At 42.3% G+C, this 72,089-nt stretch overlaps 2 protein-coding genes across 11 annotated transcripts in view; both read left to right on the top strand.

The window, feature by feature from the left end:
• Window positions 1-8,382, top strand: part of LOC121536485 (diacylglycerol kinase eta) — a 103,459-nt gene extending 95,077 nt beyond the window's left edge. For 5 of the 8 annotated variants that reach the window (XM_041843800.2, XM_041843796.2, XM_041843794.2 and 2 more), the window contains 2 exons: window positions 541-671; window positions 3,023-8,382. In XM_041843800.2, the coding sequence (XP_041699734.1) occupies window positions 541-671; window positions 3,023-3,109 (218 nt within the window). In that variant the 3' untranslated portion in view covers window positions 3,110-8,382. The remainder of the gene's footprint in view (window positions 1-540; window positions 672-3,022) is intronic. The other 3 variants (XM_041843801.2, XM_041843798.2, XM_041843797.2) reach the window with 1 other exon arrangement.
• An 18,361-nt stretch (window positions 8,383-26,743) lies between these two features.
• LOC121536483 (protein mono-ADP-ribosyltransferase PARP15) lies at window positions 26,744-47,462 on the top strand. 3 transcript variants are annotated; one of them, XM_041843788.2, is made up of 9 exons: window positions 26,744-26,948; window positions 28,009-28,279; window positions 30,990-31,118; window positions 31,246-31,410; window positions 35,330-35,382; window positions 45,885-46,176; window positions 46,317-46,462; window positions 46,596-46,770; window positions 46,918-47,462. In XM_041843788.2, exons 2-9 carry the CDS (start codon window positions 28,012-28,014, stop codon window positions 47,205-47,207), a joined length of 1,518 nt encoding a protein of 505 aa, XP_041699722.2. In that variant the 5' UTR covers window positions 26,744-26,948; window positions 28,009-28,011; the 3' UTR covers window positions 47,208-47,462. The 3 variants fall into 3 exon arrangements, with proteins under 3 accessions (XP_041699722.2, XP_045062687.1, XP_041699723.2); XM_045206752.1 differs by having other exon boundaries at window positions 28,001-28,279; XM_041843789.2 differs by lacking the exon at window positions 30,990-31,118 and having other exon boundaries at window positions 26,746-26,948.
• The last annotated feature ends 24,627 nt before the right edge of the window (window positions 47,463-72,089 follow it).

The following is a 72,089-nucleotide window of genomic DNA, read 5'->3' as shown; positions in this document are numbered from 1 at the left end:
AAGGACTTTGTTTTGGTGTGGAATAAGAGAGAATAGAATGGAGACAAGTAGAATTGCAGGAGTTGGCCGTTCCTCTGCTTCAGGACCCCGTCTGATTGGTCGGGAGTGTTAGTCCCGCCCACAGTGAGGCAGGGCAGGGTGTTGATTGGGTGAGACGTTCCTTCAGGTTGCACAGGCTTCCACCTCCTTCTCCCTCCTACTTCCTGTACGTCTGTGTTCTGATTGGTGGATAACCTGCATGCCCTCAGCCTCTCTGGAAGGCCATTGGCCACAGCTGTTTCCGACCAACCAACCTCCAACATCTATGTTAACCCCTCCTCTTTTTCCGCCAGCCGCTACCGCCTCTCCTCCCTCCTTTCCTTTCTCCCTCTACCTCTCCCTGTCTTCCCATCCCTCTATTGGGATTTCCTCTCTCTGATTGTGTGTGTGTATATATATATGAGTGTATGTGCGTTTGGATGTGGGTGTATGTGTGTGAGAGAGAGGGTCTCAGACACTGAGCGAGCACCTTCTTGCTCTGTGTACTGTCTATGTATGTAGTGGAGAGATGGGGTACAGAGGAGGTAGGAGTCTGGCTGGAGCAGCTCAGTCTGGGAGAGTACAGAGACACCTTCACACGCCATGACATCAGAGGCTCTGAACTGCTGCACCTGGAGAGAAGGGACCTGAAGGTATACACACAGGCACACACACAAACACACAAACATAACACACACACTCAAACATAACACACACACACACATACAAATATAACACACACACACACGCGCTAAGGCATACACACACACACACACACACACACACACACACACACACACACACACACACACACACACACACCCTGTTACTTCATCTATCCCCAGATCAACTCTCTTTCTCTCTTCCTCTCTGGTTCTCTCCATCTCTTTCTCTCTGGTTCTCTCCATCTCTTTCTCTCTGGTTCTGTTGGCCGTTAGCTGTCTCCCTGTTTGCTGCTCTGTGCTGCACTGCTCTGCTTGGCTTCTTCTGTGTGTGAGAGTGTTGCTTACCTACCGCAGGAGACTGGCTGTAACTCACTAACCCCTCAGTCTCCACTGGTACTGTGTGTGAACTTGGAACGGGAACGGGACAGGGCTGGGGAAATGGGGTAAGGGGAGGGAGGGCTGGGGGGGGTGGTGTAGGGGAGGAGGGGCTATGGGAGTGGGACTGCTCAGGAAGGTTGGGTGAGGGAGGGTTGGAGCTGGGGTTAGGGTGGTACCATAGACCGAGACAAGAAGCTGTTTTAGGTAGGACCGACAAAGAGACGCTGTTCATGGACAGATGCACAACAACTCCCAGTAGTGCTGACCCCAGGGGTGTGAGTGGACATGCCCTTTGGAGTGCTGCTGAACATAGGTGGCATTTACTTGGAGTTAAAGGAGAAAGATGTTCAATGTTGACTCCATACTGAGAAAATACCTCAGGGAGAAACAAGAGGTGAATTAATTCGTCAGATTCCATTTGCAAAACGTTTTGTCTGTGGCAAAACAGTTTGCAACTGAAACCGTTTAACGTGTAAGCTAAATCATAGCAAATCAAATTCTATTGGTCGCATACACATATTTAGCAGATGTTATTGCGGGTGTAGCGAAATGCTTGTGTTCCTAGCTCCAACAGTGCAGTAATATCTAACAAAACACAACAGTAATCTAAAAAAAATAAAAGAATGGAATTAAGAAACCAACTGAACCAAACAGAAGCAAACAGGGAAGGACGTACCTGAATTTGTCCAATAGAAACTCTCGTTTTCATTGCAAAATGTTTTCCGTTTGGAGTAAACGGTTTTGCAACGGAATCCGACTGTAGCTCAGCTGGTAGAGCACGGCGCTTGTAACGCCAAGGTAGTGGGTTCGATCCCCGGGACCACCCATACGCAAAAATGTATGCACGCATGATTGTAAGTCGCTTTGGGTAAAAGCGTCTGCTAAATGGCATATTATTATTATATTATTATTATATTATAATGATACACCCCAGGGATATCCCACTGCACACTCATTACCCCATAACCTCCTTACAGATGATGGAGTGTCATTTACATTGTTCTATTTCAAAAACACATTGTTTATCAGAGTTTCATGGACCAATGATCCTAATGGATCTACAGTAGGTGGAGTGAACGAGGGCAAAGCGAGGGGAGGACTTTTTGACATTAGACAGTAATAGACGTGCACTCATCCATACGAGCGACAGGCCTACCATACCTTGGACTGTGCCAGTGTTTTGCTGTGTGTGTGTCCCCTCATTCCAAATCTGTCCCCTCCATTTCTATGGCAAAACCACCATTATCTGGCGAAAAAGCATCATTGGAAGTTAATGTTTTTTCCTAAACGCTATTACATAATTGTAATTGATCCTATTTAGAAACATGGTAACACTTTACGTAACACTTACAGTTACAATTGTAAGACTTGTCATGTACATGTAAGAAGTCTTTATAATGCTTTTCTTAGTCTGTAGAAATAATTGCAGCATAAAAGTATTAAGTAAGGGATAAACGCCCACGTTCTGTACAAAAAATCCTGATCGTTCTTATATCTCTCAGATATAGGAGAGACACTTCAGAACTTTATTTTTATATTTTTTTGGGACTATCTTTTATTCCATGTAGTGAATCTGTTGTTACATGCATTTGTATGGACTAATAGCAGTAAGACCCCCAAAAATGTATTTTTTTTTTATACTTCAAGGGCTCTTAAAATTCTAAATCAAATACCTAATGATCCTTGGTGTGATCACCACCCCCGCCCCCTCCACCCCTCCCCCGGCTTAGACAGGGCTTAGATGGGTTAAGTGAGCAAAATAGGTGTTGCAGTACAGGGTGACCAAGACGTAAAACAACAGGGTACGAAATAGTACCAAAAAAAAGACAATACAATGTAAAAACCATAAAACAGAATTAGCGTAGTGATTAAAAAGGAAGCTATTAAATAAAACGATTTCCATTAAATAAATAAACAATTAGGAGAATCAATGTTCTTAAGATGTCGTCTGCTGTCCACAGGATCTGGGGATATCGAAAGTGGGTCATATGAAGAGAATTCTCCAGGGAACTAAGGATCTGGCCAAGACCGCCATGGTTGACCTCTAACCCAGAAGTAGTTGGTGCCGGAGAGGAAGTGCCCTTCCGCCACAGAGGAAGAGTTTGGGAGCTCCGCAGGGAGAGCTGAACGCCTGGCATCTTGGGGTGGATGGATGGATTTGATCCTTTGGATGGATTTAAGAAAGCTGTTGGTGAGAAGTTTTAGAACTGTAATGTTTTAGTGAGACTGTGTTTGGCGCCAAAATGGAAGACGGAACTCTACAGTTGTTGACAGTGCAAAGAAGGAAGCCATGGATCTTCACAAAAAAAGCAATTTTTCTCAAATCATATTACCATTCATGGCACAATCAGGTATGCAACTGATCGTCATTATAAGAGTTGTTTTGGTCGTCTGGCCTCATAAGAAGGCCCAATTCAAGTAGCAACAAGGTGACTTCCATGAGTGTTCCCTAACAGTGTTCTGTGAGTGTGTACAGTTCAGTACAGTCACTACAATACCGTGCGGCTTTGTGATTAGCTTACTGGCTCGTTGCCTGGCAGTAGAAGGCTACAGATGCAACGCTACAGTCTGCAGTATCCTGCTTTCGCTGTTTACACCAGAGGAGATAGGTAATGTCCCAAATAGCACCCTCTTCCCTATGTTGGGCACTACTTTTAAGTGGTGCACTATGTAGGGAACAGGGTGTGATTACAGATGTGCCCTGGGAGAAGGAGATGCAATGTCACAACCTAAAGCGAGTGAAGGGAGGTTTCTGAAAACAGTGAGACATATGTTGCATGCTATGCTAGCTTGACTTTGGATATCTATTTTGAATTGCAAAATTAGTGTCTTGGTTTGTTTGTGTAAAAAGATAACACTTGAACAAGTTTTTTTTTTATATGACTTTAGTAATGCCATTTGTTACTACTGAAAGCATCATTTTGGTTTGAATCAACCTTTTTTGTTAATAATTTTTATTTATTTGTTCTTGCATGATAATTCTGTGTCAAGGACCTGTGTCTTGTGCCATATTTTAGTCATTTTATTGTAAAATGTGCTTTATTGGTAAGAGAACATCAGAATTTAGGACAAATTATTAGATTAAGTATTAGGAGTTATATTTTGTCATTTGACACATTTTCTTTTGATGTGAAAATCAGTACCAAAGTGAATGTCCAATACACTTCCAAACATAAATGTTAACTTTGAAAGTAGTGAAAATAACATAATGTTTGGGATAAATATCAGTTACATATAGAGGGAGTGTTATAAGCTGGGTTACAGAATTCTAGGAACTTTCTATAAATTCCCTGGTTTCCCAGAAATCTTGGTTGTAGGGTCCGGATTTCCTGCTTATTATCTTCTGAATCCGGAAATCCTCCAACCGGGATTTCGGGAAACCAGGGAATTTATTTGAAGTTCCCGGAATTTTGCAACCCTAGTTGTAAGCCAACAATTTCATATTTTTATGGAATACTTGACATGCACTTTTCCCTTTTGCTATTTGCAAAGTTACATCCTCATATCACTAGATACAATTCACCACAATCCCTAGCATTTAAACACTCAATATTTCACAGAGTAACACTATGGTAGTGAAATAGGAGTTATATGTTGATTTAAGAATAAGATTGAGCAGCTCATCTGCAACAGGAGAAAGTGCAGCTTTAGTTGCTCAGTGTGACATATAATGTTAATAGGACACTCTTTTGTTAGGTTGGTGGCATTACAGGGTATACTTATATATGTGATGCTAAGTATGCATATACAATATATGCACTGAATATATACAATCTAAACCAGTGTATGCATACACTGTTAGTAGCTTTTGTAGTCCAATGCCTTTGTAGATTACTGACATGACATACAGTGTCAACAGCTAACACGTTTTGATGACCATGTCTATTGATTTGCACCATGAACACCAATTGTGGATTATTGATTTTGTTGAATAGGATAATCTCTCCTGTTTTTGTTTAATGCTGTTGTATTCTAACGGAGGTGCAATATTATATTGGTTTTGATAGTCTTTCTGACGTGATGTTTCGCTGTGGGAAAAACCCAAAGGGTTTTGTATACACTGACCGACTTTTAAACGAAATAGCGTTTCTTACTAGTTCATTTTCATTCAAACTTCTTCCAACAACTCACTGGTTTTTAGTCTTGTTCCTCTGTGCTTCCAGGATGATTCTCAAAGCAGGTTGGAGGAAATAATAGACCGTGTTACTGACTGTATGTGAGACTGTTGAACGGGCAGACCTGACTGTTGTTCAATGCTTTATGTAATTTATCTAAGAGCCCTTGTATGTTCATTTGCATCAGCTAAATACTTAGCATCAACTGTATGTTATCAATGATCTTATATCATCAAGTCTTCTTTTTGATTATATTTTACCTCAACAAAACTGTTCATATCAGGATTGTGGCTTGCTTCATTTTATAGTCCTCCTGTAACATAATATCAATTAACAAAATGGAAATAGGAAGTTATATCACGTTTGCATGATAATTACATTTTGGCTTCTTTGGGATTGAGAAAACAATTAATCCGTACCAGTTAGTTACCAATTGTGTTCTCTTATTTGGAGTAAGCACCAGAAAGTAGCATGTATCTTTTACTCCATCATTTCGCAGTATATAAAGGACTGTAAAATAAAGCATTACCTACATTATTCCTCTTTTGGATGCCATCCCACCCACCTCTCTTTTGGTGGCCTATCAAGAGAATTCACATTATCAAGAAGCATACTATCGTTGCTTATGCTCACAACCAAGTATAATTTATTTCTAACATGAAACCCAAATCACGAGGCCTTTAAATCCCCTGAAACATTAACCTCTTTGATGAAAGAAGTTTGAATTTAGAACCATGCCAGGAGCATCTAAATCCTACCTTAGTAAATAGTCTAGACAAAATAAATGTGCTTTATTGCAAGTATGATTGTTATGAAGAAGAAAAAAAACATAGCCCCAAGCTAGCTAGGTTCCTAACCAAAGATATGAATTAAACATTCTGAACATTCAATCTTTTTTGAAATCCTAAGTACCCAAGCCACAGTTCTTGATAATCAGTTATGTGTCTTGTCTTTCCACTGGCACTTAAAATTAGGGCCAAATTAGGGCAAAAATCAAGCTGGCTCTAATGGGATTCTCAAATTCGAGCTGGGTCGAGGGAAATCCGGGTCTGCGCAGCTCAGGTTCACAACTGGTTAGAATTCGGGCTTGTGACACCATTACTATGCAACCACCAAGCTGATCCCTGCTGGATGCTGACACAACATTAGCTAGCTCCTCTGGGCTTGTTACTGTTAGCTAGCACATGGACAAGCAGTATTGCAGTAGTCAGACATGACATGAATTACCACCATAGCTGGATCATTCATTCATTTTTGCACTACACAATAAACTTTTATGAGAACAGTCAGCCCTCGAATGATAGTTACCTAACGTTAGCTAGCAAATCAGAGTTTAAACAAGCTAGCTAGCTAATGTGAGCTAGCAGGAATTTTAGCTAGCAGGAATTTTAGCTGGCCAGGTCGTATTGAAAGCCAGCTACATAATATCAAAGCTGTCGTCTGGTTTGCTTGGTTAGCTAGCTAGCTAATAGCCAATGCCATGGCAAGCAAGGTAGGAATGAAGCTAGCTAGCTAGCCTGTTATGCTAGCGATGATGCTAACTGTTTAGCTAGCTGGCTAACGTCAGCAAGCTAAATACATGGCTCTGAGTCTGGCTGGCACTGGCAGGAGTATGGGGTAACGTTGGATACAGCATGGTGAGGGTGAATTAAATTCTTCAACATCTTGCTAGCAACATTAGCGAAGCCAGCTGCAGTCACATATTGGCTACCTAGCTACATGACATCATTTCACATTTGTGGGCCAGCCCAACCTGGGTTGATTTCAAAGTGCCAATGGAAATGTGGCTGAAGTGGTTTAGGTATTTGCTGGTTTCACAGACATAGATAGATGTTTTTTAAGTCCTAGCTCTTGTTCTCAGAGTGGTTTAACCTTGGAATACATAGTTCTGTATTTATATTAAAAACACATTTTCAGTAGTCTGAATTCAAGTGCAATCTAGGTAGTTTATGTCTGCATAGCCACAGTAAGTAGGGGTGCTGAGGGTGCTGCAGCACCACCTGAAAAATCAGAAGTAAAAGAAAAATATAAATACAAAAATATTTGTTTTCTTCTACAAAACTAGTGCACTGGGCCTTTACTAGTCCTGTATTAGCGGACCGATATAGCCGTCTGTAACCCGGCCCAACATTTGTTTCCAGCATCGCCACAGCACCCCCACCCCCAAACTACTTCCTGTGGCTATGTACTGTATGTCTGTGTTTCCAGCTCTGTGTGCTTTAATCTGAGCTGATGTTCCTCACTGCAGGTCACACTCATGGCTTCAGTACCCAGGCTGTATGTGTGTGCAGTCTGTCTCTGTGTGTCTTTCTGTCTGTCTGTCTGAAGGGTGTCTGCCTGGTTCTGTATGAGTGTGCTGTCTGTCTCTGTGTGTCTTTCTGTCTGTCTGTCTGAAGGGTGTCTGCCTGGTTCTGTATGAGTGTGCAGTCTGTCTCTGTGTGTCTGTCTGAAGGATGTCTGTCTGTGTCTGTGTGTCTGTCTGAAGAGTGTCTGCCTGCCTGCCTGCCTGTCTGTCTGAAGGGTGTCTGCCTGGTTCTGTATTAGTGTGTTGTACCCCAGACGCCATGCTTAGAGAGAGAGAGAGCTTGAGTTCTCCAATCTGGGTAGAGGTTTCCCATGGGCACAGATCTTACCTCCCCCAATCCTAACCATAACCATAAGGAGGGGAAAACGCTAAACTGATCTTAGATCAGCATCCATGGGCAACGTCATCCATCGCCACGTTTTCCAATGGTATGTATATATAATGCTGCAAACTGCCTGGTTTTCATAAACCAACCAAACCCTATGTGAGGATCTCTTAAGATGGGGTAACCCGATAGTCTCTAACATGGTTTATAACATGGTGGAAGAGAAGTGAGTTTCATTTGTTTACATTGTTTACAATGGCACAGTTTTACTTGCTAAGGATAAAATATATATATATATATATATATATATATATATATATATATATATATATATATATATATATATGTAAACAAAATGTGCATATTTATTGCCTAAGGTTAAACATTATGATGATGTAACTGTGTTTTCTTCTTTGGAATATAATGTTACAGTTTATCACCTGTGTTACTATCTGGATGCTTTTGGTAAAGTAGTTGGTCATTTTTATGACTACCAAGCAGTGGAGTCTGGTGGGAGGAGCTATAGGAGGACGGGCTCATTGTAATGGCTGGAATGGAATCAAGGAACGGAGTCAAACGTGGTTTCCATATGTTTGATGTGATTGATACTGTTCCATTAATTCCATTCCAGCCATTACAATGTGCCCATCCTTCTATAGCTCCTCCCACCAGCCTCCACTGCTACCAAGTGACTGTTTTCTGTGCTTTTTTTTATGGTTAGAATGCATGGTTAACTATTTATTACAATATGGAAGTCACAAAGATGTGTATTTTTGTATTCAGATTAAATAAATGGCTCAACTTTGTTGTACATTTTTAGGTGCCTTAAAAACAAGGCTATCTTCCTTCTTCAATAAAAACAAATGCATACACAATGTGTCATGATATTTCTGCCTAGCCTCTTGGATAAACTGCATTACCTTCAGATATTTTTTGTTGGTGATATTGTTTGAACTCATTGTAATATACGAAAGCATTGTAGAGAGGACAACCCATAGGCAGTACATATTCTGTGGAAACATGTTCTTGTTTTTACTAATGAATTACTATCTGTTCCTGTATTGTAGGCCTACATACAATACTGTATAGTTAGACCTACACACAGATTTACAGTAGGCCCGTATGTTAAAAACAAAATCAGTGTCTGTTCAGTGAGAAGCACAGTTTTTTTTGTCATGGGGCAGAGATAAAATGTTGCTGTTTTAGAGCTAATTTCGTGCTATTCTACACATTTTGACAGGATGTGTCAATATAAGATCACATGTGATCACGTTTTTGGAACACTTCACATGTGACAACATGGCACCCCTCTACAAGGTCTCACTGTAAGCTAGCCTGGTCCCAGATTTGTTTGCCATTGCCATGACAATGATCATAAGAGTTGGCAAGACAACACAAACAGATCACACACACACACACACGCAAGCACGCACACACACACTTTCTTGCAAATGTAGGCTAATTCCCACAGAAACCATTTAATTTTCTGCTTTCAAGTCTGAAAATATTTTCTACATACCATGTCATATGACTGATGTTACCAGCTGTAGCTGGATCCTCAATCTCCATTTCATTTGTGCTTATAAAATGGGATCCCACCTATCTAGCCATATCTGTCATGTATATTGGAATGATGACCTCATGGGCCGGAAAACCCCATTCTGTCCAAGCCCCTAAATCTCTCAGCGGTGGGCCCCAATTCTCCAAACAAGACGATTATAGTAAACTGGTATTATTCACCTCCACACTGCAGATCAATCAGGCCCCTCTGTCCTGTTGGCCCACTAAGACTGCCTGGTTGAACATGAGGGGGAAGTGACCTCTTCCCCTCCTCATCTCTCCTTCATCTGGACTGATCTGAAGACTGCAGGATAGTTGTGTGATGTTTGTGATTAGAAGGAGTCAGGCGCAGGAGGGTAAATCACTGAATACAGAGTTTATTCCATCGTACACAGTTGCGCTGGATAGCGACAACAAAATATAGGCACAGGGGAACAATCTACCCCGGCAATACAAGGTACGAGTAGCTCCAACAAAATACAGGCACAGGGGAACAATCTACCCCGGCAATACAAGGTACGAGTAGCTCCAACAAAATACAGGCACAGGGGAACAATCTACCCCGGCAATACAAGGTACGAGTAGCTCCAACAAAATACAGGCACAGGGGAACAATCTACCCCGGCAATACAAGGTACAAGTAGCTCCACGAGCTACACTCTACACACATAAAACAATCACCCACAAGGACAAGGGGGGGCAGAGGGAACACCTATACACGGACTAATGAGGGGATAAGAACCAGGTGTGTGTAATTGACAAGACAAATGGAATGATGATATATGGAGTGGCAGTGGCTAGACGGCCGGTGACGACGAACGCCGAAGCCTGCCCAAACAAGGAGGGGAGGCAGCCTCGCCGGAAGTCGTGACGAGTTGAAAGTGATGAAACATAATATAAGCCTATCTAGAGGCTTGTTGTTGCCTTTCCAACTCTATTAAATCAGCCCAAAGGAAGAATGATAACTGGAGAATACGTAGCACAATGTTGTCTTTCAGACATGGTTATTCTCCCTAATTGGCCCAGTTGAGTATTTGTTTGCATCCCAGAGTTCCCGTGGGACAATTTAATAGACATCCACTGGGAAACCCTCAAATTATTAACCTATTTTTGCTTAAATTGGGATCATACCATTGCAGAATTAAAGCAGCTGATCAGTTTATTTGTACATCTACAGTGCCTTGCAAAAGTATTCATCCCCCTTGGTGTTTTTCATATTTTGCTTTATTACAACCTGTAATTTAAATGGATTATTTTTTGGATTTCATGTAATGGACATACACAAAATAGTCCAAACTGGTGAAGTGAAATGAAAAAAGTAACTTGTTTCAAAAAATTCTAAAAAAATGAATAACGGAAAAGTGGTGCGTGCATATGAATTCACCCCCTTTGCTATGAAGCCCCTAAATAAGATCTGGTGCAACCAATTACCTTCAGAAGTCACATAATTAGTTAAATAAAGTCCACCTGTGTGCAATCTAAGTGTCATATGATCTGTCACATGATCTCAGTATACAGTTGAAGTCGGAAGTTTACATACACCTTAGCCAAATACTTTTAAACTCAGTTTTATTATTATTATTATTATTATTATTATTATTATTATTATTATTATTATTATTATTATTATTATTATTATCCATTATTACCCATTATTACCCATTATTATCCATTATTACCCATTATTACCCATTATTACCCATTATTATCCACTATTATTCATTATTATCCATTATCATCCATTATTACCCATTATTATCCATTATTACCCATTATTACCCACTATTACCCACTATTATCCATTATTATCCATTATCATCCATTATTAACCATTATTATCCATTAGTACCCCCTATTACCCATTATTACATTTACATTTTACATTTACGTCATTTAGCAGACGCTCGTATCCAGAGCGACTTACAAATTGGTGCATTCACCTTATGATAGCCAGTGGGACAACCACTTTACAATATATATACAGTGGGGAGATCAAGTATTTGATACACTGACGATTTTGCAGGTTGTCCTACTTACAAAGGATGTAGAGGTCTGTAATTTTTCCAGAAAATCACATTGTATGATTTTTAAGTAATTCATTTTGCATTTTATTGCATGACATAAGTATTTGATCACCTACCACGAGTAAGAATTCCGGCTCTCACAGACCTGTTAGTTTTTCTTTAAGAAGCCCTCCTGTTCTCCACTCATTACCTGTATTAACTGCACCTGTTTGAACTCGTTACCTGTATAAAAGACACCTGTCCACACACTCAATCAAACAGACTCCAACCTCTCCACAATGGCCAAGACCAGAGAGCTGTGTAAGGACATCAGGGATAAAATTGTAGACCTGCACAAGGCTGGGATGGGCTACAGGACAATAGGCAAACAGCTTGGTGAGAAGGCAATTATTAGAAAATGGAAGAAGTTCAAGATGACGGTCAATCATCCTCGGTCTGGGGCTCCATGCAAAATCTCACCTCGTGGGGCATCAATGATCATGAGGAAGGTGAGGGATCAGCCCAGAACTACACGGCAGGACCTGGTCAATGACCTGAAGAGAGCTGGGACCACAGTCTCAAAGAAAACCATTAGTAACACACTACGCCGTCATGGATTAAAATCCTGCAGCGCACGCAAGCTCCCCCTGCTCAAGCCAGCGCATGTCCAGGCCCGTCTGAAGTTTGCCAATGACCATCTGGATGATCCAGAGGAGGAATGGGAGAAGGTCATGTGGTCTGATGAGACAAAAAATTAGCTTTTTGGTCTAAACTCCACTCGCCGTATTTGGAGGAAGAAGAAGGATGAGTACAACCCCAAGAACACCATCCCAACCGTGAAGCATGGAGGTGGAAACATCATTCTTTGGGGATGCTTTTCTGCAAAGGGGACAGGACGACTGCTCCGTATTGAGGGGAGGATGGATGGGGCCATGTATCGCGAGATCTTGGCCAACAACCTCCTTCCCTCAGTAAGAGCATTGAAGATGGGTCGTGGCTGGGTCTTCCAGCATGACAACGACCCGAAACACACAGCCAGGGCAACTAAGGAGTGGCTCCGTAAGAAGCATCTCAAGGTCCTGGAGTGGCCTAGCCAGTCTCTAGACCTGAACCCAATAGAAGATCTTTGGAGGGAGCTGAAAGTCCGTATTGCCCAGCGACAGCCCCGAAACCTGAAGGATCTGGAGAAGGTCTGTATGGAGGAGTGGGCCAAAATCCCTGCTGCAGTGTGTGCAAACCTGGTCAAGACCTACAGGAAACGTATGATCTCTGTAATTGCAAACAAAGGTTTCTGTACCAAATATTAAGTTCTGCTTTTCTGATGTATCAAATACTTATGTCATGTAATAAAATGCAAATTAATTACTTAAAAATCATACAATGTGATTTTCTGGATTTTCTGTTTTAGATTCCGTCTCTCACAGTTGAAGTGTACCTATGATAGAAATTACAGACCTCTACATGCTTTGTAAGTAGGAAAACCTGCAAAATCGGCAGTGTATCAAATAATTGTTCTCCCCACTGTATAGTACTATGTTGGCCGGTGTGGTTCCCAATCAGAGGCAGCTGTCGCTCGTTGTCTCTGATTGGGGACCATACTTAGGCAGCCTATTGGCACTGTCTAGTTGTGGGATCTTGTTCCGTGTGGAGGCTAGTTTTGTGTTCAGCCTTTGGACTTCACGTTTCGTTTGTTGTTGTGTCGTGTGTTTATTCATTGTAAATAAACATGTATGCATATCACGCTGCGCCTTGGTCTGCCCGTCCTTAAAAGAACGTGACAAAGGGGACAAGGTGACGTCACCTTAACTCTCATTTTAATACACCAATGGTAACATGATATTCTCTTACCCAATTTAAATAAGTAACTCCTTGTAACCAACATCGGAGAAGGTGTGTTTGCAGAGGGGTGTGGTTTATATAGCCAAAATTGAGTGTCTCGGTGTCGGATACATTTGTACTCGGTCTTGACTCGGTCTTGGACAGTGACGACTCATAATTTCTCCCTGAGACCAGCCGAGACAAGTGCATAAAAAAACTCAGCATAATTATCAGCATCCCATTCAGTCAGCGCATAAAACCGCTTCGCCAGGCCAAACAGATACACTCCTTTCTTTAAACATTAATATCTTAACAGTCTTTATATCTATTATAAACATATTTGATCAGTGGAGAACCTACAGGCCTTCAGTGTGTGACAGGTTCGTGATTCTGAAAGGACAGCAGCCGTAATACCAGTGCACTCATGTAAGAGAGTGCACTTTTTGTAAAATACAAAGGGTCAGTGGTGTAGTGGAGGATATACACAGGTATAAGCCGTATACCTACTTTTTTTCAGTGGGCATTGCTTGTACTCACCTCTTAATCCCCACTGATGCATATCAAAGTAGTGTAGTGGAGGTATAATACTTATCAATTATGTAGTACAATCAGTGGTGATTTTAGCATGTAAACCTTGGTGGGGCAAACCATTAAAGCCACTACACAACACAACACTAAACAATACATTAATTGCACTATAACGGTGACAAATGGTGCCCGCAAACTGTTAGGGCCTACATAAAGCTGTCCCAACAGCAGAGCTTTCTTTTCAGCACCATGGACTGAATCCTTACCACTGCTACACCAGGTTATCCGCAGAGCCTTGTCTGGCAGCGAAACAGTTCATTCAGCCTTATTGCTTAAAAAAAGAAACATCGCTTATTTGGCAGACTTGCTTAAACAAATGCGGTTTCTACTGGCAATTGAGATGTACAAACTATATCATAAGGGAACGATGAGCGGATAAGAGGCAATCCGTAATTTCGAATAAGACATTAATGAGCGAGCTAGGACGGACATAGTCAATATAACTATTTGTTCAGCACTTTTGAAATGTACAGCGACAGAATTCAGAACATAGGCCGTTCTTACAGTATTCTCCATGTACACCAAGTCAAAATAGGGAAAATAAAGGGGGCATATACAGTGCATTCGGAAAGTATTCAGAACCCTCGACTTTTTACATATTTTGTTACGTTGCAGCCTTATTCTAAAATTGATTAAATATATATTTTCTTCTCATCAATCTACACACAATACCCCATAATGACAAAGGGATAACTGGTTTTTAGAAATGTTAGCAAAGTTTTAAAAAATCAAAAACATAAATACTTTATTTACATAAGTATTCAGACTCTTTGCTATGAGACTCGAAATTGAGCTCAGGTACATCCTGTTTCCATTGATCATCCTTGAGATATTTCTACAACTTGATTGGAGTCCACCTGTGGTAAATTCAATTGATTGGACATGATTTTGAAAGGCACACACCTGTCTATATAAGGTCCCACGTTTGAATGCATGTCAGAGCAAAAACCAAGCCGTGAGGTCGAAGGAATTGATCGTAGAGCGCCGAGACAGGATTGTTGCAAGCTGCAGCATTGAAGGTCCCAAAGAACACAGTGGCCTCCATCCTTCTTAAATGGAAGAAGTTTGGAACCACCAAGACTCTTTCTAGAGCTGGCCACCCGGCCAAACTGAGCAATCGGTGGATAAGGGCTTGGCCAGGGAGGTGACCAAGAACTCGACGGTCACTCTGACAGAGCTCCAGAGTAACTCTGTGGAGATGGGAGAACCTTCCGGAAGGACAACCATCTCTGCAGCACTCCACCAATCAGGTATTTATGGTAGAGTGACCAGACAGAAGCCACTCCTCAGTAAAAGGCACATGACAGCCAGCTTGGAGTTGCCAAAAGGAAACTAAACGACTCTCAGACCATGAGAAACAAGATTCTCTGGTCTGATAAAATCAAGATTGAACTATTTGGCCTGAATACCAAGCATCACATCTGGAGGAAACCTGGCAAACATCCCTACGGTGAAGCATGGTGGTGGCAGCATCATGCTGTGGGGATGTTTTTCAGCGGCAGGGACTGGGAGAGTAGTCAGGATTGAGGGAAAGATGAATGGAGTAAAGTACAGAGAGATCCTTGATGAAAACTGCTCCAGAGCGCTCAGGACCTCAGACTGGGGCGAAGGTTCACCTTCCAACAGGACATCAACCCTAAGCACACAGCCAAGACAATGCAGGAGTGTCTTCGGGGCCCAGCTAGAGCCCGGACTTGAACCCGATCGAACATCTCTGGAGAGACCTGAAAATAGCTGGTCAGCGTCACTCCCCATCCAACCTGACAGAGTTTGAGAGGATCTGCAGAGAGGAATGGGAGAATCTCCCCAAATACAGGTATGCCAAGCATACCCAAGAAGGCCCAAGGCTGTAAACGCTGCCAAAGGTGCTTCAACAAAGTACTGAGTAAAGGGTCTGAATACTTATGTAAATGAAGTATTTCTGGTTTCTATTTTTAAGACATTTGCTAAATTTTCTAAAAACCTGTTTTTGCTTTGTCATTATGTGGTATTGTGTGTAGATTGATGTAGGAAAAAACTATTTCATCCATTTCAGAATAAGGCTACATTATTAGCTATAGTATACAGTGCCTTGCAAAAGTATTCCCCCTCCTATTGTGTTGCCTTACAACCTGGAATTAACATTGATTTTGGGGGGGGGGTTGTATCATTTGATTTACACAACATGCCTACCACTTTGAAGATGCAAAATATTTTTTGGGTGAAACAAACAGAAAACTTGAGCGTGCCTAACTATTCTACTATTAGGGTCATTGTCCTGCTGGAAGGTGAACCTCCGTCCCAGTCTCAAATCTCTGGAAGACTGAAACAGGTTTCCCTCAAGAATTTCGTTGTATTTAGTGCCATCCATCATTCCTTCAATTCTGACCAGTTTCCCAGTCCCTGCCGATAAAAAAACAACAACATCCCCACAGCATGACGCTGCCACCACCATGCTTCACTGTGGGGATGGTGTTCTCGGGGTGATGAGAGGTGTTGGGTTTGCGCCAGACATAGCGTTTTCCTTGATGGCCAAAAAGCTCAATTTTAGTCTTATCTGACCAGAGTACCTTGTTCCATATGTTTTGGGAGTCTCCCACATGCCTTTCGGCGAACACCAAACACCTGTTTGCTTATTTTTGCCTTTAAGCAATGGCTTTCTTCTGGCCACTCTTCCATGAAGCCCAGCTCTGTGGAGTGTATGGCTTAAAGTGGTCCTATGGACAGATACTCCAATCTCCACTGTGGAGCTTTGCAGCTCCTTCAGGGTTATCTTTGGTGTCTTTGTTGCCTCTCTGATTAATGCCCTCCTTGCCTGGTCTGTGAGTTTTGGTGGGCGGCCCTCTCTTGGCAGGTTTGTTGTGGTGCCATATTCTTTCCATTTTTTAATAATGGATTTAATGATTCTCCGTGGGATGTTCAAAGTTTCAGATATTTTTTTATAACCCAACCCTGATCTGTACTTCTCCACAACTTTGTCCCTGACCTGTTTGGAGAGCTCCTTGGTCTTCATGGTGCCGCTTGCTTTGGTGGTGCCCCTTGCTTAGTGGTGTTACAGACTCTGGGGCCTTTCAGAACAGGTGTATATATGCTGAGATCATGTGACAGATCATGTGTGACACTTAGATTGCACACAGGTGGACAATATTTAACTAATTATGTGACTTCTGAAGGCAATTGGTTGCACCAGATCTTATTTAGGGGCTTCATAGCAAAGGGGGTGAATACATATGCAAGTACCACTTTTCCATTATTAATTTTTTTGAATTGTTTTAAAGAAGGTATTTTTTTCATTTTACTTCACCAATTTGGACTATTTTGTGTATGTCCATTACATGAAATCCAAATAAAAATCAATTGAAATTACAGGTTGTAATGCAAAAAAAATAGGAAAAACACCAAGGGGGATGAAAACTTTTGCAAGGCACTGTACATATCTCCCTGGCATATTACATAATTTATGCAGCAGCATACAATAAATTGTTGGACTCACATTGTTGTGCTGTGCTCACTTGAACAGGAAGGTGGCGCAGCGGTCCTTGTGGGTACATTTTGTCATCAACCTTTGTCATCAAAGTCTGGCATTCTCTGGATTTATGGTGCTTTCAAGACAACTGGGAACTGACTTCAGTGATCTTTAAGTCGGAGCTCTAGAAAGAGGCCAGAGTTTCCAACTTGGAATTCCAAGTTGATGACCGTTCAAAACGTATTTTCCCAGTTAGAGCTATTTTTTTTCAGAGTTCCCAGTTGTCTTGAACTCACTGCAATCAGAGATTTCCCAGTTCCAAGTTTCCAGTTGTTTTGAACGCGGCAGAAGTCATGCTGGATTGACAGCATGGCCAATGTATTCAACCTTTTATGGCCCATGGTGTTGAATGTTTAACCTTTTAAGCGTGGAAAAGAGACCCTTAATCCCAGACTAGGACCACACACCCACTCCACTGAATAGCAGGCTAGTTTGCTTTGCAACGCTTGCAGTAAGCCACTGATTCCTTCCTAACCACTCATTGTTGAATTTGCGATTTCCAACTTTTTTTTTTTTTATGTTTATGTCCAATGGCCGATGAGCACCGATACATTTTAGCTATACAGTGAGGGAAAAAAGTATTTGATCCCCTGCTGATTTTGTACGTTTGCCCACTGACAAAGAAATGATCAGTCTATAATTGTAATGGTAGGTTTATTTGAACAGTGAGAGACAGAATAACAACAAATAAATCCAGAAAAATGCATGTCAAAAATGTTGTAAATTGATTTTCATTTTAATGAGGGAAATACGTATTTGACCCCTCTGCAAAACATGACTTAGTACATGGTGGTAAAACCCTTGTTGGCAATCACAGAGGTCAGACGTTTCGTGTAGTTGGCCACCAGGTTTGCACACATCTCAGGAGGGATTTTGTCCCACTCCTCTTTGCAGATCTTCTCCAAGTCATTAAGGTTTCGAGGCTGACGTTTGGCAACTCGAACCTTCAGCTCCCTCCACAGATTTTCTATGGGATTAAGGTCTGGAGACTGGCTAGGCCACTCCAGGACCTTAATGTGCTTCTTCTTGAGCCACTCCTTTGTTGACTTGGCCGTGTGTTTTGGGTCATTGTCATGCTGGAATAACCATCCACAACCCATTTTCAATGCCCTGGCTGAAAGATTTGACGGTACATGGCCCCGTCCATCGTCCCTTTGATGCGGTGAAGTTGTCCTGTCCCCTTAGTAGAAAAACACCCCCAAAGCATAATGTTTCCACCTCCATGTTTGACGGTGGGGATGGTGTTCTTGGGGTCATAGGCAGCATTCTTCCTCATCCAAACATGGCGAGTTGAGTTGATGCCAAAGAGCTCCATTTTGGTCTCATCTGACCACAACACTTTCACCATTGGCAAACTTCAGACGGGGATGTATATGTGCTTTTTTGAGCAGGGGGACCTTGCAGGCGCTGCAGGATTTCAGTCCTTCACGGCGTAGTGTGTTACCAATTGTTTTCTTGGTGACTATGGTCCCAGCTGCCTTGAGATCATTGACAAGATCCTCCCGTGTAGTTCTGGGCTGATTCTTCACCGTTCTCATGATCATTGCAGCTCCACGAGGTGAGATCTTGCATGGAGCCCCAGGCCGAGGGAGATTGACAGTTATTTTGCGTTTCTTCCATTTGCGAATAATCGCACCAACTGTTGTCACCTTCTCACCAAGCTGCTTGGCGATGGTCTTGAAGCCCATTCCAGCCTTGTGTAGGTCTACAATCTTGTCCCTGACAACCTTGGAGAGCTCTTTGGTCTTGGCCATGGTGGAGAGTTTGGAATCTGATTGATTGATTGCTTCTGTGGACAGATGTCTTTTATACAGGTAACAAGCTGAGATTAGGAGCACTCCCTTTAAGAGTGTGCTCCTAATCTCAGCTCGTTACCTGTATAAAAGACACCTGGGAGCCAGAAATCTTTCTGATTGAGAGGGGGTCAAATATTTATTTCCCTCATTAAAATGCAAATCAATTTATAACATTTTTGACATGTGTTTTTCTGGATTTTTTTGTTGTTATTCTGTCTCTCACTGTTCAAATAAACCTAACATTAAAATTATAGACTGATCATTTCTTTGTCAGTTGGCAAACGTACAAAATCAGCGGGGGATCAAATACTTCTTTCCCTCACTGTAATTTCTCTTCATAATTTCTCTTCATATGACAAGTATTGAAAAGGATTTGCCAGTCGACTTGATTCATGATGATGACTGTTAGCTTGCTAGCTAAGATTTTGAAAGTATGTTGTTGACGTGATCAGTCCAATCAAAGCTACGGTAGATATAATGTGATTTGACATCATTTTATCTGTGGTCAATGACCTTGAGCCTTCTTGGATGGGCACTTCTAATGGCAGCACCAAAGGGGCTTGAATTTTAGAGCTCTACCTGTAGATCTTGCAGTGATGTAGTGTCCCCTAGAGTGACAAAACACTGAGCCAATCAATGCGCAACTAGAGAACATTACCAACCCCTACGCTCCGTATTTTCCCTCTGGCTGACCCACCACCACAGAAAGCACTGAGCTAGGCTGAAACACCTACATTTTGGAGCTGCCTTACTGTAGAAAGCAAAAAAGAGACCATGTTTATTAACTAAAAAAAACACATGTTTTACATTGTTTTTAAACTGATATGTGACAAGTATTACTGCCAAAATAACATGGCTAAACAGGTAGGGCTCAAAACATGGCGCTCTGCTCCACCTGCTCTGAATTACGGGTCACCATTGAGTACAATAGAGAAATCTTGCACAAAGTAGCCTACACAATCACAAAGCACGTGAAATATATTCACATGCGTGCAGCACACAGCCTAGTTCCAGCGGAATATCATCTGCAGGCAGCAAGAGTGTGCAGCTCTCAACTGGTTTTGGCACGGAGCAGCTCACAGAAGAATGACATTGGTAGCCAATAGGGTAGGAAAGACGTTTAAACGTATGATACCTACCAGTAAATGCTAACTAAGGCAACAATGGGTATGCAAACCAGGTATCTATTTATGTAGCAAGCTAAAAACACGGTGCCTAACGTTAGCTAGATAGCTAGCTAGCTAGCTGCTAGGAGAATATCATGTCCTTGTCATTGGAGGAGTGTGTGAGTGACTGACTTTTTCCCCTCATATCGTTTTTTTGGTGGCTATACACAGCTAAATATACAGGTGTCATTTGGTTATCTAGCGAGAACTTGAATGACTGTTATACAGTTAGCATATCTCTTGCGATTGCAAATTCACTCTGGCTATCTACTCCAATTTCAGAGAACTCTCATCTGACTGTGTCAGAGCGCAGAACAACTGATTAATTTAAGAATGCGCAACACCTGCTGAATATGACCGGTGTCAGTAAACGAAGGCAAGGAAAGTAGTAGGTAGTCAAGAACACTCTAGAAACAGCCTAACCAGCTCTGCTACGGCAAGTAAAATGGTCGGAGTGAGGTGTTCACTCATTTGTGTCTGGAAGTAGCTAGCTAGCAAGCTAGATAACTTTAGCCAGTTAGCTTGGGTGCTTTGTTTGGACTAGCATGCATTGGGAGGCAAGCTGCAGAAGGACGAGGAGGCTACAATTCCCCATTGTTTATCAGTGCATTTTTGACGGCCAACTAGCTGAAAAAGTTTGAGAGGGTTTATCTAATGTTCCTTCGTTAGATTTTTGCTCGTCTTGTTCTGGCTAGCATTAGTTGTTGATCTTGCTTTTTACTTTTAAACTCGGACAAGACAGAGATGCTAGTTTTAGGTCCCAAGAAACAAAGAGATCTTCTGTTGGATCTGACAATTCATCTTGATTGACTGAAGAGTTGTCTCAAATAAAACTGTGAAGGACCTGGGCGTTACTCTGGACCCTGATCTCTCTTTTGATGAACATGTCAAGAATATTTCAAGGACATCTCTTTTCCATCTTCGTAACATTACAAAAAACAGAAACGTTTTGTCCAAAAATGATGCAGAAGAGCTAATCCATGCTTTTGTCACCACTAGATTAGACTACTGCAATGCTCTACTTTCCAGCTATCCGGATAAAGCACTAAATACATTTCAGTTAGTGCTAAACACGGCTGCTAGAATCTTGTCTAGAACCAACAAATGTGATCATATTACTCCAATGCTAGCCTCTCTGGCATCCTGTTAAGGCTAGGGCTGATTTCAAGTTTTACTACTAACCTACAAAGCCTTACATGGGCTTGCTCCTACCTATCTCTCCGATTTGGTCCTGCCGTACATACCTACACATACGCTACGGTCACAAGACGCAGGCCTCCTTATTGTCCCTAGAATTTCTAAGCAAACAGCTGGAGACAGGGCTTTCTCCTATAGAGCTCAATGGTTATGGAATGGTCTGCCTATCCATGTGAGAGACACAGACTCGGCCTCAACCTTTAAGTCTTTACTGAAGACTCATCTGCGAAGGTGAACGGAAAGGCACTGGAGCGATGAACCAGATTCTCTGCCTCTGACCCTATTATGGGGCCTGAGTCACTGGCTTACTAGTGCTCTTCCATGCCGTCCCTAGTATGGAGTGCGTCACTTGAGTGGGTTGAGTCACTGACGTGATCTTCCTGTCCGGGTTGGCGCCCCCTCGGGCTCGTGCATTGGAGGAGATCTTCGTGGGCTATACTCAGCCTTGTCTCAGGGTAGTCATTTGGTGGTATGCGCATATCCCTCAAGTGGTGTGGCAGCTGTGCTTTGGCAAAGTGGGTGGGGTTATATCCTGCCTGGTTGGCCCTGTCCGTGGGTATCATCGGATGGGGCCACAGTGTCTCCCGACCCCTCCAGTCTCAGCCTCCTTGTATCTATGCTGCAATAGTTTATGTGTCGGGGGCTAGGGTCAGTCTGTTAAATCTGGTGTAATTATCCTGTCTTATCTGGTGTCCTGTGTGAATTTAAGTATGCTCCCTCTAATGTTCTCCCTCTCCCTCTCCCTCTCCCTTCCCTCCTGGAGGACCTGGGACCTAGGACCATGCCTCAGGACTACCTGGCCTGATGACTCCTTGCTGTCCCCAGTCCACCTGGTTATGCTGCTGCTCCAGTTTCAACTGTTCTGCCTGCGGCTATGGAACCCTGACCTGTTCACCGGATGTGCTACCTTGTCCCAGACCTGCTGTTTCCTACTCTCTCTCTCTCTAGCGCAGCTGCTGTCTCGAACTCTGAATGCTCGGCTATGAAAAGCCAACTGACATTTACTCCTGAGGTGCTGACCTGTTGCACCCTCTACAACCACTGTGATTATTATTATTCATCTATGAACGTTTGAACATCTTGGCCATGTACTGTTATAATCTCCACCCGGCACAGCCAGAAGAGGACTGGCCACCCCTGAGAGCCTGGTTCCTTTCTAGGTTTCTTCCTAGGATCCTGCCTTTCTGTGGAGTTTTTCCTAGCCACCGTGCTTCTACATCTGCATTACTTGCTGTTTGGGGTGTTAGGCTGTGTTTCTGTATAGCACTTTGTGACATCTGCTGATGCAAAAAGGCTTTATAAAAAAATGTGATTGATTGATTGTTGTTGTTGATGTGCATAACTGAGGGAGAGAGAAACTACCTTTTCATGGTTGTTTGATAAATAGGACTGTAAAGTTCCCAAATGTAAGAGGATTCCTGTGGTGTTTACATATTTGCAGAAATCCATTCAGATGTATTTTGTTGCTTTTGGCGAATATGTTCCAATGATCTAAAGTCACGCTGTTGCAACTGCCTGTAAACACACAGAGTCCAGTTCAAAGTGAAAAATGGAAGCTGTGTAGCAAATGGCTTGTTTGTATATAGGTCTACTGTAGCTCTGATTGACTGTAGTGCATCGATCTGGGTAGACACCGGTCCTGGACAAGACAGATGTTTTTATTCTGTTTTATTTACTGCAGTGTCTATGAATTGCACAAACGCACGACCACTTTCCCATTCTATACTGCTATAGAATTTACACAAAAGCCTTAGTATATGTAATTCCAAAACATACAAAGAATTTTAAAACTATCATATCTAAGTGGTAACTTCTCAGAAAAAAAATGTGTGGGGTATTTTCTCATTCCTGACTGGGAAGGAAAGGAGTCAAATCCAGGATAGTGGGTAGAGATTGTAGAGAGTTCACAGGCAGTACAATACAGTAGACCTACAGGCAGTACAGTACAGTAGACCTACAGGCAGTACAGTACAGTAGACCTACAGGCAGTACAGTACAGTATATCTACAGGCAGTACAGTACAGTAGGCCTACAGGCAGTATAATACAGTATGCCTACAGGCAGTACAGTACAGTAGATCTACAGGCAGTGCAATACAGTAGATCTACAGGCAGTACAGTACAGTAGACCTACAGGCAGTACAGTACAGTATCCCTACAGGCAGTACAGTACAGTATATCTACAGGCAGTACAATACAGTAGGCCTACAGGCAGTACAGTACAGTATATCTACAGGCAGTACAATACAGTAGGCCTACAGGCAGTATAATACAGTATGCCTACAGGCAGTACAGTACAGTAGATCTACAGGCAGTGCAATACAGTAGATCTACAGGCAGTACAGTACAGTAGACCTAAAGGCAGTATAGTAAAGTAGACCTACAGGCAGTACAGTAAAGTAGACCTACAGGCAGTTCAGTACAGTAGACCTACAGGCAGTACAACACAGTAGACCTACAGGCAGTACAGTACAGTATATCTACAGGCAGTACAATACAGTAGGCCTACAGGCAGTACAATACAGTAGGCCTACAGGCAGTACAATACAGTAGATCTACAGGCAGTACAATACAGTAGGCCTACAGGCAGTACAGTAGATCTACAGGCAGTACAGTGCAGTAGACCTACAGACAGTACAGTACAGTAGACCTAAAGGCAGTATAGTAAAGTAGACCCACAGGCAGTACAGTACAGTAGATCTACAGGCAGTACAATACAGTAGACCTACAGGCAGTACAGTACAGTATATCTACAGGCAGTACAATACAGTAGGCCTACAGGCAGTACAATACAGTAGGCCTAAAGGGCAGTACAGTAAAGTAGACCTACAAGCAGTACAGTACAGTAGATCTACAGGCAGTACAATACAGTAGACCTACAGGCAGTACAGTACAGTATATCTACAGGCAGTACAATACAGTAGACCTACAGGCAGTACAGTACAGTAGACCTACAGGCAGTACAGTACAGTAGACCTACAGGCAGTACAGTACAGTATATCTACAGGCAGTACAGTACAGTAGGCCTACAGGCAGTATAATACAGTATGCCTACAGGCAGTACAGTACAGTAGATCTACAGGCAGTGCAATACAGTAGATCTACAGGCAGTACAGTACAGTAGACCTACAGGCAGTACAGTACAGTATCCCTACAGGCAGTACAGTACAGTATATCTACAGGCAGTACAATACAGTAGGCCTACAGGCAGTACAGTACAGTATATCTACAGGCAGTACAATACAGTAGGCCTACAGGCAGTATAATACAGTATGCCTACAGGCAGTACAGTACAGTAGATCTACAGGCAGTGCAATACAGTAGATCTACAGGCAGTACAGTACAGTAGACCTAAAGGCAGTATAGTAAAGTAGACCTACAGGCAGTACAGTAAAGTAGACCTACAGGCAGTTCAGTACAGTAGACCTACAGGCAGTACAACACAGTAGACCTACAGGCAGTACAGTACAGTATATCTACAGGCAGTACAATACAGTAGGCCTACAGGCAGTACAATACAGTAGGCCTACAGGCAGTACAATACAGTAGATCTACAGGCAGTACAATACAGTAGGCCTACAGGCAGTACAGTAGATCTACAGGCAGTACAGTGCAGTAGACCTACAGACAGTACAGTACAGTAGACCTAAAGGCAGTATAGTAAAGTAGACCTACAGGCAGTACAGTACAGTAGATCTACAGGCAGTACAATACAGTAGACCTACAGGCAGTACAGTACAGTATATCTACAGGCAGTACAATACAGTAGGCCTACAGGCAGTACAATACAGTAGGCCTAAAGGGCAGTACAGTAAAGTAGACCTACAAGCAGTACAGTACAGTAGACCTACAGGCAGTACAATACAGTAGACCTACAGGCAGTACAGTGCAATAGACATACAGGCAGTACAGTACAGTAGACCTACAGGCAGTACAGTACAGTAGACCTACAGGCAGTACAGTACAGTAGACCTAAAGGCAGTACAGTAAAGTAGACCTACAGGCAGTACAGTAAAGTAGACCTACAGGCAGTACAATACAGTAGATCTACAGGCAGTACAGTACAGTAGACCTACAGGCAGTACAGTACAGTAGACCTAAAGGCAGTACAGTAAAGTAGACCTACAGGCAGTACAGTACAGTAGACCTACAGGCAGTACAATACAGTGGACCTACAGGCAGTACAGTACAGTATATCTACAGGCAGTACAATGCAGTAGGCCTACAGGCAGTACAGTAAAGTAGACCTACAGGCAGTACAGTACAGTAGACTTACAGGCAGTACAGTACAGTAGACCTACAGGCAGTACAATACAGTATATCTACAGGCAGTACAATACAGTAGATCTACAGGCAATATAGTAGAGTAGACCTACAGGCAGTACAGTACAGTAGACCTACAGGCAGTACAGTACAGTAGACCTAAAGGCAGTACAGTAAAGTAGACCTACAGGCAGTACAATTCAGTAGATCTACAGGCAGTACAGTACATTAGACCTAAAGGCAGTACAGTAAAGTAGACCTACAGGCAGTACAGTACAGTAGACCTACAGGCAGTACAATACAGTAGACCTACAGGCAGTACAGTACAGTATATCTACAGGCAGTACAATACAGTAGGCCTACAGGCAGTACAGTAAAGTAGACCTACAGGCAGTACAGTACAGTAGACCTACAGGCAGTACAATACAGTAGACCTACAGGCAGTACTTTACAGTAGACCTACAGGCAGTACAATACAGTAGACATACAGACAGTACAGTACAGTAGACCTACAGGCAGTACAGTACAGTAGACCTACAGGCAGTACAGTGCAGTAGACCTACAGGCAGTACAATACAGTAGACCTACAGGCAGTACAGTGCAGTAGACCTAAAGGCAGTACAATACAGTAGACCTACAGGCAGTACAGTGCAGTAGACCTACATGCAGCACAATACAGTAGACCCGGGTAGTATAGTTATATTATATAGAACAAACTTGTCCCCCTTACATGTAAAATAAGTATTAACGTCAGTTCTACTCATTACATTTTTATTTGGCACGCTCCACAGCGTTTGCCTATTGACCTTGGCCCCGGTCCACCCCACATTGAGAACAGGAGCCTGTCATCATGGACACCAAATTGCCCTTACTGTGTCAATACATGTTATTACAATGCCTACAGGTGGTTTTGTACATTGTACTTTATTCATCTGTTGAACACAAACATAATGAAACTTAATAATTCATCTTAGATTCACTTCACGTGTTCCATTTCTTACTCATAACAAAACGTGCATTTCTGTTGGCTGCAACTTTACAAGCCCGCCGTTCACGCTTGTACTTTCAGTTTTGTTGTGACTCAGCATGTCTGCTATTGGCTGTGCTTACACAAATTAAGTACGTTTCTCACATTTCTGGCAGTAAGAGCACTTTTGTTTCCGCCACATAGCTTGTCAGCACGGAAAGTTGTAAAGTCTCCACATTCACTTTAACTACCAGATCCTGCTCTGTTAAACAACTTGCTGGTAAGTTTACCTTCCTGTTCTGCAGTCTTTAAACGGTATGTTGTGTGAGATATGGCTGCTCCCGCTCTTTTGAAAACCACCAGTTGTTCGTCTAGTTTACGGGACTCTAGACTTCACTCATTTCCCTCACCAAACCAGAACTGCTTGTACTTTCTCATACTTCCACAGTTACAGCTTATCAACAAAAGTCTAGATGTTGTACAGTTTGTAATGGCATGAGTTGTTGCTTAAAGGAAAGATTCACCCCCCCTCCTCCATTTGTTTTTACACTGCTTCTACCCGCTGTCTATTATCTATGCATAGTGACTTTACCCCAACCTACATGTACAAATTAACTCGACTAACCTGTACATCCGCACATTGACTGCATATATACCCCCTGTATAGAGCCTCGTTATTGTTATTTTGTTTGTGTTTGTTCATTATTTTTTACTTTAGTTTAATTGGTAAATATTTTCTTAACTCTTTCTTGAACTGCATTGTTGGTTAAGGGCTTGTAAGTAAGCATTTCACTGTAAGGTCTACAGCTGTTGTATTCGGCGCATGTGACAAATACAGTTTGATTTGATTTTATTTGATACGATGCAAAACTGCTTGAACGGCAGTAGTTCAGATACACATGAAAACATTAAATGATCCTAGGGAATCCATAGAACATCGCTCAGAGATGTACAAAAACAATATAACATTCAACATGGGTGAATCTTTCCTTTAAGTGTATTTTAAACAGTAATTACATCAAATATACATCAAATATACTGTATGTCTTCAATAGTGAAAGTAAAAACAACTTTAGAGCAGACTATATTACAATGAGGCCAATGGTTACATCACACAACCCTTTCAATGTTAATTATGATTATTGATAGTTTGTACTCAGGTAATATATTCTGTACAGTATTAGGATCACTTCTATGGAACCTGTTTTATTGTCACTCATCTTTGATTGCATTTTAACATAAAATAATGATGTGTTTTATGCAGGTAGTTGAGTAGTTTATCGTATGCATCATAAAGTTTGAGCCATACCTTACTGTATGCATCTCTTTTAAACATTTAGACCATGGAATTTCTGAAGTCAAAGAAGACAGACCTGTGCCTGTGGTTATCAAAAGACCCTGAGTATATCATTGAAAAGTGTGAAGATATTTTATCAGTTAAACAAGGAAAAGCTGTTTCCAACCAAGCCACTGTTCCAGCGAAGATCTGTCTTCTTTTGGATACAATCATGGAAAAGGGTGAGTGCGCATGTGTGGAGTTCCATGAGATTCTGAAGAAAGAGCAGGCACGTTATCCAGACCTTCAACAGCATTTCAGCAAGTGCACACAAGGTACAGTAGCATACAGTTTTACGTCAACATTTGTTGTGATTAAAGACATTTAATTGAAAAATACTTCATATGGTCATTATTACAAACATACACTGCCGGTCAAAAATTTTGGAACACCTACGCATTCAAGGATTTGTAGAATAATAGTGAAGACATCAAAACTATGAAATAACACATGGAATCATGTAGTAACCAAAAAAGTGTTAAACAAATCAAAAATATCTGTTATATTTGAGATTCTTCAAATAGCCACCCTTTGCCTTGATGACAGCTTTGCACACTCTTGGTATTCTCTCAACCAGCTTCACCTGGAATGCTTTTCCAAAAATCTTGAAGGAGTTTACACATACAGTATGCTGAGCACTTGTTTGCTGCTTTTCCTTCACTCTGCGGTCCGACTCATCCCAAACCAACTCAATTTGGTTGAGGTCGGGGGATTGCGGAGGCCAGGTCATCTGATGCAGAACTCCATCACTCTCCTTTTTGGTAAAATAGCCCTTACACAGCCTGGAGGTGTGTTGTGTCATTGTCCAGTTGAAAAACAAATGATAGTCGCACTAACCCCAAACAAGATGGGATGGTGTATCACTGCAGAATGCTGTGGTAGCCTTGCTGGTTAAGTGTGCCTTGAATTCTAAATACATTTCTAACAGTGTCACCAGCAAAGCACCCCCACACCATAACACCTCCTCCTCCATGCTTTACGGTGGGAAATACACATGCGGAGATCATCTGTTCACCCACACCGCATCTCACAAAGACACGGCGGTTGGAACCAAAAATCGCCAATTTGGACTCCAGACCAAAGGAATAATATCCACAGGTCTAATGTCCATCGCTCGTGTTTCTTGGCCCAAGCAAGTCTCTTCTTCTTATTGGTGTCCTTTAGTAGTGGTTTCTTTGCAGCAATTCGACCATGAAGGCCTGATTCACACAGTCCTCTCTGAACAGTTGATGTTGAGATGTGTCTGTTACATGAACTCTGTGAAGCATTTATTTGGGCTGCAATTTCTGAGGCTGGTAACTCTAATGAACTTATTCCATTCCTGTGGCGGTCCTCATGAGAGCCAGTTTCATTATAGCGCTTGATGGTTTTTGCGACTGCACTTGAAGAAGTTTTCAAAGTTCTTGAAATGTTCCGTATTGACTGACCTTCATGTCGTTTGAGCTGTTCTTGCCATAATATTTACATTACATTTACATTTTAGTCATTTAGCTGACGCTCTTATCCAGAGCAACTTACAGTTAGTGAGTGCATACATTATTTTATTTTAATTTTTTCATACTGGCCCCACGTGGGAATCGAACCCACAATCCTGGCGTTGCAAACGCCATGCTCTACCAACTGAGCCTGCCTGCCGGCCATTCCCTCCCCTACCCTGGGCCAATTGTGCACCGCCCCATGGGTCTCCCGGTCACGGCCGGCTACGACAGAGCCTGGATTCGAACCAGGATCTCTAGTGGCGCAGTGCCTTAGACCACTGCGCCACTCGGGAGACCTTGGACTTGGTCTTTTACCAAATAAGGCTATCTTCTGTATACCCCCCTACCTTGTCTCAACACAACTGATTGGCTCAAACGCATTAAGACGGAAATAAATTCCACAAATTAACTTTTAAGGTACACCTGTTATTTGAAATGCATTCCAGGTGACTACCTCATGAAGCTGGTTGAGAGAATGCCAAGAGTGTGCAAAGCTGTCATCAAAGCAAAGGGTGGCTATTTGAAGAATCTCAAATATAAAATATATTTATACACTTTTTTGGTTACTACATGATTCCATATGTGTTACTTCATTGTTCTGATGTCTTCGCTATTATTCCACAATGTAGAAAATAGCAAAAATATAGAAACACCCTTGAATGAGTAGGTGTTCTAAAACTTTTGACTGGTAGTGTACATTTAACATTTTTGTCATTTAGCAGACACTTACCCAGAGTGACTTACGGGTTCAATTAGGGTTAAGTGCCTTGCTCAAGGGCACATCGATTGTTCACCTAGTCGGCTCAGAGATTTGAAGCAGAGACCTTTCGGTTACTGGCTCAATGCTCTTAACCGCTAGGCTTTTAAATATGTGCTATTATAAACATACATACATACACTGAGTGTACAAAACATTAAGAACGCCTTCCTATTATTGAGTTGCCCTCATTTCCTCGTCGCATGGACTCTACAAGGTGTCAAAAGCGTTCCACAGGGATGCTGGCCCATGGTGACTCCAATGCTTTCCACAGTTGTGTCAAGATGGCTGGATGTCCTTTGGTTGGTGGACCATACTTGATACACACGGGAAACCGTTGAGTGTGAAAAACCCAGCAGCGTTGCAGTTCTTGACACAAACCGCTGCGCCTGGCACCTACAGTAATACCCCATTCAAATGCACTTAAGTCTTTTGTCATACACAATCCATGTCTCAATTGTCTCAAGGCTTAAAAATCCTTCCTTAACCTGTCTCCTCCCCTTCATCTACACTGATTGAAGTAGATTTAACAGGTGACATCAATAAGGGATCATAGCTTTCACCTGGATTCACCTAGTCAGTCTTTGACATGGAAAGAGCAGGTGTCTTTAATGTGTTGTACACTCAGTGTATGTGTGTTAGTATACATACTATCAAATATAATGGTCAGGTTTGCCAGGTTAAAGGCTGCAAGGTCATGCAATACAAAAGGTCATCATCTAACAAGGCAATAACACATTTGTTTTGAAGTGTCATCCAGCCCAACGGTGTATGCTGATTGCAACAGCACTGTTGATATGCGAAAAGTGACCAAAGTCCGAACTAAAAAGGACTTGATCATGCATAAAACTTTTCAATCAGGAGGGATGAATCTGTCTGGTGAGTGCTACCATGAATAAGCTAACATGGTCATTCTAATAAAGTTGTGTTGCTTACTAACAGATAGCACCAGAAGAAGAACATAAGACAATTGTACAGTTACTTGGACACAAAATGTCTCTTTCAGGAAGTAACCAAGGCCAAACACAACCACGTGCAGATGTGGTTGCAACCAATAACAGCCATGTATCTGCTGAAGTGATAAAAGATTGTGAAGTCGGTGGCAACCTGGATATGTCTTGGACACAGACCCCAGCTCCAGCCCCAGTCCGACAAGCCTCACAGTGTCCAGGTAAACTATCTCAACCTGATCTGTAGCTGTGTTAGAGAGCGGGGGCCTCATTTATAACTGTTGCGGTAACTGTTTACTCTAAATATCTGCGCCATTTCTGAAAAGACCGCGCACGCACAAAAAATATTGAGATTTATGAACTTGGCGTTCGCCAGACATACGCATGTTTCCCGTTATCAATCAGATCAGTCGTAAACTGTGCCGGAGGGAACGAGCATTAGAACTCCGCCCATCACTCACCTTTTATGGTGACAATAACGGCCTTATTTTCTGTATACTTTGGAAGCATCGGAATTAGTCCAAAACAGTATCTAAAGGAAATAGAATTGGCGAACATGATCAAATGTTTTTGGGGGTGTTGGCAGAATGTTTTATTCTGCAGTGACCTTTGATGTAGCATATCTGACCGTCTCTGCCATTTTCTGAAAGACAAAAAACTATTGCAAATTTGTGTGGAGCTGTAAACAGATCGTTTAATTCAATAGTGTTTTGCAATTATTTATTTTCCGAACATAGATATTGTCTACTTGGAAAAAATTCTAAATATAGGCCTACTTAGTGTACACACTTCTGTTCACCTGTTAAATTCTACTGTATAAACCGTGTTCCCTTTCGGATGCATAGAGCAAAAACTAGAAGTTATAATAGCCTATCTAATGGTCCCAATTAAATGAGCAATCTGGTCTCAGAGCACGTCATATTATTTTGTACATAAATCAGAGGCACTCCATTTAGTATATGTTACCTTCGGTATTGTATGTATTATTTTATGGATGTCCATCACCCATTTTGTTTGATATGTTACGAATTTCAATTCGTATTATATGTTATGAATTTTCAAAATGTACAATATGTTATGAATTTTCTAAAAGTACTATATGCTATGAATATGCAAAATGTATGATTTTTGACGAATTCTAGCTAGGTGGCTAATGTTATCTAGGCTAGGGGTTAGGGTTAAGGTTAGGGTTAAGTTTAGGAGTTAGGCTAAAGGGTTACGTTAGGGGAAGGGTTGGCTAAAAGGGTTAAGGTTAGTGTTAGGGGAAGGGTTAACTAAAAGGGTTAAGATTAAGCGAAGGGTTTGCTAACATGTTCAGTATTTGCAAAGTTGCTAAAAAGTAGTAAGTGGTTGAGAAGTTGCTAAAATGCTAAAGTTGTTCGTGATGAGATTAGAACTCACAACCTTGGGTTGCTAGTAGTTTGTGATATACGTCCACCAGTCCACCCTGACCAACCACCCTACTGTCATATGTAACCATACCAAATGTAACATATCATACTAATATGAGTATTCCAGATGTACATTTACTATGTTACGTCTAGTCTATGAGACCAGGTTGCAATTAGAGATGGGCATGGTCATTTGTTGTATGGCTACTTCGGAAATAAGAATTCATCATGACCAGAAAAGGTGAGGAATGTATTATGTAATTGTTATGATATTTGCATTATGTATGTTTATAAATGAAACATTCTCTACTCGAGAAATTTCAAAATACAGTATTCAGACGTATTCAGACTTAGTCTACAAAAGTCAATGGAAAAGGTGAACCGTTTGGTCTAACGTTAAACTGCGCTTCGGATCACATAGACCTACAGTGGCTTGCAAAAGTATTCACCACCCTTGGCATTTTTCCTATTTTGTTGCCTTACAACCTGGAATTAAAATAGATTTTGGGGGGGTTTGTATCATTTGATTTACACAACATACCTACCACTTTGAAGATGCAAAATATTTTTTATTGTGCAACAAACAAGAAATATGACCAAAACAATACAGAAAACTTGAGCATGCATAACTATTCACCCCACCAAAGTCAATACTTTGTAGAGCCACCTTTTGCAGCAATTACAGCTGCAAGTCTCTTGCGTTATGTCTCTATAATCTTGGCACATCTAGCCACTGGGATTTTTGCCCATTCTTCAAGGCAAAACTGCTCCAGCTCCTTCAAGTTGGATGGGTTCCGCTGGTGTACAGCAATCTTTAAGTCATACCACAGATTCTCAATTGGATTGAGGTCTGGGATTTGACTAGGACATTCCTAGACATTTAAATGTTTCCCCTTAAACCACTCGAGTGTTGCTTTAGCAGTATGCTTAGGGTCATTGTCCTGCTGGAAGGTGAACCTCCGTCCCAGTCTCAAATCTCTGGAAAACTGAAACAGGTTTCCCTCAAGAATTTCCCTGTATTTAGCGGCATCCATCATTCCTTCAATTCTGACCAGTTTCCCAGTCCCTGCCGATGAAAAACATCGCCACTGCATGATGCTGCCACCACCATGCTTCACTGTGGGGATGGTGTTCTCGGGGTGATGAGAGGTGTTGGGATTGCGCCATACATAGCGTTTTCCTTGATGGCCAAAAAGCTCCATTTTAGTCTCATCTGACCAGAGTATCTTCTTCCATATGTTTGGGGAATCTCTCACATGCCTTTTGGCGAACACCAAATGTGTTTGCTTATTTATTCTTTAAGCAATAGCTTTTTTCTGGCCACTCTTCCATAAAACCCAGCTCTGTGGCGTGTCCGGCTTAAAGTGGTCCTATGGACAGACACTCCAATCTCCGCTGTTGAGCTTTGCAGCTCCTTCAGGGTTATCTTTGGTCTCTTTGTTGTCTCTCTGATTAATGCCCTCCTTGCCTGGTCTGTGAGTTTTGGTGGGCGGCCCTCTCTTGGCAGGTTTGTTGTGGTGCCATATTCTTTCCATTTTTTAATAATGGATTTAATGGTGCTCCATGGGATGTTCAAAGTTTCTGATATTTTTTTATAACCCAACCCTGATCTGTTCTTCTCCACAACTTTGTCCCTGACCTGTTTGGAGAGCTCCTTGGTTTTCATGGTGCCGCTTTTTGGTGGTGCTCCTTGCTTAGTGGTGTTGCAGACTCTGGGGCCTTTCAGAACAGGTGTATATATACTGAGATCATGTGACACTTAGACTGCACACAGGTGGACTTTATTTAACTAATTATGTGACTTCTGAAGGTAATTGGTTGCACCAAATCTTATTTAGGGGCTTCATAGCAAAGGGGGTGAATACATATGCACGCACCACTTTTCCTTTATTTATTTTTTAGAATTTTTGAAACAAGTTATCTTTTTCATTTCACTTCACCTATTTGGACTGTTACATATAAATCCATGTAAATTACAGGTTGTAATGCAATAAAGTAGGAAAAACACCAAGGGGGATGAATACTTTTGCAAGGCACTGTAAATACTACTGTGAAGTGGGTCCAATTAAATGAGAGATGGGACGAATGGTAGCCTATCCTAACTTCTAGGTCTGTAGGCTATTTCACCAGTATGAAACCATCACAGTCAGAAAAGGTGAGGAATGTATTCTCCAATGATCATGGAAATGAAATAAATAATAGGAAATAGAAGCCTATTTCTATAATTATTTTAGAATGAAAAGATAAAATAAATAGATTTTAGCCGTTGTCACTAAAGGCAAATGATTGCATCTTGTTATTTTATTTAGCTACCTGTTCTTATGTTCTGAATAAGAGCGTCGTCATATATTCCTGCACAAGGCTACTGTTGCCTTTTTGCAATGCAAGACTTCAACCACTTGAAACTGTGCTTACACATGGTTTGAAGTTTGATAAACACATTCTAAGTTCAAGTTCAGTTTTTATAAATGGCCATTTCTGTGTGAAAATTGGCGCACACCAAGTTTGGGGCATATTTTGTGTGTACAAAACTTTTATAAATGAGGCCCCAGGAAAACTTTTACAAATAAGTTCAGTGCACAGACATTTAAAAGTTGTTTTCAATCATGCATTTGAATTTGAAGTACAATTATTGCCACTCAATGTCTTTCAGTGCCATCAAAGAAAACGTCAGTGCAATAGTTGTTTATTAGTGGCTTTTCACATTTGTTAATTTACTGTTTTCTCAATATCTCCCTCTCTTCTTCAGGACCGTCAGAGCCAAAGAAGACCAAATTCACCAAGCCACCTCTTCCATTGCAGGTAGATAAATATTTGATGTGCATCTCTCAACACCGTACAACATTGTTCATACATTGTAATTGTACAATTACTAGATTTACTTATTTGTTTTATTTTCTATTTATCTTTTTTTATTATTGAGACAATTCAGGACAATTCCTTTTTGGGAAATAATTACTTCTATTTGTAAGAAATTCTAAAAACAATATGAACGCTGTTTTGATTATTTGGATCTTGTTTCTGGACATTCCAAAGATAAAATGTAAGATGAAATCTGAAGATATACTGCTGCTTTGCATTTATATGAGAGGTTGTTGCTTAACCCTATTTACAATTTTAACTTCCAAGAAGAGGTTCAATAAATAAAATATCCGTAGGCATATACACTTAAGAGTTGGACTTTTACAGACATCAAAGTAAAAATACATACAGTTGAAGTCGGAAAATTACATACACCTTAGCCAAATACATTTAAACTCAGTTTTCACAATTCCTGACATTTAATCCTAGAAAAAATTCCCTGTCTTAGGTCAATTAGGATCACTACTTTATTTTAAGAATGTGAAATGTCCGAATAATAGTAGAGAGAAGGATTTATTTCAGCTTTTATTTCTTTCATCACATTCCCAGTGGGTCAGAAGTTTACATACACTCAATTAGTATTTGGTAGCATTGCCTTTAAATTGTTTAACTTGTTTCAAACGTTTCGGGTAGCCTTCCACAAGCTTCATACAATAAGTTGGGTGAATTTTGGCCCATTCCTCCTGACAGAGCTGGTGTAACTGAATCAGGTTTGTAGGCCTCCTTGTTCGCACACGCTTTTTCAGTTCTGCCCACACATTTTCTATAGGTTTGATGTCAGGGCTTTGTGATGGCCACTCCAATACCTTGACTTTGTTGTCCTTAAGCCATTTGCCACAACTTTGGAAGTATGCTTGGGGTCGTTGTCCATTTGAAAGACCCATTTGCCACCAAGCTTTAACGTCCTGACTGATGTCTTGAGATGTTGCTTCAATATATCCACATAATTTTCCTTCCTCATGATGCCATCTATTTTGTGAAGTGCACCAGTCCCTCCTGCAGCAAAGCACCCCCACTGCATGATGCTGCTACCCCCATGCTTCATGGTTGTGATGGTGTTCTACGGCTTGCAAGCAATCCCCTTTTTCCTCCAAACATAACGATTGTCATTATGGGCAAACAGTTCTATTTTTGTTTCATCAGACCAGAGGACATTTCTCCAAAAAGTACGATCTTTGTCCCCATGTGCAGTTGCAAACCATAGTCTGGTTTTTCTATGGCGGTTTTGGAGCAGTGGCTTCTTCCTTGCTGAGCGGCCTTTCAGGTTATGTCGATATAGGACTCGTTTTACTGTGGATATATATACTTTTGTACCTGTTTCCTCCAGGATCTTCACAAGGTCCTTTTCCTGTTCTGGGATTGACTTGCACTTTTCGCTCCAAAGTACGATCATCTCTAGGAGACAGAACGTTTCTCCTTCCTGAGCGGTATGACGGCCGTGTGGTCACATGGTGTTTATACTTGCGTACTATTGTTTGTGCAGATGAATGTGGTACCTTCAGGTGTTTGGAAATTGCTCCCAAGGATGAATCAGACTTGTGGAGTTCTACAATTATTTTTCTGAGGTCTTGGCTGATTTAGTTTGATCTTCCCATGATGTCAAGCAAAGAGGCACTGAGTTTGAAGGTAGGCCTTGAAATACATCCACAGGTACACCTCCAATTGATTCAAGTGATGTCATCAGTGATCAGAAGCTTCTAAAGCCATGACATCATTTTCTGGAATTTTCCAAGATGTTTAAAGGCACAGTCAACTTAGTGTATGTAATCTTCTGACCCACTGGAATTGTGATACAGTGAATTATAAGTAAAATAATCTGTCTGTAAACAATTGTTGGAAAAATTACTTGTGTCATGCACAAAGTAGATGTCCTAACCGACTTGCCAAAACTGTAGTTTGTTAACAAGACATTTGTGGAGTGGTTGAAAAACAAGTTTTAATGACTCCAACCTAAGTGTATGTAAACTTCTGACTTCAACTGTAGTTACTACAGTAATTACCTCAACTTGTGCAATGAAGATGTTGAGTTCTACTTGTATGTGGAAATCTTGCATATTCCACCAACAAATTCAATGTATTACAATTTTCTCAAGGTGACCATTTTAGCAGTATGCTGTGAGTATAAATGAAGGTGATTTGTGGGCATTCTTTTTCTATTCTGTATTATTGCTTTTTGGAACCATTGCTAATTAGGAAGGCTATGGGTTTTATCCTATACCAATGTGAACACATGAATAAATATTTGCTGTAGTTTACACTCATTGTTGGACTCTGTCTTACTGAGACATCCACTGGCAGGGGACACCCCCACCCACCCAAATTGGCAAGTTGTTTGCAACTAAACGTCTCATTATCTAAACATAGCTCATATTTGCATATAGTACACTGCCGAGCCATGTACAGTATTTAAAGACTTGGGCCAATGCGGTTTCTGCGTTAAGACGCATTTGCATGACACTTCATCATTCTATGGCAGCCATGTTAGCTCTCTATAAACGTTACATGGGGACTATTTAAACAACGCTATGTAACTGAATGTCTAGAACAATATTCTAAAAGTTGACCTCTCTAAAGGCCTTTTCACACTGCAATGTTCTTAACCCCCAGGCTATCTTAGCCCCAGGTTAGACTAGCCCCGGGCTAGTTTAGCCTGTGTTCACACAAGCATTTGTTAACCCTGGGCTAAGCTACAGACCTGGACTAAGGATTCCCACTCGTATTCCTAAGCCCTGGGCTAACAGACAAACACAACATATGACCAATATTCTATCTCTGACACTTCAGATGGAAGGATGAAATAGTATGAATTTACTTAACGACGTGCAGAACACATTACAGGCATCACCAGCATATGTAAATGAAGTGACAGTGTAGCTTTTGTGAATGGACAGTGAGAATTCTAGGTGTTGTTCTTGACCCTGTTTCACACTGCCTGTGTTTCTGGGGCTAGTCAGGTCATTCCTGCCTTCTCCGTCTCCAGGAAATATCACTTCTTATTTAGTGTAAAATGTGGATTCCAAAAGGCTTTAAATATAAGGTCACGTGTCCTGTACATTAAAAACACAAAAATATGAATCTTGAAAGGGAATAAATGTTATGCATTTTGAACTCTTTTTTTCAGTCGATTTAGGCATTTTTGCCATATCCCCCGTTATAATTCATCAACTTCCACGATAAATATTAGCCATAAAATAATAAAATATTTAAAATCATTTTTTCTATACTCCTAGTTAAATTATCTCTCATCAATAACGTTTTTTTCAGGATTATTGCATTTATTATTATTTTATTTAAGATTTTCTGTGTCCCTGATATCACTTTCCACCCTGTTAGTTTGTTGTAATTGTCCATTTAAGAAAACAACCCCTTCCTACAATGACACCACATTCAGGAAGTGTCATTATTTATTTGGTGGGAAAACAATGGTGCAAAGCTGCATAAATATAAACACTCAGTTGTATCTATTTGTCCATGTTCCATGTTGTTAGTCTGTATGTCCCACTCATAAATGTCCACCGTGTTAACTAAATTATAGAGAAACTTTACCAAAATATCCAAATGTTAAATTACTTGTATGTTTGATAGAGAAGTTAAAATCCTGTTCAAGTGTTCACCATTATGCAAGCTGAATATTGCTCACTCACAGAACTATGGCTAATGTAGGCTCCAAACGTCTACCCTGTTAGGTTCCACCCTGTTAGGAGGGGCCAGCTAACTCTGGGTTAAGGCTGCTGCTAGCCCAAGTTAGAATGTGCAAGTGTGCGTGAACACTCGCTTAGCCCCGGTCTAAGGTGCAGTGTGAACGCGCCATAAATATATGGCTCTGCTACACTACAGTATGTCCATCAGGCATCACCCATATGACCCTCATAACCTGTGAACACAAAATATCAGAAAACGCTCTAATCTTGCTTCAATATTAAGTCAAGTAAAGAAAAAAGAATCCTAATAAAACTGGATACAATGACGTCATGAATGTGTCTAGATATTGCACTGACAAAGAGCTTAGTCTCACCCATAAGCCAATCTGTTGCCATTATATTTGAAACGGTTAACTTATTTGCAATCATGTACTTCTGCATGGCTAAGGTTTTGACTGTACATCTTTGCTATTAGCTATAAGTCCTTCCTGAACAAGGAGGAGCATATATTACTAAAGTGAAAGTTAATCACTAGTCAGCCTCAGCCATTTTCTGCCTGCCACGGTTGAACGTTTTCAAGTCGACTGTTAGAATAAACACTTAAAGTTTGTAGTTTATTCCACATCCTGTACTGAGACATGGCTAATCATGAAGTAAGTTATTTTCCTTCTTCTGTGTCCTTGTGGTAAGCTATTATCCTATTCTGCGTCCTAGTAGTAAGTTATTATCCTATTCTGCGTCCTAGTAGTAAGTTATTATCCTATTCTGCGTCCTAGTAGTAAGTTATTTTCCTTCTTCTGCGTCCTAGTAGTAAGTTATTATCCTCTTCTGCGTCCTAGTAGTAAGTTATTATCCTATTCTGCGTCCTAGTAGTAAGTTATTTTCCTTCTTCTGTGTCCTAGTAGTAAGTTATTTTCCTTCTTCTGCGTCCTAGTAGTAAGTTATTTTCCTTCTTCTGCGTCCTAGTAGTAAGTTATTATCCTATTCTGCGTCCTAGTAGTAAGTTATTATCCTCTTCTGCGTCCTAGTAGTAAGTTATTATCCTCTTCTGCGTCCTAGTAGTAAGTTATTATCCTCTTCTGCGTCCTAGTAGTAAGTTATTATCCTATTCTGCGTCCTAGTAGTAAGTTATTTCCCTTCTTCTGCGTCCTAGTAGTAAGTTATTATCCTCTTCTGCGTCCTAGTAGTAAGTTATTATCCTATTCTGCGTCCTAGTAGTAAGTTATTTTCCTTCTTCTGTGTCCTAGTAGTAAGTTATTTTCCTTCTTCTGCGTCCTAGTAGTAAGTTATTTTCCTTCTTCTGCGTCCTAGTAGTAAGTTATTATCCTATTCTGCGTCCTAGTAGTAAGTTATTATCCTATTCTGCGTCCTAGTAGTAAGTTATTTTCCTTCTTCTGCGTCCTAGTAGTAAGTTATTTTCCTTCTTCTGCGTCCTAGTAGTAAGTTATTTTCCTTCTTCTGCGTCCTAGTAGTAAGTTATTATCCTCTTCTGCGTCCTAGTAGTAAGTTATTATCCTCTTCTGCGTCCTAGTAGTAAGTTATTATCCTCTTCTGCGTCCTAGTAGTAAGTTATTATCCTCTTCTGCGTCCTAGTAGTAAGTTATTATCCTCTTCTGCGTCCTAGTAGTAAGTTTTTATCCTATTCTGCGTCCTAGTAGTAAGTTATTTTCCTTCTTCTGTGTCCTAGTAGTAAGTTATTTTCCTTCTTCTGCGTCCTAGTAGTAAGTTATGTTCCTTCTTTTGCGTCCTAGTAGTAAGTTATTATCCTATTCTGCGTCCTAGTAGTAAGTTATTATCCTATTCTGCGTCCTAGTAGTAAGTTATTTTCCTTCTTCTGCGTCCTAGTAGTAAGTTATTTTCCTTCTTCTGCGTCCTAGTAGTAAGTTATTTTCCTTCTTCTGCGTCCTAGTAGTAAGTTATTATCCTATTCTGCGTCCTAGTAGTAAGTTATTATCCTATTCTGCGTCCTAGTAGTAAGTTATTTTCCTTCTTCTGCGTCCTAGTAGTAAGTTATTTTCCTTCTTCTGCGTCCTAGTAGTAAGTTATTTTCCTTCTTCTGCGTCCTAGTAGTAAGTTATTTTCCTTCTTCTGCGTCCTAGTAGTAAGTTATTATCCTCTTCTGCGTCCTAGTAGTAAGTTATTATCCTCTTCTGCGTCCTAGTAGTAAGTTATTATCCTCTTCTGCGTCCTAGTAGTAAGTTATTATCCTCTTCTGCGTCCTAGTAGTAAGTTATTATCCTCTTCTGCGTCCTAGTAGTAAGTTTTTATCCTATTCTGCGTCCTAGTAGTAAGTTATTTTCCTTCTTCTGTGTCCTAGTAGTAAGTTATTTTCCTTCTTCTGCGTCCTAGTAGTAAGTTATGTTCCTTCTTTTGCGTCCTAGTAGTAAGTTATTATCCTATTCTGCGTCCTAGTAGTAAGTTATTATCCTATTCTGCGTCCTAGTAGTAAGTTATTTTCCTTCTTCTGCGTCCTAGTAGTAAGTTATTTTCCTTCTTCTGCGTCCTAGTAGTAAGTTATTTTCCTTCTTCTGCGTCCTAGTAGTAAGTTATTATCCTATTCTGCGTCCTAGTAGTAAGTTATTATCCTATTCTGCGTCCTAGTAGTAAGTTATTTTCCTTCTTCTGCGTCCTAGTAGTAAGTTATTTTCCTTCTTCTGCGTCCTAGTAGTAAGTTATTTTCCTTCTTCTGCGTCCTAGTAGTAAGTTATTATCCTCTTCTGCGTCCTAGTAGTAAGTTATTATCCTCTTCTGCGTCCTAGTAGTAAGTTATTATCCTCTTCTGCGTCCTAGTAGTAAGTTATTATCCTATTCTGCGTCCTAGTAGTAAGTTATTTTCCTTCTTCTGCGTCCTAGTAGTAAGTTATTTTCCTTCTTCTGCGTCCTAGTAGTAAGTTATTTTCCTTCTTCTGCGTCCTAGTAGTAAGTTATGTTCCTTCTTTTGCGTCCTAGTAGTAAGTTATTATCCTATTCTGCGTCCTAGTAGTAAGTTATTATCCTATTCTGCGTCCTAGTAGTAAGTTATTTTCCTTCTTCTGCGTCCTAGTAGTAAGTTATTTTCCTTCTTCTGCGTCCTAGTAGTAAGTTATTTTCCTTCTTCTGCGTCCTAGTAGTAAGTTATTATCCTCTTCTGCGTCCTAGTAGTAAGTTATTTTCCTCTTCAGCATCCTAGTAGTAAGTTATTATCCTATTCTGCGTCCTAGTAGTAAGTTATTATCCTATTCTGCGTCCTAGTAGTAAGTTATTTTCCTTCTTCTGCGTCCTAGTAGTAAGTTATTTTCCTTTTTCTGCGTCCTAGTAGTAAGTTATTTTCCTTCTTCTGCGTCCTAGTAGTAAGTTATTATCCTATTCTGCGTCCTAGTAGTAAGTTATTATCCTATTCTGCGTCCTAGTAGTAAGTTATTTTCCTTCTTCTGCGTCCTAGTAGTAAGTTATTTTCCTTCTTCTGCGTCCTAGTAGTAAGTTATTTTCCTTCTTCTGCGTCCTAGTAGTAAATTATTATCCTCTTCTGCGTCCTAGTAGTAAGTTATTATCCTCTTCTGCGTCCTAGTAGTAAGTTATTATCCTCTTCTGCGTCCTAGTAGTAAGTTTTTATCCTATTCTGCGTCCTAGTAGTAAGTTATTTTCCTTCTTCTGTGTCCTAGTAGTAAGTTATTTTTCTTCTTCTGCGTCCTAGTAGTAAGTTATGTTCCTTCTTTTGCGTCCTAGTAGTAAGTTATTATCCTATTCTGCGTCCTAGTAGTAAGTTATTATCCTATTCTGCGTCCTAGTAGTAAGTTATTTTCCTTCTTCTGCGTCCTAGTAGTAAGTTATTTTCCTTCTTCTGCGTCCTAGTAGTAAGTTATTTTCCTTCTTCTGCGTCCTAGTAGTAAGTTATTTTCCTCTTCTGCGTCCTAGTAGTAAGTTATTTTCCTTCTTCTGCGTCCTAGTAGTAAGTTATTTTCCTTCTTCTGCGTCCTAGTAGTAAGTTATTTTCCTTCTTCTGCGTCCTAGTAGTAAGTTATTTTCCTCTTCAGCGTCTGTAACTAAGAGGAAGTCAAAGGGCTAGTTGACCCAAATCACTATATTACACCGTGGTTTCCTTTGTCACGATCGTCTTGACGAGAAGGAGTGGACCAAGGCGCAGCGTGTGAAACGAACATGACTTTAATTAGTTAAAGTACAAAACAAAACACGATCGTGAAGTCCACAGTAACACTGACTGAACACGGAACAAAAAACCACAAACACAAGGTGAAAACAGACAGCTGACACTCGTTACCTCTGATTGGGAGTCACTCATCCAAACAAAGAAATACAACACATAGAACAACCCAACCAAACAAAACACAACGAAACGAACACACCCTGGCTCAACATACAAAGTCCCGGAGCCAGAGCGTGACAGTATCCCCCCCTAAAGGCGCGGACTGCGACCGCGCCTCAACACCCCAAACAGGGGAGGGCTGGGTGGGCATTCTCCTCGGAGGCGGCTCCGGCTCCGGGCTTGACCACCACCCTTCCACAATCCCCCCGTAGCGCCCCCGGTCCGGTCTGACCCCGCTGGCTGGATCTGGACCGGACATCGACGGAGCGGATTGCTCAAGCTCCTTAGTGGAGCAGCTGCCCGGTACCTGATCAGGCACCGGACTGATGACGCGCACCCCTGGCTTAGCGCGTGAGGCAGGAACTGACCGGACCTGGCTGACGATGCGAACCCCTGGCTTGGTGCGTGAAGCAGCAACGGACCGGACCGGGCTGACGATATGCACCCCTGGCTTGGTGCGTGGAGCCGGAACGGGCCTCACCGGACTGACGACTCGCATCCCTGGCTTGGTGCGAGTAGCAGGAACGGGCTGGACCAGGCTGACGACTCGCACCCCTGGCTTGGTGCGAGTAGCAGGAACGGGCTGGACCAGACTGACGACTCGCATCCCTGGCTTAGTGCGACTCGCACCCCTGGTGACTCGCACCCCTGGTCTGGTGCGAGTGGCAGGAACAGGCCGGGTCGGGCTGGCGACGCACAACGTAGGCTTTGTGCGTGGAGCAGGGACAGGCCGGGCTGGGCTGGCGACGCACACCGTAGGCTTTGTGCGTGGAGCAGGGACAGGCCGGGCTGGGCTGGCGACGCACCCCGTAGGCTTGGTGCGTGGAGCAGGAACAGGCCGGGCTGGGCTGGCGACGCACACCGTAGGCTTTGTGCGTGGAGCAGGAACAGGCCGGGCTGGGCTGGCAACGCACACCGTAGGCTTTGTGCGTGGAGCAGGAACAGGCCGGGCTGGGCTAGCGACGCACACCGTAGGCTTTGTGCGTGGAGCAGGAACAGGCCGGGCTGGGCTGGCGACGCACACCGTAGGCTTTGTGCGTGGAGCAGGAACAGGCTGGGCTGGGCTGGCGACGCACACCGTAGGCTTTGTGCGTGGAGCAGGAACAGGCCGGGCTGGGCTGGCGACGCACACCGTACACTTAGTGCGGGAAGCAGGAACGAGCCGGGCCGGGCTGGCGACGTGCACCGTACACTTAGTGCGGGAAGCAGGAACGAGCCGGGCCGGGCTGGCGACGTGCACCGTACACTTAGTGCGGGAAACAGGAACGGGCCGGACCGGACTGGTGACGCACACCACTTGCTTGGTGTGAGGAGCGGGACTGGGTTTCATCATAACCTTCCGCTCCCTCAACTGTCTACCGAGTTCCTCTCGTCGTGCCTCATTTCTCACCCTTTCCCTAATCGCCTCTAATAGCTCCATCCTCTGCAACATTAACTCCTGCTCCCTCTTCGCCAGTAGCTCCCTTAACCTGGTGGCCTCCTCACCTAATCGCCCTGTGGCAGCCTCCTGCTGCCCAGTCGCCCCTGCCGTGTGCCCCCCCCTAAAAATTTTTTGGGGTTGCCTCTCGACCCTCCGACGCTGCTCCCACGTCCAGGCTGCCGATTCCTGGACACGCTGCTTGGTCCTTTTAAGGTGGGTTTTTCTGTCACGATCGTCTTGACGAGAAGGAGTGGACCAAGGCGCAGCGTGTGAAACGAACATGACTTTAATTAGTTAAAGTACAAAACAAAACACGATCGTGAAGTCCACAGTAACACTGACTGAACACGGAACAAAAACCCACAAACACAAGGTGAAAACAGACAGTCTAAATATGGCTCCCAATCAGAGACAACGAGCCAACAGCTGACACTCGTTACCTCTGATTGGGAGTCACTCATCCAAACAAAGAAATACAACACATAGAACAACCCAACCAAACAAAACACAACGAAACGAACACACCCTGGCTCAACATACAAAGTCCCGGAGCCAGAGCGTGACATCCTTACTCTGTAATTAGTTTAAAGACAGCAATCCATGCTCTGGTTTTGTGTACATGGCCACAGTCTCTTTTTATAATTTGTGGGCCAAATCCAACGAATGTCAATATCCTCAATATGAGCATTTTACACGCTTCATGTCCAAATCATTTGAAAGTACCATTGCTTGAGCGAGAGCAGACAAAAAAAATTAGACGCTTGATGGTGATTTGGACACGAAATGCAAAGACATTTTAAATTTTGGGGATATTGATTTGCATTGTTTTTGGGACACAAATGCTAATAAGAGACTATGGCTAGGTACACAAAACCAAAGCATGCTTTCTTACATTGTCCGTAAACTTCTTACAGGGTAATCACCTTGTAATTTGGGCTTAAACCTGTGTATTGTACAGGGCTGTGCACAGAGCTTTGGTGTGGGCAGGTGCTCAAACTGACAGAAGGTCAATTACTATCATACTGTGCGTATAAATATTATTTCACAGCTGAAACGTATTTTTTTTTTGCTTTTTTAGGGGCCTGCAATGCGGAAAATAACGGAAAATAAGGTGGACCTCATTGACTGGCTTCGATCAGATCCATCCTTCATTCTTCAACATCTGCATTGTAAAGGCATTATCAAAGACAGGGAGTATCAAAGCCTTATGAGTGTCCCAGAGCCAGAGGATAAAGTCATCAAACTGATTGATAAGATCCTTGGCAAAAAAGAAACAACAGGTCTCCAGTTCCTTGATACTCTCAAAGAAAGTGATGTGAATGACACCTATCCACAACTTCAGCAGTGGATAACCACCTTAGGCTTACCAGGTACTATGATCTTACATTCTACTTGACTCTGTACTCAGAGCATTATGTGGAAATGGGCGTGATGTAAAGTAATATTTTAAAAGCCTCCTGTAATGAAGTTGTCATTGGCCCTATGACCGATCTTATATTGTTATCTCCAGAGCAACAGGATAACCTCCCTCAGGATTGGCAAGCCATGCCAGCCACCAACTCTGTCCGGCGCTACCAAATCCAGCCAGGAAGCACAGAGCATGGTGAAGTCCTACGCCTGTTCCGGGCTTCTTGTCCAGGCAATACTATCATTGAGGTACCTCTTGTTCTAAAGTGACTTCCTTAGTGGTTATAACTGTAAATGTGCAGCTGTGTGTAAGCCAAGGTATTGGAGGTTATTGAATGTCTTGCCAATTACTGTAATATGTGTGTTTTTCTCCTTCCCTTAGATTGAAAGGATCCAGAACCCAAACCTGTGGAAAAACTTCCAGATCAAGAAACAAGACATCGACGGCAGGAATGATGGCATGATCAATGAGAGACGTCTTTTCCATGCAACCAGCCACACAACCATAGGTCACATCAACGACCATGGTTTCAATCGGAGCTACGCTGGGAAAAATGGTAAGATGTGCCAAAGGATAAAGTCCAAAACAGGAAAGTCTTGACTAAAGTAGAACTTTATATAACTTTTCAAGAATCCTTATATTTAGCTTGTGTTTCTCTCTTCTGTGGTAATAGTGTCAGTAATGTGTCATAATCTTTCTACAGATGCACTATATGGAAGAGGCACCTACTTCGCAGTCAATGCCAGCTACTCTGCTGATGACAAATACTCAAAACCGGATGGCGAAGGGAGGAAGTTTATGTACCTGTGTCGTGTTCTGACTGGACACTTCACACAGGGAAAAGAGGGGATGCTAGAACCTCCATTGAAAGGCGATTCAACGATTCGGCGCCATGACAGTACGACAAACGACCCATCTGATCCAACCGAGTTCGTAGTCTTCCATGACTGTCAGGCATATCCAGAGTACTTGATCACTTTCTTAGGGGTCTAGAGCAACTGTCTCAACTCAGAACCGCTCTTGGACATCCATTGTTAAAATCTAATTTTGAGACCAGCAAAAAATAACCTAAAGAAGTGATTGGTGGTAATGTTGAAAGTGTTGCACCAACGCCTTGATATTCTAGATTTAAATCTGTTATTTCCGTTGTCATCATTTAATTATTGATTTACTGTGTGTCCTATAACCTGGCAGCAATTCACATTGAGATCAAACAGATTGCACCTTTAAACAACAGTCTTATTCAAATGTTTTCAAAGGGATCATTTTTAGCTGTGCACTTATTAGGAAGGGCTGTTTTTTTTTTTTACAATGTGTCACGGTGTAGTAATGGTGTGGTGTGGAATCAGGCGCAGAAGCAGATGTACAGTCCAACAAGACTTTACTAGTGAGAGCAAAATAATCCAAAAACGGCCTGAGGCCAAACAGACGCACACAGGCGTCAAATACGAGCGCACAAACACAGGGCGCAAAAACTCTCCTCAACCGAGGAGGAAGCTAATCGTAACTGGCGTACCGAAACACGGGTAACGCACAAACACCTGACACGAAACAATTACACACAACACTACACTAACAACAAGGAAACTAAATAGGGTGCTTAATGAGACATAACACAAGACAGGTGTGGCTAACAGACAAAACTAATCAAACAGGAAACATAGAACATACAACGGTGGCAGCTAGAATTCCGGAGACGACGAACGCCGAAACCTGCCCGAACAAGGGAGAGAGGCAGCCTCGGCCGAAACCGTGACACAATGGTTCTTACATGGTAGCTTTTGGGAACATCAAGTCAGTAAATGTCAGTCACCAGACTCACCACCCATTGCTGGGTAGGAGAGGTATTAGGTTTTTTAAGGGGGGTTGAATAGTTATGCAAGCTCAAGTTATCTGTTTGTTTTGTCATAATTCTTGTTTGTTTCACACAAAAAAAATATTTTGTATCTTCAAAGTGGTAGGCATGTTGTGTAAATCAAATGATACAAACCCCCCAAAAATCCATTATAATTCCAGGTTGTAAGGCAACAAAATAGGAAAAATGCCAAGGGGGGTGAATACTTTCACAAGCCACTGTATATGTACTGCACATTATTCATAAAAACAGAAAAAAGTAAGAAAGAAAGAAAGAAAGCATCAGACTTTTGCTTTGTGAATAGACATTTATTCTCTGTATAACGGTACACTACATGGTCAGATTATGCCTGCAAATGCTTACTGTCAAAGTCATGTTACAAAGGCTCCAGGTTTGGTCCCTCCGGGTACTCCCATCCATGCAAACCTTGGAGAGGAAGTGATTAGAAGTCTAGTCACCCAGTAGCTGTGCTGAATGACTACAGAACCACAATGACAGCTATGTTACAGCTAGGCATCTGCTATAGATCATGTCCATGACCATGAGTTGTTTTATCTGTACTGGCAAACCCTGCATTTTTAAATAGACACAACACTAAAATGTGTCAGTTAAAATAAAATACAACTTAAGCTCTTGTTGTGGTGTGTACGGTTTTAAACCGCTAGATCTCTTGTTGTGGTGTGTACGGTTTTACATTTACATTTACATTTACGTCATTTAGCAGACGCTCTTATCCAGAGCGACTTACAAATAGGTGCAGTGTTGGGTTTTTGAGAAGGGGTGCAACTCTCGCTCTCTTGAAGACGGAAGGGACATAGCCAGCGGTCAAGGATGAGTTGATCAGCGAGGTGAGGTAAGGGAGAAGGTCACCGGAGATGGTCTGGAGAAGAGAGGAGGGGATAGGGTCAAGCGGGCAGGTTGTTGGGCGGCCTGCCGTCACAAGTCGCAAGATTTTATCTGGAGAGAGAGGGGAGAAAGAAGTCAAAGCATAGGGTAGGGCAGTGTGAGCAGGACCAGCAGTGTCATTTGACTTAACAAACGAGGATCGGATGTCGTCAACCTTCTTTTCAAAATGGTTGACGAAGTCATCCACAGAGAGGGAGGAGGGGGGGGAGGATTCAGCAGGGAAGAGAATGTGGCAAAGAGCTTCCTAGGGTTAGAGGCAGATGCTTGGAATTTAGAGTGGTAGAAAGTGGCCTTAGCAGCAGAAACAGATGAAGAGTCTAGTTTTCTTCCATTTCCGCTCAGCTGCCCGGAGCTCTGTTCTGTGAGCTCGCAATGAGTCATCAAGCCACGGAGCTGGAGGGGAGGACCGAGCCGACCGGGAGGATAGGGGACATAGAGAGTCAAAGGATGCAGAAAGGGAAGAGAGGAGGGTTGAGGAGAAAGAATCAGGAGATTGGAGGGAGAAGGATTGAGCAGAGGGAAGAGATGATAGGATGGAAGAGGAGAGAGTAGCGGGAGAGAGAGAGCGAAGGTTGCGACGGCGCATTACCATCTGTGTAGGGGCAGAGTGAGTAGTGTTGGAGGAGAGGGAGAGAGAAAAGGATACAAAGTAGTGGTCGGAGACTTGGAGGGGAGTTGCAGTGAGATTAGTAGAACAACAGCATCTAGTAAAGATGAGGTCAAGCGTATTGCCTGCCTTGTGAGTAGGGGGGGACGGTGAGAGGGTGAGGTCAAAAGAGGAGAGGAGTGGAAAGAAGGAGGCAGAGAGAAATGAGTCAAATGTAGACGTAGGGAGGTTGAAATCCCCAGAACTGTGAGGGGTGAGCCATCCTCAGGAAAGGAACTTATCAAGGCGTCAAGCTCATTGATGAACTCTCCAAGGGAACCTGGAGGGCGATAGATGACAAGGATATTAAGCTAAAATGGGCTAGTGACTGTGACAGCATGGAATTCAAATGAGGAGATAGACAGATGGGTCAGGGGAAAAATTGAGAATGTCCACTTGGGAGAGATGAGGATTCCTGTGCCACCACCCCGCTGACCAGATGCTCTCGGGGTATGCGAGAACACATGGTCAGACGAGGAGAGAGCAGCAGGAGTAGCAGTGTTTTCAGTGGTAATCCATGTTTCCGTCAGCGCCAAGAAGTCGAGGGACTGGAGGGTAGCATAGGCTGAGATGAACTCTGCCTTGTTGGCAGCAGAACGGCAGTTCCAGAGGCTGCCTGAGACCTGGAACTCCACGTGGGTCGTGCGTGCAGGGACCACCAGGTTAGAGAGACAGCAGCCACGCGGTGTGAGGCGTTTGTGTAGCCTGTGCGGAGAGGAGAGAACAGGGATAGGCAGAGGCATAGTTGACAGGCTGCAGCAGATGGCTAAAGTAATGCAGAGGAGATCGGAATGAAATGAACTAAACATCTGGGAAAGGAGAGAGCAGGGCCTCCCTCACCACAACTCCCAAATATAACTCTCCCAACTTCCACCTCAGAAACTATAATTGTTGTAAACTACAGCGGTTCAATGTTTTCTAGGAATAGACTAACTTAGTTTATTCAGCTAGCTAACTAGGTGCAGTATTATTCCATGAAAAACGTCCGGGCACCTCGTCATAAGACGCCACAGCCAGCTAGCATGCCGGTCTCCAACAACACGGTTTAGCGCCAATACTCGGCCACAACAAACCACCAGTGTATCAACACGCAAGCAGATCGTTCGTGTCCGTGTCTAAAGTTGTGGGTTAGTCCCGACAGCTTGAGCGAGTCCGTCGTCAACTTATTCAGCCAGTTAGTTAGCTAGAATAGTTAGCTAACTAGCTAGCCATTGCTTTCAGACAAAGAAGAACCCCTCCTTTCATGGCACGAACACACAGAGAGAGCCAAACTAACGTTAACTAGTCACCCATGTCCCGAATTCCTTGAACAACTCGGGCTATCAATATGTAAAAAACAAAACACAAGTGTAGGTTATGACTTACCCCTAGCAGCTACTGTTAGCTAGCCAAGTGCAAAGCTAGCCACTGAATTGACTCAGCCAGTTCGCGTCTGTTCGCTCGGTCGTTCCAGCTATTGTTTACTAGTAGCTATCCAGGTAGCAACAAGCTAGCTAAATTTCAAGCACAGTAGCCACTTGCTACCTAACGTTAACGGTTCAGACAATGAGGTTAGAAAACAGCTGAATGGTAGGCAATTATTGTATGTAATTATTGTAGGCAGCCAGCTGGCGTAATTACAGGCACTCTCAGGCGTGAAACAACTATACCGTTGCTAATAGCTACTCGCCAGCTAGTCCAGGTGGTGAGTTAGCTAGCTAGCTAGCTAGCTTCGTGCTACACCCGGCACAGCCGAATACAATACTAACCTACAATAATTACATACAACAACCCACGATACCTACCTACAATACCTAACTACAATCTAAATACATAGTTTAAGCCTTACTCGACAAAGCCCAAGCTATATATAAAGCCAAGCTTACCCGACGCCAAGCTTACCCGACGACCACTAGATCTCTTGTTGTGGTGTGTGCGGTTTTAAACCACTAGATCTCTTGTTGTGGTGTGTACGGTTTTAAACCACTAGATCTCTTGTTGTGGTGTGTATGGTTTTAAACCACTAGATCTCTTGTTGTGGTGTGTACGGTTTTAAACCACTAGATCTCTTGTTGTGGTGTGTACGGTTTTTAAACCACTAGATCTCTTGTTGTGGTGTGTATGGTTTTAAACCACTAGATCTCTTGTTGTGGTGTGTACGGTTTTAAACCACTAGATCTCTTGTTGTGGTGTGTACGGTTTTAAACCACTAGATCTCTTGTTGTGGTGTGTATGGTTTTAAACCACTAGATCTCTTGTTGTGGTGTGTACGGTTTTAAACCACTAGATCTCTTGTTGTGGTGTGTACGGTTTTAAACCACTAGATCTCTTGTTGTGGTGTGTATGGTTTTAAACCACTAGATCTCTTGTTGTGGTGTGTACGGTTTTAAACCACTAGATCTCTTGTTGTGGTGTGTACGGTTTTAAACCACTAGATCTCTTGTTGTGGTGTGTACGGTTTTAAACCACTAGAGGTCCATAGAGTCAAAGGTCTGCTTTGTATTTCATAAACACATTTTTTTTTTGTTGAAAATCATAAGATCTTGTTGTTAATTGCGTTTTTAATTGTGATCAAAACAAACATTTATAGTGTGGACACATCCTTTCGATGACCGATGATGACCCCTTGAAAAATGATGACCCTATATTCAGAAAATGTACTGTATGAAATAACTATCCTGGTGCTCAGGGTCTCTAAAACATGATATCCATTGTCAATACTGTACATAGTCATTATTCAATAGTAACTCCAAGGGAATAAGATCAGGTAGTTACCTAACGCTGTAACTTCTATTTTGAAATATCGTCTTTCAGCTTCAAGTCCGCCCCCACGTGTTCTTCTGAATTCAAGGGGGAATTCAGTTCTATTGTGTCAGTGTTGAATGTCAAGAGGCTGCTGTGTAATACAGTCGATTAGATCTCCAAGGAAGTTAACAGCGGTTTGACAGGTGCATGGATTTACCAGGGTTTACTCTGTTATGTGGTCGTTTGCTCTTTCTCATTCCTGACTGGGAAGGAAAGAAGGAGTCAAGTCCAGGATAGTGGGTTGAGGTTGTAGAGAGTTCACAGGCAGTACAGTACAGTATATCTACAGGCAGTACAATACAGTAGACCTACAGGCAGTACAGCACAGTAGACCTACAGGCAGTACAATACAGTAGACCTACAGGCAGTACAGTACAGTATATCTACAGGCAGTACAGTAAAGTAGACCTACAGGCAGTACAGTACAGTAGATCTACAGGCAGTACAATACAGTAGACCTACAGGCAGTACAATACAGTAGACCTACAGGCAGTACAAAACAGTATATCTACAGGCAGTACAATACAGTAGACCTACAGGCAGTACAATACAGTATATCTACAGGCAGTACAATACAGTGTATCTACAGGCAGTACAATACAGTAGACCTACAGGCAGTACAATACAGTATATCTACAGGCAGTACAATACAGTGTATCTACAGGCAGTACAATACAGTAGACCTACAGGCAGTACAATACAGTAGACCTACAGGCAGTACAGTACAGTATATCTACAGGCAGTACAATACAGTGTTTCTACAGGCAGTACAATACAGTAGATCTACAGGCAGTACAGTACAGTAGACCTACAGGCAGTACAATACAGTATATCTACAGGCAGTACAGTACAGTATATCTACAGGCAGTTCAGTACAGTAGATCTACAGGCAGTACAATACAGTAGACCTACAGGCAGTACAAAACAGTAGACCTACAGGCAGTACAATACAGTAGACCTACAGGCAGTACAGTACAGTAGACCTACAGGCAGTACAATACAGTAGACCTACAGGCAGTACAGTACAGTAGACCTACAGGCAGTACAATACAGTAGACCTACAGGCAGTACAATACAGTAGACCTACAGGCAGTACAGTACAGTAGATCTACAGGCATTAGGGGTGTGAAGAGGTCGTAAACATGTAGGGTTGGAAGTGTTCACAAAGCCAGGGGTTTGAGAGCAGTTAGTGTTAGAGTTAGACAGGACTGTGTCACTAGCATGGGTAGGGGCTTGAGACTAGGGAGGTTGGAAAGTGTAGTGCAGGGGCATAGTGACATCATAAAAGGTACAGGGGCATAGTGGCATCATAAAAGTACAGGGGCATAGTGACATCATAAAGGTACAGGGGCCTAGTGACATCAAGGTGCAGGTGCATAGTGACATTAAGGTACAGGGGCATAGTGACATCAAGGTGCAGGGGCATAGTGACATCATAACGGTACAGGGGCATAGGGAAATCAAGGTACAGGGGCACAGTGACATCATAAAGGTACAGGGGCATAGTGACATCATAAAGGTACAGGTGCATAGTGACATCAAGGTGCAGGTGCATAGTGACATCAAGGTGCAGGTGCATAGTGACATTAAGGTGCAGAGGCATATTGACATCATAAAGGTACAGCATAGTGACATCATAAAGGTACAGGGGCATAGTGACATCATAAAGGTACAGGGGCATAGTATTTGTATTTGCATTTGTTAAGGATCCCATTGGCAGCAGCTACTCTTTTGGGGTCCATCAACATTAATTCAGTTATATACAATTTAAACTATTACATAACAATACATTTAATAACACTTTACCCAATACATTTAGTGTGTTCCCTCAGGCCACTACTCCACTCTCACATATTTACAACACAACATCCATGTGTACGTGTGTGTAGAGTACGTGTCTCATCATGTGTATGTGTGTCTGTGACTGTGTGTGTGTGTCTCTTCACAGTCCCTGCTGTTCCATAAGGTGTATTTTTATCTGTTTTTAAATCTGATTATACTGCTTGCATCAGTTACCTGATGTGGAATAGAGTTCCATGTAGCCATGGCTCTATGTAGTACTGTGCGCCTCCCATAGTCTGTTCTTGACTTGGAGATTGTGTAGAGAACTTCCGACTTCAACTGTACCTCTCTGTTGATATCACATACAGTTGAAGTCGGAAGTTTACATACACTTAGGTAGGAGTCATTAAAACTCGTTTTTCAACCACTCCACACATTTCTTGTTAACAAACGATAGTTTTGGCAAGTCGGTTAGGACATCTACTTTGGGTCAGAAGTTTACATGCACTAAGTTGACTTTGCCTTTAAACAGCTTGGAAAATTCCAGAAAATGATGTCATGGCTTTAGAAGCTTCTGATAGGCTAATTGACATCACTTGAGTCAATTGGAGGTGTACCTGTGGATGTATTTCAAGGCCTACCTTCAAACTCAGTGCCTCTTTGCTTGACATCATGGGAAAATCCAAAGAAATCAGCCAAGATCTCTGAAAAAAATGTGTAGACCTCCATCAGTCTGGTTCATCCTTGGGAGCAATTTCCAAACACCTGAGGGTACCACGTTCATCTGTACAAACAATAGTACGCAAGTATAAACAGCATGGGACCACGAAGCCGTCATACCACTCAGGAAGGAGACGCGTTCTGTCTCCTAGAGATGAACGTACTTTGGTGCGAAAAGTGCAAATTAATCCCAGAACAACATCAAAGGACCTTGTGAAGATGCTGGAGGAAACAGGTACAAAGTATCTATATCCACTGTAAAACTTGTCCTATATCGACATAACCTGAAAGGCCCCTCAGCAAGGAAGAAGCCACTGCTCCAAAACCACCATAAAAAAGCCAGACTACGGTTTGCAACTGCACATGGGGACAAAGATTGTACTTTTTGGAGAAATGTCCGCTGGTCTGATGAAACAAAAATAGAACTGTTTGGCCATAATGACCATCGTAATGTTTGGAGGAAAAAGGGGGTGCTTGCAAGCCGGAGAACACCATCCCAACCGTGAAGCACGGCGGTGGCAGCATCATGCTGTTGGGGTGCTTTGCTGCAGGAGGGACTGGTGCACTTCACAAAATAGATGGCATCCAAGCATACTTGGTTGCAAATGGCTCTTCCAAATGGACAATGACCCCAAGCATACTTCCAAAGTTTTGGCCAAATGGCTTAAGGACAACAAAGTCAAGGTATTGGAGTGGCCATCACAAAGCCCTGACATCAATCCTATAGAAAATGTGTGGGCAGAACTGAAAAGGTGTGTGTGAGCAAGGAGGCCTACAAACCTGACTCAGTTACACCAGCTCTGTCAGGAGGAATGGGCCAAAATTCATCCAACTTATTGTGGGAAGCTTGTGGAAGGCTACCCGAAACGTTTGACCCAAGTTAAACAATTTAAAGGCAATGCTACCAAATACTAATTGAGTGTATGTAAACTTCTGACCCACTGGGAATGTGATGAAATAAATAAAAGCTGAAATAAATCATTCTCTCTACTATTATTCTGACATTTCACATTCTTAAAATAAAGTGGTGATCCTAACTGACCTAAGACAAGGAATTTTTACAAGGATTAAGTGTCAGGAATTGTGAAAAACTGAGTTTAAATGTATTTGGCTAAGGTGTATGTAACCTTCCGACTTCAACTGTACATTATCAAGCATTTCACACATGTTATCCAGATGCTGACTGTTAGCACTTGGTGGTCTACAGCAGCTTCCCACCAGACTGGGCCTTAGAGGAGCTTTAGCCATATTACTTTAACATGAGATTCTCTCTAAGCTTTACAGGAATGTACTTCTGAATATTTGTCATTTCTGCATTTTCTGTAGATGTTATAACCATGTATTGTTACCACTGTATCATCAAAGGTATTATCTAAGTGAGTTTTAGAGATTGTCAGAATGTGAATGTCATCTGTTACTAGCAAACTATTGATTTCATTAGCCTGGTTTCTTAGGCTAAATATGTTAACGTGGGCTATTTTTAACACTTTTCTGGGATGCTTGATTGTTTTCATTGCTTTGCTGGGAAGCTCAGTAGAAGTAGAAATGCTCATGTTATTTATGTTAGTGCAGGGTGAGCTGCACACAGTGGATTTCCTACTAGGGCACACCACCTCATTGATAACAGTGTAACTCTGGTTCATAGGCATATGATTACTGCATACAGTACAATAGCTGTAGGATCAGCAGAGGCATTCAGGTCAGAGGGACATAAATTAGGTTACTTACATTGTGTCTTCCAACGCCCCAGGGATAATGTACATTTGCTGAAGCATTATGACAAGTCAGCAACACAATGGCAGGGATGAACTGAGCTGGGCTTGGGTCATTGATAAGTCATTGTCTCAACATAGCCTATATAAAGCTGTCAGAGGATCCAGGAACCCAAATTATTTGAATGGATCCATCCTCCGTGTAAAACGAGCTTTGTTTCCAGAAGGTCTTAAAATTGTCAATAAATATTACACCCAAAGAGCTGCAATAGTTTCATAGCCAGTTATAGACGGCTAAAAGTCTGCTTAAATGTTCAATTCCACGATTTAGGGAGGGCACAGGGCCAGATATTATGGGGTGTTTGTTGGTGTCAAGCAGAGACCCAATCAGTTCTTTAAAATCCATCTTCAGCTGTTCTGAGCTGCCCTTCATAATGTCATTGTATCCCACATCAACTATGATAGACTCAATTTTCTGATGTAGGTTTAAAATGTTTGGGAGCAACTTATTGATGTCCTGTACTCGTGCTCCTGGATAGCACAAAGTTTTTGCTCCAATGATTGAGACATTTCTCACCATTGAACTGCCCAATACAACGCCCAGAGATGGGGATGGAGAAATTTAATCTAACACAATTTGTTGAACCTTTCATTGGCCCACGAGAAGCAGGATAGCATATGCCCGCTGACCCCGGCGATAGGTCCAGACCTCCCACAGTAGGCAGTGCCCCGTCAGATCCAGAGAGAGGGAAAGGAGCCGAATTCGACGACGAAGCCGCTGCTGGAGTCAGCGTAGTTGGAGTCAGCACAGCCGTCGCAGACACAGGCAGTCCCAGCGATGAAGGTGCAGGTAGATCAGGCACCGGCGCAGCGAAGCTATTCCTTATGTCAATCTGCTCCGAACCTCTCGCAGACACTGCAGTCCGCTTAGCAGCATGCCACTGTCTTCGGTTTCCACAGTTTGTGACATGTGACCAGCACTGATTGGAACAATCCTCTTGCTGTTTTCTGTCTACTCCTCTACAAGATGGAGGAGGAGAAGGAGATGGAGACGATTTCCTTGGCAGGCAAGTTCCAGGACATCATGAAAATGATCGGAGAGGTTGAGAGTAGAAGAAGTTCAGGAGCAAAAAAATAAATAAATATATATATATATATATATATAGATATAGATATAGAATTATTGTAAAATTAACTCTGTCCATAAGGTGTAGATAGTAAGTATAGACCGGAAGTAGAGGCCTGGGCGTTGTTGTTCACTAATTTACTCCAAGTAGGGAAAGGATGGTGGGGTTGAAAAGTAATAAAGGGGAATATATATATAAAAAATAAAAAAAACATGGGGGATTGGAAGTGATGCAGACAATTACATTGATAGAAGATACAATCTATCTGCAATATTAAGCTGATCCATCCCCCGAAAAAAAAAAAAAAAAAAAATAATAATAATAATAATAATTCCAGGTAGCAAAGGCCATTCAGATAGGGACAGATGACAAGATGGGGGTACATCCATCAGCGGCGTCCAGCCACGGGAGTTGAGAATTAGAAAGTTCCAATTTGCGTTTTCCCCATAAGTTCACGCAGAATTGGAATTTGCAGGCTAAGGATAGCCACCTCATTCCTGCAATCCTCCAAAAGCAAACAATTGCTGCATTTGAACTCTGGATTGTCATTTTTGTCCCGGACAGGAGCGTAATAAAAACAACTTAGGCCTCCTTTAGCTCAGTTGGTAGAGCATGGTGCTTGCAACGGCAGGATTGTGGGTTCGATTCCCACGGGGGGCCAGTATGAAAAATGTATGCACTCACTAACTGTAAGTCGGTCTGGAGAAGAGCGTCTGCTAAATGACTAAAATGTAAAATGTAACTTCTACAGTGCTGGAAACGTTTGTTAGCTATTCCAGGCGAAGTGGGCTCTGTTGCAACCTAGCTGGCTAGTTGGTAGCAGGTGTTGACACAAACACTCATGAACAAAAACAAAATAAAACTTCGGAAACAACAGGCCGAATCAACAGGTCGAGGCGCAGGAGATATCCGAGTTTGTTCGTGGAGTTAGTGAAGTTAGCATGCCAATAGAACGAACTCAATGACAGCATAACGATGCAGTCTGTAACTTCTTTGTCCTCTGGGGTCAAAGGACAAAGTATATGCTGAAACAAAACCACACATTAATGCAGGCGTGCACAAAAACATACACACACGCAAACACATTCAAATGCTTACAGTGAGGGAAAAAAGTATTTGATACCCTGCTGATTTTGTACGTTTGCCCACTGACAAAGAAATGATCAGTCTATAATTTTTATGGTAGGTTTATTTGAACAGTGAGAGACAGAACAACAACAAAAAAATCCAGAAAAACGCGTGTCAAAAATGTTATAAATTGATTTGCATTTTACTGAGGGAAATAAGTATTTGACCCCCTCTCAATCAGAAAGATTTCTGGCTCCCAGGTGTCTTTTATACAGGTAACGAGCTGAGATTATGAGCACACTCTTAAAGGGAGTGCTCCTAATCTCAGCTTGTTACCTGTATAAAAGACACCTGTCCACAGACGCAATCAATCAATCAGATTCCAAACTCTCCACCATGGCCAAGACCAAAGAGCTCTCCAAGGATGTCAGGGACAAGATTGTAGACCTACACAAGGCTGGAATGGGCTACAAGGCCATCGCCAAGCAGCTTGGTGAGAAGGTGACAACAGTTGGTGCGATTATTCGCAAATGGAAGAAACACAAAATAACTGTCAATCTCCCTCGGCCTGGGGCTCCATGCAAGATCTCACCTCGTGGAGTAGCAATGATCATGAGAATGGTGAGTAATCAGCCCAGAACTACATGGGAGGATCTTGTCAATGATCTCAAGGCAGCTGGGAACATAGTCACCAAGAAAAGAATTGGTAACACACTACGCCGTGAAGGACTGAAATTCTGCAGCACCCGCAAGGTCCCCCTGCTCAAGAAAGCACATATACATTCCCATCTGAAGTTTGCCAATGAACATCTGAATGATTCAGAGGAGAACTGGGTGAAAGTGTTGTGGTCAGATGAGACCAAAATTGAGCTCTTTGGCATCAACTAAATTCAGCGTGTTTGGAGGAGGAGGAATGCTGCATATGACCCGAAGAACACCATCCCCACCGTCAAACATGGAGGTGGAAACATTATGCTTTGGGGGTGTTTTTCTGCTAATGGGACAGGACAACTTCACCGCATCAAAGGGACGATGGATAGGGCCATGTACCGTCAAATCTTGGGTGAGAACCTCCTTCCCTCAGCCAGGGCATTGAAAATGGGTCGTGGATGGGTATTCCAGCATGACAATGACCCAAAACACACGGCCAAGGCAACAAAGGAGTGGCTCAGAAGAAGCACATTAAGGTCCTGGAGTGGCCTAGCCAGTCTCCAGACCTTAATCCCATAGAAAATCTGTGGAGGGAGCTGAAGGTTCGAGTTGCCAAACGTCAGCCTCGAAACCTTAATGACTTGGAGAAGATCTGCAAAGAGGAGTGGGACAAAATCCCTCCTGAGATGTGTGCAAACCTGGTGGCCAACTACACGAAACATTTGACCTCTGTGATTGCCAACAAGGGTTTTGCCACCAAGTACTAAGTCATGTTTTGCAGAGGGGTCAAATACTTATTTCCCTCATTAAAATGCAAATCAATTTATAACATTTTTGACATGCGTTTTTCTGGATTCTTTTGTTGTTATTCTGTCTCTCACTGTTCAAATAAACCTACCATTACAATTATAGACTGATCATTTCTTTGTCAGTGGGCAAACGTACAAAATCAGCAGGGGATCAAATACTTTTTCCCTCACTGTATGTCTATGATGTACCATAACACAAATACATACAATAAAGCCTGTTTTAGAAACTCTTCCACCTTGTTGTCCATCTTATTGGAGGAAGCAACGAAGGGTTATGATATGACCTCTCAGAGAATTTTCTTTTACATCATGGCATCCGTCCGACCCTGCCAGTCTTAGCAATCACCTCAACTTATCCTGTTGTCATCCTGTCTGCCGTTGTCCTGCTGCTCACCAAGGGACGCTCACAAAGGCACACATTAGCCTTGCTTGATTGGTTTGTCTGGAATGTTCTCTGAAAGAAGTAAACAGTGAAAGCACATAGCAACAGAACCTAACAACACGTATTGGGAGGGAGCAATCGGGGAAAAAAGTTGGTTTCAATATGGCTTAGTAGAGCGATATGCTAGCGAACGGCGGGGCATGGAAGTAACCCTGTGTTGAGCCAACAGGGTAAACCAACTTGAAGGGAATTGTAACGTGGCTCATATTGCGAGAATTGCTACACTATTATTGAACTGATTAATCATACGATGATGATTGAGAGCTTATTTTACTATTAATATGGGATGTGTTGCATCATAGGGCCCTACAGATCAAACATAGCAGCTAAGCTAAGGTAAACCCTCAGATAAAGTTAAGCATTCCTTTGAATTTGAATTAGAAAACATTATTTTCCCCATGCTGGCCTCCAGACTGCTAAACTATACCCCTTGCATTAATATTTTAAAATGTCCTTCTGTAATGGAGTAGCATGAGGTATCATTAGACCTTTCACTCACTCCTGGACACATTTTGTGAAATTCATTAGACCTTTCACTCACTCCTGGACACATTTTGTGAAATTCATTAGACCTTTCACTCACTCCTGGACACATTTTGTGAAATTCATTAGACCTTTCACTCACTCCTGGACACATTTTGTGAAATTCTCTAGCCTGGTCCCAGATCTGTTTGTGCAACATACTATGGTCATTGTCATGCCAAATGAGTTGGCAAGAAAGTAGAAACAGATCTGGGAGCAGGCTAGAAATTCTCCCCTCCTCACATTCTTTGACAGCATACTAAGCCCTCCAGGGCCTTTGTTGGATTCAGACAACACAATGCTTGCATAATTTAGACGGCACTGGCAAGACACAGCTCCCTTCAACATGGGTTGCAGACAGTTGTATTTCCTAAAATTGTTCAATGATGCCACAGTTGCCTCTATTTTTAGATGGTAGATGTGGTGGAAAGGAGGTTGACAAAACTGTATGAAAGGAGATGGGTGCTTCTTAGGACTTCTTTACTGTGACATAATTCATTTATTTGTGTAAATTGTGTTTGATTACTACCCACAATTAACTAAACCCTGTATTAGCTCATTATTAGAGAGGCTATTTGAACTTTTGAACTGCTTCAAATCAAATCAAATGTTATTGGTCACATACGCATATTTAGCAGACGTTATTGCGGGTGTAGTGAAATGCTTGTGTTCCTAGCTCCAACAGTGCAGTAGTATCTAACAATTCACAACAATACACACAAATCTAAAAGTGAAAGAATGGAATTAAGAAATATATAAAGATTAGGATGAGCAATGTCGGAGTGGCATAGACTACAATACAGTAGAATAGAATACAGTAATTACATATGAGATGAGTAAGGCAGTATGTCATCACAGCTGGAGTTGGATTATTGACTGACAGCTCGCTGTTCTCTCTCGTGCCCTGCTAAGACAGAGAGTTTGGGTGTGTGGAATCTGAATGTTAAGAATCAGCACTCACTTTGTGGCATGGGGGAATGAATGGGGAATGGATGGATTTAAGGTGGTATATAATAACAAATGGGTCTGTCATTTCAACAACACTTGATTCTTTATCCTGTGGCAGGCGACTCAATACTGCTTCATCCTATGAATTCCTATGAAAAACAAAAACAAACAACAAAAAATATTTGGCAGTAATGTTGGGTAGTAATTCGTATCCTGAAAAATGTTTTATAACAATATCAGAGAAATAGGTAACTGTTACCTGCCATTCTAACCTAATACCAAATCTTACCGATGGTGCAACACTAACGCAGTTGTTTTTAGAACAGGAGGATAGCCATACCTACTATGAGAGCGGTATGACCTCTCGGTGTGGAATGCCTTCATCTGAGCATACCAGACACGTCTAACAAAGACGGGATGCAAAATAACAGGAATGGTGTGTATGGGTATTGTTCCTGTATTCCCTAGTGTCCCCAATACGGGCACATTTTTCCCATGCCACTGCCTTGCCAAGTGGTTGTAACGTGAGCTCTGGGGGGGGGGGGTATCTGTTACCCAGTCTGGGTATCTATTGCTGCTGTTTCAGATCTGTTTCAATGGCATATACAGTGCCCTCCTGAATTATTGGCAACCTAGGAAAATATGAACAGAAAAGGCTGTGAGAAAATGTAATTGTTGTTTATCAGCTTGATCTTAAACTCAACATATCATATTAATCTAACCTTTAGGCCTCCTGTAGCTCAGTTGGTAGAGCATGGCGCTTGCAACGCCAGGGTTGTGGGTTCAATTCCCACGGGGGCCAGTATGAAAAATGTATGCACTCACTAACTGTAAGCCGCTCTGGATAAGAACGTCTGCTAAATGACTAAAATGTAATTGAGTTAAAATGGTCAACATTGCGTCACAGTTATTGGTACCCCTGCATTTAGTACTTTGTGCATTCTCCCTTTGCCAAGATAACAGCTCTGAGTCGTCTCCTAGAATGTTTGATGAGGTGGGAGAACACACCCTCCCTTTGCCAAGATAACAGCTCTGAGACATCTCCTATAAAGTTTGATGAGGTGGGAGAACACACCCTCCCTTTGCCAAGATAACAGCTCTGAGTCGTCTCCTAGAATGTTTGATGAGGTGGGAGAACAGACCCTCCCTTTGCCAAGATAACAGCTCTGAGTCGTCTCCTAGAATGTTTGATGAGGTGGGAGAACAGACCCTCCCTTTGCCAAGATAACAGCTCTGAATCGTCTCCTATAATGTTTGATGAGGTGGGAGAAAACATAGCAAGGGATTTGAGACCATTCCTCCATACAGAAACTCTCCAGATCCTTCCAAGTCCTTGGTCCTCGCTTTTGGACTCTCCTCTTCAGCTCACCCCACAAGTTTTCAATGTGATTTAGGTCAGGGGACTGGGATGGCCATTGCAGGAACTTGATTCTATGGTCAGTGAACCATTTCCGTGTGGATTTGGAGGTTGTGCTTTGGATCGTTGTCCTGTTAGAAGAGCCAACGACGCCCCAGTTTTATCGTCCTGGCAGAGGCAGACAGGTTTTGGCCTAAAATCTCCTGGTACTTGATGGAGTCCATGATGCCATTTATCCTAACAAGGTTCCCAGGGCCTTTGGAAGTAAAACAGCCCCACAACATCACAGATCCACCATCATACTTAAGTTATTTTCTGCATGACAATGGCTATTTTTCTGGTGTTTGTTTCCAAAAAGCACTATTTCATTCTCATCAGACCATAGAACCTGGTTTCAATCAAAGTTCCAATGACATTTAGCAAACTCCAGGGACTTGCATTTGTGGTTTGGTGACAGCAGATGCTTTCTTCTGGCAACCCTTCCAAATAACCTGTTGGCATAGAGGTGGCATCTAATTATAGTTTTGGAGACTTGGTGACCCCAAGATGCAACCAACTTCGGCAATTCTCCAACTGTGATCCTTGGAGATTTTTTTGCCACTTGAACGATCATTCTCACTGTGTGTGGGTGCAAAATAAACTTGCGTCCTTTTCCAGGCAGGTTCATCACAGCTCCAGTTGTTTTACATTTCATAATAATTGCCCTAATAGTGGAGATGGGTATTTTCAGGCATCTTTTTTTAGCCATTGCCTGATTTGTGTAAGTCAACCTTTTGTCTCATTTAATTTGTGTGTTTTCTGGACTTTCCCATGTTGATGGATGACTAAGGGAATTTAGCCTGTGTGTCACCTCGTAAGTATACCCCAGTGAAACAGGGAGTCATGGATGACCACTTAAGAGTTCCCAAAGGCTCAGATTAATTTTAAAAAGTAAAACCTTAATCGTAAAATACATAAATTAGATTTTGTTAAAAATAATTTCTAGGAGTGACAATAATTGTGACACGCATGTTTTTGAATAAAATAATTGTTACTTTCTTTGAACAATTTTAACTCAATTAAAGGTTAGATTCATATGCTATTTGAATGTAAGATCAAGCTGATGAACAACAATTACATTTATTCACAGCCTTTTTTTTTATATTTACCTAGGGTGCCAATAATTCAGGAGGGCACTGTACACTGCTGCTCATTTGTAAACAAAGGGACAAGGCACTGTGCTCTTGTTGTTTGGTTATATGAGCACATTCATTTTAATTGGCCAATGACTGACAAGTCATCTGGCCAATAATTTGATGTAAAGCAGGGCTCAATCAAACGCTTGCCCCCCAAGCCCTGTTGCCGATTAAGGGTAGTTTCCGCATGTAAAGCTTCCTCTTATCCAGTCCTTTGAAATCTGTGAGGGGGCGTGAGGCTACTCAGTAAGAGATGATGCTCCAAACATCCTCGACCCGGTTTGCTGTGGTTGCTTGGGAAAACTTTTCAAACCCTTAAAAAGATAAACATAAAAAAATCACGTGGTAAAATTTCATTAAAAAAAAAAAGTCATCTTCACGAGTCAAACACGTGGTTTTTGGACATGTGTTAAGTTTCACATGTCCATTTTTCACGTGCTCTTGCCTCATCTGAAGAACAAAAATTGTCCAACTGACCTATTTTTCAAAATTGTTTCCCAAAATGTTTTCTCCACATGTTTATTTTTCACCACTTCCAGCTACACTACCAGTCAAAAGTTTGGACACACCTACTCATTCAAGGGTTTTTCTTTATTTTTTTATTTTTTTTGATTGTAGAATAATAGTGAAGACATCAAAACCATGAAACAACACATATGGAATCATGTAGTAAACAAAAAAACTGTTAAACAAATCAAAATATATTTTATATATCAGATTCTTCAAATAGCCACCCTTTGCCTTGATGACAGCTTTGCACACTCTTGGCATTCTCTCAACCAGCTTCACCTGGAATGCTTTTCCAACAGTCTTGAAGGAGTTCCAACATATGTTGAGCACTTGTTGGCTGCTTTTCCTTCACTCTGCGGTCCGACTCATCCCAAACCATTTCAATTGGGTTTTTAGTCAGGGGATTGTGGAGGCCAGGTCATCTGATGCAGCACTCCATCACTCTCCTTCTTGGTAAAATAGCCCTTACACAGTCTGGAGGTGTGTTGGGTCATTGTCCTGTTGAAAAACAAATGATAGTCCCACTAAGCCCAAACCCGATGGGATGCTGTGGTAGCCATGCTGGTTAAGTGTGCCTTGAATTCTAAATAAATCACAGACAGTGTCACCAGCAAAGCACCCCCACACCATAACACTTCCTCCTCCATGCTTTATGGTGGGAAATACACATGCAGAGATCATCCGTTCACCCACACGGCGTCTCACAAAGACACGGCGGTTGGAACCAAAAATCTCCAATTTGGACTCCAGACCGGTCTAATGTCCATTGCTCGTGTTTCTTGGCCCAAGGAGGTTTCTTCTTCTTATTGGTGTCCTTTAGTAGTGGTTTCTTTGCAGCAATTTGACCATGAAGCCCTGATTCACATAGGCCCCTCTGAACAGTTGATGTTGAGATATGTCTGTTACCTGAACTCTGTGAAGCATTTATTTGGGCTGCAATTTCTGAGGCTGGTAACTCTAATGAACTTATCCTCTGCAGCAGAGGTAACTCTGGGTCTTCCATTCCTGTGGTGGTCTTCATGAGAGCCAGTTTCATCATAGCGCTTGATGGTTTTTGCGACTGCACTTGAAGAAACTTTCAAAGTTCTTGAAATGTTCCGTATTGACTGACCTTCATGTCTTAAAGTAATGATGGACTGTCATTTCTCTTAACTTTTAAGAAGGCACACCTGTTAATTGAAATGGATTCCAGGTGACTACCTCATGAAGCTGGTTGAGAGAATGCCAAAAGTGTGCAAAGTTGTCATCAAGGCAAAGGGTGGCTATTTGAAGAATCTGAAATATAAAATATATTTTGATTTGTTTAACAGTTTTTTGGTTACTACATGATTCCATATGTGTTATTTCGTAGTTTTGATGTCTTCACTATTATTCTACAATCTAAAAAACATTAAAAATAAAGAAAAACCCTGGAATGAGTAGGTGTGTCCAAACTTTTGACTGGTACTGTACATCTGTTCTCCCTTCCAGGACCCTGCTAAAGGCCGCTACAAGCTCCACTCCGTTGATATACGTGGGTGCGTGCACGTGGGTGGAGTCAGTTATTTAGCTTCAGAGGCAAACCAGCAGTGGGATGCAGGGTGCCATGTTGCTGGAATGAATGTGCCAAATATTGCAACTGGAAAAAAAGGCAGTGAAAGCAACGACCAGGGTAACAGCTAAAGACAGGGAAAATTGAGGGAGGTGTTTTTTTGGTTTGAATCCTCTTGAGGATCGACCACAAGTTCTCAATGGGATTAAGGTCTGGGGAGTTTCCTGGCCAAAATGTCGATGTTTTGTTCCCCGAGCCACTTAGTTATCTCTTTTGCCTTATGGCAAGGTGCTCCATCATGCTGGAAAAGGCATTGGTCGTCACCAAACTGTTCTTGGAATGTTGGGAGAAGTTGCTCTCGGAGGACGTGTTGGTACCATTCTTTATTCATGGCTGTGTTCTTAGGCAAAATTGTGAGTGAGCCCACTCCCTTGGCTGAGAAGCAACCCTACACATTAATGTTCTCAGGATGCTTTACTGTTGGCATGACACAGGACTGATGGTAGCGCTCACCTTGTCTTCTCCTGACAAGGTGTTTTCCGGATGCCCCAAACAATCGGAAAGGGGATTCATCAGAGAAAATGACTTTATCCCAGTCCTCAGCAGTCCAATCCCTGTACCTTTTGCAGAATATCAGTCTGTCCCTGATGTTTTTCCTGGAGAGAAGTGGCTTCTTTGCTGCCCTTCTTGACACCAGGCCATCCTCCAAAAGTATTTGCCTCACTGTGCGTGCAGATGCACTCACATCTGCCTGCTGCCATTCCTGAGCAAGCTCTGCACTGGTGGTGCCCCGATCCCGCAGCTGAATCAACTTTAGGAGACGGTCCTGGCGCTTGCTGGACTTTCTTGGGCGCCCTGACGCCTTCTTCACAACAATTGAACCTCTCTCCTTGAAGTTCTTGACGATCCGATAAATGGTTGATTTAGGTGCAATCTTACTAGCAGCAATATCCTTGCCTGTGAAGCCCTTTTTGTGCAAAGCAATGATGACTGCACGTGTTTCCTTGCAGGTAACCATGGTTAACAGAGGACGAACAATGATTTCAAGCACCACCCTCCTTTTCAAGCTTCCAGTCTGTTATTCTAACTCAGTCAGCATGACAGAGTGATCTCCAGCCTTGTCCTCGTCAACACTCTCACCTGTGTTAATGAGAGAATCACTGACATGATGGCAGCTGGTCCTTTTGTGGCAGGGCTGAAATGCAGTGGAAATGTTTTTTGGGATTAAGTTCATTTTCATGGCAAAGAGGGACTTTGCAATTAATTGCAATTCATCTGATCACTCTTCATGACATTCTGGAGTATATGCAAATTGCCATCATCAAAACTGAGGCATTAGACTGTGAAAATTAGTATTTTTGTCATTTTCAAAACTTTTGACTGTATACTTTTTTACAAACATTGGCGTAATACAAGGTTCTATTTGGGGTTCTGATGGAGTACAACAGTTGAACTAAGCTCATGAGGCATTTATAAGTTATATTCTTCAAGAATCAATGGGTGCATATCATTAATTTATAAGTCCAAAAATGTATGTAGTAACTAAGGATTTAAGAGACAGACCTTAATACAGCAGAACTATGTTGCCATTTGAAAGTGATCCATTAACCTTCCCCCAAAAAATGTATTCTGTCCACTGTTCCGCGAATGTCCCGCAAAATCAATCAATCAAATAAATCAAATGTATTTATAAAGCCCTTTTTGCATCAGCAGATGTCACAAAGTGCTATACAGAAAACCTGCCTAAAACCCCCAAACAGCAAGCAATGCAGATGTAGAAGCACGGTGGCTAGGAAAAACTCCCTAGAAAGGCAGAAACCTAGGAAGAAACCTAGAGAGGAACCAGGCTCTGAGGGGTGGCCAGTCCTCTGCTGGCTGTGCCGGGTGGAGATTATAAGAGTACATGGCCATTAAGGCCAGATTGTTCTTCAAGATGTTCAAACATTCATAGATGACCAGCAGGATCAAATAATAATCCCAGTGGTTGTAGAGGGTACAACAGGTCAGCATTCAGAGGTCGAGACAGCAGGTGCGGTAGAGAGAGAGAGTCGAAAACAGCAGGTCCGGGACAAGGTAACACGTCAGGTGAAACAGGTCAGGGTTCCATAGCCGCAGGCAGAACAGTTGAAACTGGAGCAGCAGCACGACGAGGTGGACCAGGTGGACTGGGGACAGCAAGGAGTCATCAGGCCAGGTAGTCCTGAGGCATGGTCCTAGGGCCCAGGTCCTCCGGGAAGGGAGGGGGAGAGAGGGAGAGAGAGGGAGCATACTTAAATTCACACAGGACACCAGAAAAAGCGCAAAACCGGACAGGAAGATCACATCTGTTACTCAACCCACTCAAGTGACGCACCCCTCCTAAGGACGGCATAGAAGAGCTCTAGTAAGCCATTGACTCAGCCCCCGTAATAGGGTCAGAGGCAGAGAATCCCAGTGGAGAGAGGGGAGCCAGCCTTGCAGAGACAGCAAGGGCTGTTCATTGCTCCTGTGCCTTGCCGTTCACCTTCGCACCCCTGGGCCAGACTACACTCAATCATAGGACCTACTGAAGAGATGAGTCTTCAGTAAAGACTTAAAGGTCGAGACAGAGTCTGTGTCTCTCACATGGATAGGCAGACCATTCCATAACCATTGAGCTCTATAGGAGAAAGCCCTGCCTCCAGCTGTTTGCTTAGAAACTCTAGGGACAATAAGGAGGCCTGCGTCTTGTGACCGTAGCATACGTGTAGGTATGTACGGCAGGACCAAATCGGAGAGATAGGTAGGAGCAAGTCCATGTAATGCTTTGTAGGTTAGCAGTAAAACCTTGAAATCAGCCCTAGCCTTAACAGGAAGCCAGTGTGGAGAGGCTAGCACTGGAGGCCTCCTGTAGCTCAGTTGGTAGAGCATGGTGCTTGCAACGCCAGGGTTGTGGGTTCGATTCCCATGGGGGGGACAGTATGAAATATTTATGCACTCACTAACTGTAAGTCGCTCTGGATAAGAGTGTCTGATAAATGACTAAAATATAAATGTAATGTGATCACATATTTTGGTTCTAGTCAAGATTCTAGCAGCCGTGTTTAGCACTAACTGAAGGTTATTTAATTGCCTTTGTCCCTCATTTGGGCCTTTTAGATGTGGTCACCCTAATTCCACCGGTGGAAACATTGCTACTGCAACATGTTAACACCATCTTTTCACATATGAGGAGAATAACATTATTTCAACCCCACATGTGAACTTGTAATTCCACATGTGAAAGTGCGATTTTCTTTTTGTCGTGAAACTGCAAATTAGATTTTCACTTTCACATGTGGAATTGCAATCTTATTAGTGACAATACATTTTCAAAACAATGCAGTTTTTCTGGACTGTTTCATATGACTCCTCTTATTCACAGCTGCTCATCTCAGCCAAGAGGCTACAGGGGAGGAGAGAGCAAAGAAGGGGAGGAGAGAGCAAAGAAGGGGAGAGAGTGTTGGCTTACACAGTTTCAGAATCCAGTGGATTTAAAAATGGGCACCCCCAGCGTCAATTGCAGCAGCTTAACGATGCTTCCGAGAACTTGTCGAGCCCTCTAAATAGCACCGCCAGGCTTAGTAGGGCTCCAAAATAGTTCTCGCTTGAAAGTGCCGGTGAACTGGAGACACTGGAGATCCCGGTCTCAAATGTCAACTCACTTCCTATATTTTTGCTGCCGAGCTGACTTAACTGCTGTCCAGATGGTATACTACGTACCTGGTTTAAGAAGTTATCGAGGTAACGGGCATATGTCAAACAGACAGAGAGGATCAAAGTTGCCTTGTGAACAGCCTTCAAAGGAAGTCAAAGTGATTTATGGTCCGGCCATCACATGATTTCAACATGTTACAGCTGACTGACACATAAACACATATACTCACATTCATGGCTAGAACACACCAATGTTGCACTGGTGTTTTTTCACCCTGTCGGAATGCTCTCCAATATTTACATGGCCTGGGAAAGAAATGCAGAGCAGCTGTTTCTCATGCTGGGGCTGGGTTAGCACATCAAGATCTCCAGTTTTAGTTCACTGGTTCATTGCCCCCCTCTCTCTCCGTACAGCTACAAGTGGTTCTGCATTCTTTAATCTATCTTGCAGAGAAATGGTGATTAAAATGGTCACGGACTTCCCGTAAATTGCAAGGCGTGCTTTGATGATGGGGATGTTTTTGTGACTGGACTTGTTTTACTTGTTACAGATCGTTACAATCACACACTGCTCAGATTCTGTTGTTTATGTGTGTTTTCTGGTATTTGGTACCATCATTAAAGGCAGAGGTATTAAAGTCAAGGCTTTTTATGAAAATAAAACGTTACTTGAAAAATCTTGTACTTCCACTTAAAGACATGAACATCTTTCAGGGTTTATCAGTTATTATTATTATTATTATTATTATTATTATTATTATTATTATTATTATTATTATTATTATTTATTTGATGTACATTTTGCAGCTGGTATGCCCCTATGTTTATTCTAAAAGGCACTGAATAAGGCAGGCTTATTTAAAACGACAGGAAAAACAGGGCCTTTCTCTGAGATGTTTTATTTATTAGGATTCCCATTAGCAGACGCCAATGGCGACAGCTAGTCTTACTGGGGTAATAAGGAAAAATACATTACAGACAACAGACTTTACAACTTACATACATTTAGAGAGGTGATAGAATCATGAGAAATGTCAAGTGTGGTATTAGCAACAGCCGTGCAGACTATGAAACCATAACAGCCTACAGCTCCCTGTCAGAGATACTGTACAGTGGTGCCCCGGGTATAACTCTGGCAGGTCAAGCCCCTAGACCATGCCCTGTTTGGGGTATAACTCTGGCGGGTCAAGACCCTAGACCATACCCTGTTTGGGGTATAACTCTGGTGGGTCAAGACCCTAGACCATGCACTGTTTGGGGTATAACTCTGGTGGGTCAAGACCCTAGACATGCCCTGTTTGGGGTATAACTCTGGCGGGTCAAACCCCTAGACCATGCTCTGTTTGGGGTATAACTCTGGCGGGTCAAACCCCTAGACCATGCCCTGTTTGGGGTATAACTCTGGCGGGTCAAGACCCTAGACCATGCCCTGTTTGCTTAGTGTGACATTTCTCATGGAAAACCCTCATCTCTTCTGTAATGCAAATGTGTTGCTGTGGTACCTTGGGTCAGTTCTTCAGCTGTTCAAATAAAGGGAAACGCTCCCCCGCTGTGATGATGTGTTTGGGTTGTCGTGTTTGGGTTGCCATGTTTGCAGTTTGACACCTGTACGGCATGTGATAAGTGACAAAAAGGCAGAGTTGAATCTGGGATTGAAAGAAAGAATGTGTGGGGGT

Source organism: Coregonus clupeaformis, chromosome 23 (assembly GCF_020615455.1).
Source record: "Coregonus clupeaformis isolate EN_2021a chromosome 23, ASM2061545v1, whole genome shotgun sequence".
NCBI classification, from domain to species: Eukaryota; Metazoa; Chordata; class Actinopteri; order Salmoniformes; family Salmonidae; genus Coregonus; species Coregonus clupeaformis.
Note: the sequence above shows the minus strand (reverse complement) of the source record. Positions and strands in the feature narration are given on the sequence as shown.

What these genes read in the sequence shown, in the direction of transcription:
- LOC121536483 (XM_041843788.2), top strand. Translation starts at nt 28,012, where the DNA reads ATGGAATTTCTGAAGTCAAAGAAGACAGACCTGTGCCTGTGGTTATCA. An exon ending in AGGAGGGATGAATCTGTCTG is followed by an intron (nt 31,119 to 31,245) that starts GTGAGTGCTACC and finishes TGTCTCTTTCAG; the next exon opens with GAAGTAACCAAGGCCAAACA. An exon ending in GAGCTACGCTGGGAAAAATG is followed by an intron (nt 46,771 to 46,917) that starts GTAAGATGTGCC and finishes ATCTTTCTACAG; the next exon opens with ATGCACTATATGGAAGAGGC.